The following is a 72,089-nucleotide window of genomic DNA, read 5'->3' on the forward strand; positions in this document are numbered from 1 at the left end:
GTACAAAGGCTACTTTGGTCTGGTCGTTGGGGAAGGCCCCGGGCCTGCATAAAAAGTGTAAACGGCATTGGTTCATAAAAACGGCATATTTCTTGGGATCCCCCGCAAAACGTTCCGGCGGGGCCAAAGGCATGTGTCCAGGTAGATTGATTTGTACCGGGTTATTCGAACCCATTGTTGTAGAAATATCCCCGGAAACAGGTAAAGGAGTGTGCTCTGCCTGGCCCTGCAATAACCTTTTGGCCAGATCATCAGTTCTTTCCTTGGATAGGATTAGTTCCCTTCTGAGAGCATTAGTCTCCTGGCGGGCTGAGTGCACTTCTGCCCGTAATTCCCCTGCAAGATGGGCCAGCTGATCTGTCTCGGAAGTCTCCATAGCGCCCAGGTGGGAAATTGTGGTAAGGCTTCGCGTTCTGTAACGCTCACCTGGTTCCCACGGAGGCGCGGCGTCGAAGGTGCAGAACTCTGAAGATGGACAGGAAGGGCCCCTCTATTCTGGCTTCCCTGGCTCGTTGGATACCCTCCTTAGGGTTTGGAAGGATGAGCTCTCCATCCTGCTTCTGATGCAGGGGCGCGTTGAAACCCAGTTACTTCACTGGATTGAGGATTGATGGGAGTTCAGGTAAGCTTGACTGTTCAGGTAAGGCGCTGTAAAAGTTCTGTTCAAAAGTTCAAGCTTAATAATAATGTTCGTTGTCTAATTGCAGCAAGCGCTAATGCTTATGTCTTTTTCCCCTTAGGGGCCGGGGTTCGGAGTGCCGGAGATATGGCGCCGACCCGAAGTGAAACAGTTCTGGATGAGTGCTCAGGTAATGTCTTTGCATTCGCTCATTCAATGTCTTTGTCTTTTTTCCCCATAGGGGCCGGGGTCCGGAGATGCCAGGAAGCGGCAGGACCCGAAATGCAGTGGGAATAATCCAACAGGTAAGACTTAAAAGGAAACTGAGCTTTCCTTATTCCTTTTCTCCCTCTCACCTTTGTTCTTGTCTTTTTTCCTCTAGGCGCCAGGGAGTAGCTGAATCCGGAAGATTGCTGCTGAAGATGGAAGCGCCTTGCCAAGGTGAGTAAAATGCAGCGCTGCAGCGATCGAAACGAAATGCCTTTAAAATGATGTCTTCCTTTTCAGAGCTGTTGGAGAAATGACTCCGGGATGCAGATTTAGCAGGTAAGGGCTTTTCTTCTCCTATTCTCTTCCTTTCTCCCCTTGCAGGTGTCCCAGGGTGCTGGCAGGCGTGGCTGAAGTCAGGATGCAGGAGCTGACACGGTGAGCGTCCAGCTGCTAGGTGCAGAACAACGCGAAGCACGTGTGGCTGTTCGGGTGGGGTTTAAATAGCCTTGGAAGAAGTTCCTGGTATGTATCCTTCCACCAATCAGGTATGTATCCTTCCCCGACCACACCCGGGTGGTGAAGTAGTCCTACAGGTAAAGTAGTCCCATTCAGGCCTCAAGAGGGCCTGGATGAAGCAGCAAGGTCTGCATCAGGTAGGTGTACACCCAAGCACTTAAACACATATCCTCTTCTATGAGCCTGGCGCCTAAGGCGCCAGGACTGGGGTCCGCTATGAGCCTGGCGCCTAAGGCGCCAGGACTGAGTCCAAAGGGCCCCGACTTGGGCCCGCTGAGACTTCCCTGGGGAAAATGATGTCTGCCTCTGGGGTTGCTGGGCCCGGCCTGGCTCCTTAGAGGTAGGCATCATGACACACGCACACCTTTACAAGATTCTACTGCGTCCACAGGGATTCCAGAGAGGAGTCCAGGGTTGGCCAAGCAGTGCTACGCAACCTGTTCGCTTGAAGGCGAGACTGTTCCGGAGGGAAGAGTATTTGCTTCTGTTGAGCCTTGCCACCTCCTGTGGTTGTGTAATGTTGTACTGCTATGTATTCTTTATTCATGAGCATGTGAATCCATGCCACACCCCATGCTGGAGAAGGAACAAGTTGCTTACCTGCAACTATTGTTCTCCAGCATGGGTCTGGCATGGATTCACATGCAAACCCTCCCTCCTGCCCCTCTGTGGCTCTTCTTGGTCATACTGCCACTTTATGGGCTATTAAATCTGAAGATGGCTGCCAGAGGAGGGGCTTAGGGAGAGGGGCAGTCATTGGCTGGGGGCAGTATGACCCAGAGCTCAGTGATTGGTTTATCGGAGAAAGACAGTTTGTATGTGAAAGTAAAACTGTTTTTTCTTTTTGATTCCTGGCCTGACGACGGGGAATATTCATGAGCATGTGAATCCATGCCAGACCCATTCTGGAGAACAATAGTTACAGGTAAGTAACTTGCTCCTTCTGATTCCGTTTGTATCAGAGGTACTCATTGCTACCCATGTACTCTCAGATCATGCAGCAGTTGAGTGTACACTTTCAGTTGATAGGTTGTCCCCCGTTAGCAGGCCCCCATGGAAGCCGCACGACCCGGCCCTCTCAGATTTGGTGTTCAAAGGACTCCATAACTAAGGCAATAACTGATTTCTTTAGGGAAAATAGCACTGATACCGTTCCGACTGCCACGGTATGCGACCCGATGAAGGCAGTGATTAGATGGGAACTGATTGCTCACACGACTGCTTGCACTTATAGGAATAGAACCCTAAGGTAGGCACTTTAGGGGGAGATGCGCGCTTCAGAAATGCTTCATAAGCATTTCAATTCTGTCATGGCCAGGAAGGGCCTACGGGTAGCGCGAAATAAACTAGAAGCACACTTAGCAGGACATACGGCCAAATCGATTATTTGTGCTAAGCAATCTTATTATGCCATGGGTAATATGGTGAGTACATTTCTGGTTCATAAATTGAAGGCCATACATACAACAAATACTACAGCAGTGCTGGTAGACTCAGACATAAATATTCAGTACAGGGAATCGGCGAAAAGGAAGGTTTCTGAATGATATTTACCCACAGAATCTGCAGCAGGCCCACCCCCCCCCCCCCATCTCTGCGACTTACGCCAGACTACCAAATCAGGCTCTCGTCTACTGGTCAGGAGACCTTAGACACTCCTGTAACCACGGAAGAGGTGGCAATAGCAATAGTTTCTCTTAAACACAGGACCCCTAGTCCGGATGGTTTTTCAGCATCGTTTATACGATTTTTCAACCACAACTACTCAAACCTTTGACTAACTTATTCAACTTGTTCCCCGAATTTAGGGAGGGTTACTCCTTACATGGAGTCAACTACAATTTTAATACTTAAGCTGGGGAATCCCACACAGGATTGTCACCCGTACAGGCCAATTTCTTTGAACCTGGATGCCAAGTTGTACTCTAAGGTGTTGGCCTCGAGGTTGGGGACGGTTCTACCCCAACTGATAAATCCGGATCAAGCTGGGTTTATTCCAAAGCGAAGCACACAAGACAACATCAGATGAGTCTTGGATATCCTTGACCTAGCCAGGAGGTGATAGTCTTGCCCTGGGAGTACTCACACTGGATGCTACTAAAGCATTCGACAGAGTGCACTGGCCCTACCTTTGTGAGGTTCTGCTTGCTTTTGGATTTGGCCCATTGGCTAACTACCATTGACCTTTTACTCGAATAAGGGTTAATTGCCCCTGTCCCTATCGCTCATGGAACTAAGCAGGGTTGTCCACTGTCTCCTTTGATTTTTGCTCTTGTAATGGAGCCATTTGCGCAAAGGATCAAAGACAACTCGGAGATCACAGGGACTGAGGTAGCTTGGGTGCAACACAAAATGCCTCTTTATGCCGATGATGTCCTGCTCATGTTAACTAATATACCAACCTCCCTTGAGGCTGTCATGTCTGAATTAAGATGATTTGAACTGGCTTCTCTGTCAATTACTAGAAATCCTTGCCATAAGTGTGCAATTGCCCAAGCAAGTCATTGCCGCTGCGAGATCCACCTGTCGAATTCCGTGGGCATCTGACACTATTGAGTACCTGGGGGTGAGGATTCCTGTTTCCCCGCAGGATGTATATTGGGTCAACTTCCCAGGGTTGCTTAAGGATCTTGCTGAAGATCTTAAACGTTGGAGTAAGCAGGAAATATCACTGATGGGACGAATCGCTGCAGTAAAAATGAATCTTTTACCCAGATTCTTGTATCTTTGTCAAGCCTTGCTAGTTAAGATACTCAACCTTGAAGTACGTATGCAGCAGCGTAGCGTCCTACAATTTATCTGGGCGGGCAAAAAGCCTAGAGTTCCAAAAGCTGAGGTTTTAAGCGATGCCCGGAGGGGAGCAATGGCGGCTCTGGACCTCCTCAGGTATTATGTGGCTGCTCGGGTTACGCACATTTTGGCTTGGAGGTCCCCTCCCAGTTGGGTAGCTCTTGAGAAAGCCAACTCTTCCTGCCAATTATCTTTCTTACCCTTTATCGACAATACTAACTCCCCGATCTGACACACACTTGAGCTCGACAAAAATCTTGCTGTATTACTGGCACGTGGCTTTTATGAAGAAGTGGGTGAATCGGGTTTCAGACCGTGCTATCCAGTCTTTGGTAATGCAGAATTCTCCCCAGGATTCTTAGGGAATAGTTTTTCAAATTGGCATAATGGGGGTCTGCATAGCTTGCATCAGCTGTACCAGGAGGGCTCTCCTCTCTCGTGTCCGAATGTAAGGCTCAATTCTCACTAACCGAAGGCGAACAATTTAGATATGGTCATATTCGGCACTGGATTTCACAACTGTGAGGAGCAAGGTGACCCGCGAAGGTGAGAGTATTGGAATGTACCCAACAGTATGGCATAGATGGGGGTAGAATCTCATGCTATTATAAACTTTTGGGAGGCAATTTACTAACCGTCAGATCCTCCTACATTGCCATTTGGAAAGCGGATATGGGATCTGCTGTCGAGGATTTATGGGAAGAGATCTGGGCTAGAAACCACGCCTCCTCTAGATGTGTAACCAATAGAGAATGTATGCATAAACTTTGCTACAGATGGTACCGGCCTCTGCTAACTTTACATAAAATGAATGCTGCTTTGAATTCGGCTTGCTGGAGGGGGTGCGGCCTCGGGAAGCTACTTTCATATGTGGTGGTCCTGTCATGTGATCCACACTTTTTGGGTTGCTGTACTGTCTCACATTAAGGAGAGAACTGCAGTGGACTTACCCCTGGCTCCACTAGTTGGCCTATCGCGTCGCTCAGTGGAAGATGTGTACCCTAAATCGGGTTGCCGAGCACAATCGGCGACACACCAATTTTTAGCAACTAAAATATCAATAGCACGATCGTGGAAGGCTCCTATGGGGCCAGTATTGGCACAATGGTGGATGGAGGTATGGGACCTCTTGGTTGACGAAAAAGTTACAGCATGTGTAAAACAATGCGCTGCCTTGGTATCTAGATTTCTGGCTCCCATTTGTTGACTATTACCAGAAATTTCCCTCCCTAACTTTTAAACCGTCTCTACTTTCAAACTATTCCCTGATGTGATGTCCTTGGTGTGGTACTTTGTTATTTTAACAGGGTTATGCATTTTCGCATTAGCGCCTCGGTGGTGCGATGGCTTGTTGGACCCGGGAATGTTGTGCATTATGCATTCAGCCATATTTTACTGTCTATGTATGTCTCGCATCCTTGTTTGAATAAAAGGTTTGGGAAAAAAGTTATAGAATTTTGCTTTTATACTTAACAGATACTTCATTGTTCTGATATTGTGAAATGTGTAGGCTTAATGAGCTGCAACAAGAATGCTGTGTGACTTGACTAGTTTATATTTGTGTATGATTTTGTATTATCTGGGGAGATGGTTTATATTTATGGCCTGTATTGTTTGTCTAATTGTGCATAGGAGACTTTTACATATTCATGTTCGTGTGCAAGGTTTGTTGGAAACCAAAGCACAAATGGAAAAATAAATAAAAAAGAATGCTAATCCATGCACTGGGAGAAATTGTTAACCCTGAGGTGCAGGCCCGTTTCTTGGCCCGGGCGAGGCGGGCAGCTGCCCGGGGCGCAACCGACAGGGGGGTTCGCAATTACCCCGCTACACTGGAGCCTCTAGAGGGGATAAAATTCCCCAGTTTGTGGGGCAGCGCATTGCCGTGGGGAAAGTTCTGTGGGTCAGGTACTGGCGCTGCCCCTTCCGACTGTAATGTCACAAGTACTACGTAACATTACAGAAGTCAGAGGCTTCCTCTGACCACTTTTGCGCCACTTGGGGTGGGGCATAAGCACAACAATTAAAACACTTCAGGTCCCCCTGCAGCCAAAACCAGCCCCTCCCATCACAATGCAGGCAGGAAACTGCTAATGGTGGGCCATTAGTCACTGAATGGTTTCGTGCTGACATTGTGTTGGGAGGGGAGGTAGTGTGGGGCGTGGGCGTGCACTGTAGGCAGCTTTGCCTCTCCCAAAATAATAGTTTAAAGCGGCGCTATTTCTTTCATGCTGCTTCTTTTCCAAACTTGATATCAATTCCACTTTAAACCACTTCCATGGCACTGGTGATGAGTTACTTCATTATGCTGATAATAGTTTTGATCAGTGTTGCTGAGTAAATATTCTTTAAGCCATGACCCGGTTCATTTATTTATTTATGCAATGTTTGTCGGGTACATGGACACAGATTATTTATTTATGCAATGTTTGTCGGATACCTGTATCCGACAAACATTGCATAAATAAATAGGTACCCGACAAACATTGCATGAATAAATAAATAATCCGGTTCCATGTCTCCTTATAACAAGTCAACAGTCAGACTTTACTGTATCAAAGCATACACTTGATTCCCATTGAAAGAATTTTAAAGTGATTGTTTATTGTGTTCGGGTGTCTCCTTGTCATTGCCATTTTGGCTTAGGTTGCCTCCAAACCCCCTTCAGCATCTTGTGTTCTTTGATGGTTGCATATACTGCATCCTGTGCCATATTCATGTTCTCTTGGTGTGCCCAGTCCTCATTATCTGCAGCCTAAGTGGGACTAGAGCATACAATTGTCTTGGGCACCAATGAAAAAGTGGCCCACTGTTGCAAATGGCAATTCATTCCTTGTGTAACGGACTGTTTGACTTTGCGTAGGAGTCCCTTAATGGTGTAGTTTGGGAGTGGGGTGGGGTGCCATGCAGTGGGGCTGGCGCGCAGGGTGCAGTGGGACTGGGGCGCGGGGTGCGGTGGGGCTGGTGCGTGGGGTGCGGTGGGGCTGGGGCGCGGGATGGGATGTGGGGGGGTGTTTTCCTAGTGTTTCGCTCTGGGCACCAAATGGATTAGAAACTGCCCTGCTGAAGTGCGTTGTAATGGTTTTCAAACAGGCAACATAACTGTGGAAACCATGATGACCATTCTCCGTGATAAAGAGAGTGGAATTAACATGCAAGGAGGATTCATGACAAGTGGGAGTATGGCATCCATCCTGCCACAAGACTGCAGCCTACCTTGTGTTCACTTATTTACAGGCACGCCTGATGCAGACAGGTGTGAAACCATTGTTCGCTAAACACTCCTTTTGCTTGGTATAATATTTCTTTACATTAATGTTTTGGCTATAGAACAGTGATAAAACACACATGTTATGAAATAGTTAAGTTGACATTCATCACACAATGTTGTCCATGCACGAAGCCCCCTAAACAGACCACCTTGAGTTAAGCATTTCCATAAAGCATTCAAGTGCTTCATTTCAGCAATATGGTGATTAGAGCTCTCTTAATATGGCATTCTTCCGTGTTGATGTGTCTACGTACATGGGGGAGTAAACAATGTTACGTTGGTGTCATTAAACAGAAAAGTCAAAATGTTTTTCATTTATGTGATTTTTATTATTTTTTTATCCCAGCAATTAAACCACTGTACAGGGCTTTTGTAATCCTCGGTAGCCTTTCAAATACTGTGCTTTCGTTGTGTCGGTGCAGAAGGGTCCGTCCTTTGTTCCTGCTCAGTCCCGTGTGTGCCTCGAGCTCCTGTATTCCCACCACAGCCCCACAGTGTAGAGCTCGGTTCTACTCCATGCGACTTAATTTCTTCAAACCCCCTCTTCCCCAGTCTCCCCTTCCTCTCTCCACGCCCGCTCAGTGTTGCCAGGTCAGAAGGAAAAAATAAGCTGAATGTTCCTTTAAAACAAGCCCAAAACAAGCTGACTCCCAACCAAATAAGCTGCAAAAACAAGCGCACCTCTAAAATAAGGTGGAAAGGTCTCAGAAGTTGAAAAATAACTATAACGCAAAGAATACATACAGAGAGCTCAAACATATGTTAACAAAAAGCATTTATTAAAATTGTTATTTTCTAACAATTGGTGTCTATTTTAATTTTTTGTATGTGTGCGACTTATAAAAGCAACATTATTGGCTTTTTGGATCCTTGGCTGCTCTGGTCCTTGATTCGTCGCTCACCTCTGGTCCTTGGCTCCATTGCAGGTACCTGCCAAGTAGCCCCATGTACTTCATGACACTGAGCCAGTCCAGGCATTTCCTATTAAATGCTAGGACTGGTATTTTATTTCTTCCCATTATAAGTATGGGCCTACAAGGACCAGTATGCAAAGGGAAAATCCAGGACTAGCTCATGGCGACAAGCGTGACATGGCCCCCCCACTGTCGCCCTTTTGGTATTGGGAAACCTGGTTGATTGCTGTCATCTGGTCCTTGGTTCATATAGTCCATCACCCCTCTGGTCATTGGCTCCCTCATGACTTACTCCTCTAGTAAATCACTAGCCCACCCATTGACTGTTCATTGCCATGCTAATCCCCAACCCTGTTCTTGCCCCTACCCGCCAAAAACACCTTCTCATGGGAACTCTTTGAGCTCTCTTTAATCAAGCCTTAACATTAAACTTTGCACTCAATGCTGAATTAATTTGAGCTGTAAATGCTACTTGGTGTAATAGAAATGTCTTAACCTGGTCTGCGTTCAGCCAATCAAGTTAAAAGCACTGTGTGTGTCCTTCAGTGAAGTCATGTTAACAGTTTTTGGCTTTTGCAAACTTATCAGGCATTTGCCAGGCACTGCCATTAGATGACCTGGTACTTGCACCATTTTGCACCTGGTGCCGTTCATACAACTAAAGACAGCAGTGCCTACCAAGGGCCGTTCCCATGCCTACACAAAACCCTAAACTATTGTCATTGTCTAGGCTTGTTTCCATCATGACTAAACTACATGTTGCTGTAAATACCCCGTGTTTACCTCTTGGCTAGGTAATGCGTCTTCAAAGGGTCTCTCATATTGAAAGAGCCCATCAATGCAAAAGAAAGGAGTACTTGCAGGTTGTTAAGGGGCTGCAGACAGCCCCCTCCAGGACGCTGCATGGGGCTTCACATCAGGAAGGCAATCAGCCCGAGCCTCACAGCGTGTGCATAACAGTTTATGGCAAGACGGCATGTTCGCCTTTCATATTCATTTTTCTTTTTTGTAAATGTGGCCAAGTCAGACAGACTGGCAAACAAGCAGAACAATAAGCACACAATTAAGGAAAAACGCGGACAAAAACCGCGACAAGCAACCTGCTAATATTATAAGCGACTTTGGGCAAAAACAAGCCCAAAGTCACTTATAATATAATAAGCGGACATGGCAACACTGCGGCCGCTACAAAAGAAGAAAATATGAGAACTGCTTAAATGATGGACACGGGCACTCAAGGACAGGGGTGGAGCTACGCAGATCACTGGCCAATCCCAGGAACAGAAATGTAGGAGGGCGGGCTATGACATTAGCTTTTCATTTCGGGCTGCATGTATGGCTGTAGCCATCAAGTGGGCGTGACTCCGAAGATTGCCGAATACTGCCTCCCACAAGCTACCATGGGAGGCAGGATAGCATACAACACCGGCATAAACGCCTGCCGGCTTGCTATTGGCCAGAAATAGTGGATTCAAACCAATCAGGATTCGGAACTGGGCATAGATTGTTTCCTCATGTGGAAACTACAAACAATATTGCGGGCGGCCATTTTTGAATGGCTAGAGTCCTCGTGGTCGTCAATGGCGGCAATTATACTGCGGAGTATTGGAGCCAAGCACAATGGAGAACGAGTGTCATTAAGCAAACGTTAGTTATAGTGGCAAATTGTGGAAGGGCTCAAATGAATATAAAATAATTTTTCGGGAAGTGCAGCGGGCTTCAAGGCACATCGGCGTGAGGCAGATTGCCTACCTTCAGGTGGGGGCCAGCCTCCTGGCAGGGTACTGCTCCTGCAGTGGGAGAAGGGAGCTCCAGCTCCGGCTGTGGTGAGGCAGTAGAAATGTAGCAGCTTAAAATGTATTATTAAATACAAGGCAGATATTAATACAAATTGGCGTGGTTTTCACAGACATTTTTTGATTACTTAATAACCCTCCACAATCGTACTTAAATGCTCAGCTAGTTATCAGTATAGCACTAAACAATGCAAACAAAAAGAGTATCTAACCATGTCAACAAGGTTGTATTTTATCTTGGTAACCCTCAGTAACAGCATATCTACTCTCTAACTACTATGCTAGGTGACAGACACTTAATGATGGCACCTAAACAACAACACCTACAGCATTACACGTTCTACACATGGTACTACAGGTTGTGACATTCAACCAATTTGTTAAGTCCTACTTCGTCGGAGTTGCATCAAAAAATCGGCCATTGCTCGTTGGCATATAATCTTTTGGTGGTCGATTCACCATTCCGCCATGAGGTAAGCACAGCTGCGCAGAGATTACAGGCAGTGGGAACGGTCCACAGAGTTAGTACTGACACCGCCAATGTCGGTCGTCGAGTAGACGTTGGAAAATATTAATTGTTTTGTGGAAAAGATGTTGAAATTCAAAATGATTTGTTTATATATTGAAGAGATGATTTTTGACGACTCCCTATACTAATGTGCGGTAAAAAATCTGAAGATGGCCGACAGGAGAGGAGTTAAGGGAGGTGTTCCTATTGGCTGTGAGCAGTATGACCTGAAACTACTGTGATAGAGCACAAAAGTGACTGAAAGTTTAAGTTTTAACTGCTCTATGTTACTGAGGATTCCAAGCCTGACAAAGGGGAATATTCACAGCATGTGCATCACACATTTAGGCCCTTTAGAAGAATGCTTTCAGCCTCATCTACATGATTTACTTACCTCATGATGCTGTTCCAAAGTGGTCTTTAATAATTTCCTTTCAGGATTCATTTATAGGCCATATCACAGTACACCAAGTGGAAGAATCATCCCTGATTGTTTTTTTCTTCTGATTAAGCAATTTTTTAAGCCTACTTTGGCTTTATCTGCGAGTCTCTCAGCAAGCGACCACTTGGATAGTCAATACGCACCTCACTAGACTTAGGAAACTTCAGTTTGAAATCGTGCACTGATCAGATATGAATTTGTTGCCATGGAAAACTGTGCTCATGGTATTCATAACTTCTGCCCAGAGAGTCAATGAGTTGGTACTTGAATGATAGAGCTGGCCCTTTCAGGCAGTCAGTTAAGTTGTTGATTGCATCTGGTAACACATACAGGAAATTGCTAAATTTGCCTGCCTCAAATGTTGGCATGAAGTAGGTAAGACCGACAGGCCAAGCTGGAGAGGCTATAGCCTATGCAAGCCATCTGCCAGGCAGCCACATGGAGAACCTTATACACATTCACAAATCACTACTACAAGGAATCGGATGCTAGTACTGAGAACGCAGTGGGACGAAGCAATGCTGCGATCTGTTCTGCTACAGGGGAGATTCTACTGCTACTGTCTCTCACCTACTTTGTCTTTTTTCTACTTCTCCATAAACCTATTCTAAGCAGGTGCATCTTTGAATGAAACATTGCAGTAGGAGAAACAAATCCCTTACCACCAACTCTAGCTCCCCACCATTAGTATACCCACCTGCTCAAGGCCCTCCTATTAAGGCCAGCGACTGTCTCCTGCCTGTCCAATGCCGCATCTGACCCGCGAGGAGACTCCCTCCAACATACTTTTCTCCTCGGCTGGGGTAAGCGACACCATCGCTCTAGAACACTGACTCTTTTAGCGCCACTCACGTGCCACCAACCGTCTATACCTTTCCATAAGTATATGCCTACTTCTCACTTACTAACCACGCTAAATGCTCTAGGTATTACACAGTGCTACTTAGCACCTAATCCACTAACAAATTACTACTTTATACTTGCCCAAATGTCATAGTAGCTGCCAGCACCAGCTTGCTACTCGGCCTGACTGATACCTACTACTAGCTGAAGTGACTTGTACTGCCCTGATAAGTGTATTGTTATCTGCCAGGGACTTGCCTGTATTTCACACGAATGCTACAAAATCGAAACAGCCTATTTTTAGTGTGCATATCCCCACAACTACAACCCAGAAGTCTCTACATCTGCCCTCGAGACGAGTCCCTGCCGCACCTAAGTGTTGCTGCCTCCTGCGTACCATAGAGTAAGACCTCAACTTCTCTTGAACTTCATCAGCATTTGAATTGTTCCCAGCATTCTTCGTATGTGCGTCTGCACCACATGTGTTGAATCACCACTATGCCATTGCCCGTCCATCATAATTGACTGTCCAGCCGCTCGAGGTAGTGCCTTCGCAATTTGCCTAAACACACCTTAACAATCAGTTGCGCGCAAACCTGTGACATTACATGTACTACTATACTCTGCTGCAAGTTCCCTATTGTCTTGCCAGGTGGCGTCGCACACGCACGCTGAACGTATAATCCATAAACTGTTGTACTTGCAATTATTACCTTGCCCAACTGTTCACCCAATACTGCATCTTATTGCTTTGTTTTATGTTCTGCCTCTGCCACGCACGCCTGTGCTAATGTCATGCTGTTACTTGACTTGCACTCTCATCTGTCACATGCCATTCCCTTCTGGCTCGCTATATTTGCAGCCCAATGACCTAATGTGCGGCCACTACTTACCATTATGCACACATCTTGTGTCCACTACTGCACCTCAAGCCTTTTACGTTTGTGATTGCCCAGTGCTCCTATTATCCCCATGAGACTGGTACCCTGTATAGCCTGTGGAGTTCTTTTACACGCTATTGCGTAGCCACTGTCTACTGTAATCTGTACCCTGCCTTACATTATTAATGGTCTTACTATACTGCTATAGACACTATGTTTTGCTTGTACACACTTGCTGTCACTAAACTTCCCGCACTGCATCTGCTCCTCATAATCACCACTCTGACGGTGGCCTTCTCCCAATTCAGGAGAGTCACACTAGCAGACTCCCCACATATTAGGCGTTCCACACACTCCTTGCTCCCCTTTACACAACCCAGATTCGACATGCCCCCCAGCCCACCTGGTCAAAGTTACCCGCTCACCTTGCACAACGCCATACAGCAACACCACTTCCCTACTCTGGGTCCCCCCACACATTCCACCAACCCCTATCTCAACTCGCCCACCCTCTGGATCGAACACTTTGCCACGAAACCCACTCCTAACAAACCATGTGCCACATCATTAAGGAACCACAGACTAGGATCCAGACTCATTCATGCATCCTACCATCACGCCTCTACTACCAGACACCATAACAGGCATACCCCTACCACAACTGTTCACACTAACCCATCCGTTCCACTGGTTACGAACACCCAGCATGATACAAGCCCACCCCATACAACTTTGACCTCAATCAAAGGGGCCTTGATCAATGCCAGGTCACTTACAGCACATGCACTTGACATAGCTGACCTTATCATTACACATGATCTTGACTTTATCGCCATCACAGAAACTTGGCTACATTCCGCTTCAGGACCGCTCCTCTCACTAGCTATCCCAACAGGATACTCTATCATGCAAACCATCAACCCGCCGTGGCCCGTTCCCCAGTTGGTTCACTCCTGAACTGAAGACCAGTAAACGACACTACAAATACCTAGAACGCAATTGGCAAAATGAGAAAACCCACGAAAGCAGGACCACCTTGGCCCGTCACTTGTACCGGTACAAGGCTGAAATCCGGAAAGCTAAAAAAGCCCACTACAACGCCCGAATCCTAAACTGCAAAAACCCAAGCAAAGAACTCCACAAAATCATCTCCGAATTCACCAATCCAACTTGTAATACAACCGTCGCGACCCCGTCACAATCACTGTGCGACTCACTCTCCCTCCACTTTTACACCACAGCTATTGAAAGGACAAAAACTCTAAACACCAAACTGGCTCTCTTACAACCAATTGACAATCCTCCACCCGTACCGGCCAGCCCGTCAACTACAACCTCAACTCAACCAACATTCGAATCTTTTAGTCCAATATCACCAGAACAATTTCTCAAACTCCTATCTGCCCGCAAACCATCTGGATCCCCTCTGGACCACTGCCCAGCCACAACCCTTAAAGAAATCTTTGCCTCCACCTGCGCAGGAGAACACGCAAGATCTATCATAAATGCCTCCCTTTCCTCTGGTATCTTTCCCGAAGCATTCAAAATGGTTCACGTCAAACCTCTAATTAAAAAACCCTCGCTCGACCCTCTCGAGCCCAAAAATTACCGCCCAATCTCAAACACCAGATTCCTCGCCAAACTCATTGACCGAACCGCCTACTCCCAACTAAACGCCTTTGTTGAAGCCAACAATCTCCTTGACCCCGCCCAATCGGGATTCAGAACACGCCACGGAACTGAAACCACCTTAACCTCGATCTGGGACGACCTTAAAATGACAGCAGACTCCGCGGGATGTGCCGCTCTAATCCTTCTTGACCTATCCGCTGCCTTTGACACGATCAATCACTCGATACTCCTAGACCGCCTCCACTCACTAGGAATTCGTGGAACCGCTCTTAAATGGATAGCTTCATTCCTCAAAGACAGGCACCAAATAACGACACTCTCCAGCTTTACCTCCCAAGCCCGACCAGTCAACACGGGAGTCCCTCAAGGAGCATGTCTATCCGCCCTCCTATTCAATCTCTACCTGATCACCCTCCCACCAATAATTCGTTCACACAACATCCTATGTTACAACTACGCCGACGACACTCAACTTATTCTAAAATTCCAGAACTCGAAACCCAACTCCCAACCCGACCTGGCATCCTGCCTCGTAAACATAGAGCGCTGGATGACCCAAAGCCACCTCTTGTTAAACCCCTCCAAAACAGAAATCATGGTTTGCGGCAACTCCGACCTTCTTCCGCACCCGCTACCCTGGCCACCCGCCATGGGCAACTCACCTACACCCTCCAAAACGGTAAAAAATCTTGGTTGCACCCTAGACTCCGACCTAACACTCTCGCGCCAAGTCAACAATGTCTCAAAGTCCTGCCACCACCACCTTAAAAACCTAAGGCGCGTCTTTCCATACCTCTCTTTTCCCAACAGAGTCTCCGCTGTCCAAGCAATCGTTATATCCAGACTGGACTACGGAAACCCCCTTTACCTCGGAATCCATACCTACCAACTGAATAAACTCCAAAGAGCACAAAACGCAGCGGCCAAATTACTACTTGCGCTCAGTCCAAGAGACCACATATCCCCAGCCCTTAAAACACTGCACTGGCTTCCTGTAGCCCGTAGGGTAGCTTTCAAAACCTTATGCCTCTCGCATCGAGCACTGCATAAAACTGGACCGCAATATCTTCAAGACAAACTAATACCTTATCATCCCACTCGCACCCTAAGATCAAGCTCAGCCGGCCTCCTAGTAATTCCCAAGACAAACTCAGTCAGGCTAGGCGGATCATCATTCTCTGCCCTGGCTCCAACCCTGTGGAACTCACTCCCACCCCACATCCGCTTAACTGAAGACTTAACGTCCTTCCGCAAACTACTGAAAACCTGGCTCTTCCCATAAAACCAATCCAGCATCACCACAATAATACCGACCCATCAAACTACCTGAAGCGAGAATGACAGCTAAATAAACTCGAATGTAAACTAGAAAGACAAGCAGGCTTAAACGAGTAAAGTAGATCAAAACAATGAAACAGAGAATACGAATAAACCATTGAGAAACTCAGGAAATCTGAACCGATCAAAACGACATAATAAATGAGAAGGGAATACAGTGAATGACATAAATGAAACAGTTAGAATGGATGAAGCGTACAGAACAGACAATTACACTAAACGGAAGCATGTGGATGTGACTGGAGAACAGATGAGTTGTGGAAAGCGGTTGAGTGTGGAAAGCGGTTGAGTGTGGAAAGCGGTTGAGTGTGGAAAGCGGTTGAGTGTGGGGAGCGGTTGAGTGTGGGGAGCGGTTGAGTGTGGGGAGCGGTTGAGTGTGGGGAGCGGTTGAGTGTGGGAGCGGGTGAGTGTGGGAGCAGATGAGTGTAGGGAGCGGATGAGTGTGGGGAGCGGATGAGTGTGGGGAGCGGATGGGAGCGAGAGCGTAGTGCAGATGAGAGCGAGAGCGTAATGCCGATGAGTGTGGAAATCGGGCGAGTGTAGAGAGCGGGGGAGTGTGGTGAATGTGGTGATTGTGGCTGAGCGGGTGAGCGTGGAGAGCGGATGAGCGTGGGGAGCGGATGAGCGTGGGGAGCGGATGAGCGTGGGGAGCGGGGGGAGCGGATGAGCGTGGGGAGCGGAGAGTGCATGAGTGTGGAGAGCGCATGAGTGTGTGTGAGCAGACAAGTTGTGGGGAGCAGATGAGCGCGGTTGAGCGCGGAAAACGGTTGAGTGGATAGAGCGGCTTAGTATGAGGAACCGAAATGAGCGGAGGTCTGTGGAGAGCGGAGGACTGTGGAGATCGGGTGAGTGTGCGGAGAGCGGTTTGAGAATGGAGAGCGGACGAGAGTGGAGAGCGGGTGACTTTGTGAGCGGATGACTTTGAGAGCGGATGATTTTAAGAGCGGATAAGCGTGGGGAACACATGAGTCTGGGCAGCGCATGAGTGTGGGGAGCGCACGACTGATTATGGACTGAACGAATGTCCTACCTCGTCCAGTATGTAGACTGGACGAGTGGATAAACTACACGAGCATATAGTCTGGACAAATGTCTAGACCTGACGAAGTGTGCGGCCTGGACGAGGGTGCGGTCTGGACGAGGGTGCGAACCAAACGTAGGGTGCGGACTAGACGAATGTGTGTAGCGGTCAAGTATGAGGAACGGACGATTATGTGCAACGGACGATACTTAACATGCCTTGGAATGAAGGAAACTCTTGAAAACATACATCACGCCACACCCCACGCTTACCCTCTCCCTTACACCACCACTCATCTAGAACGCAGAGATACTATGACACCATTCGGTATAACTGTTCCCATATCTACATCTCCCGCTTACTCCACATCACTCTAAGTAAACATTGCTGGTTTCTCACCACCCAGCCAGGCGTTCTTCTCAGGCCTAACGCAGCCAAACTCGTTCCGGATAAAGCCGACCAGAACGAACACATACTCCTGATCTCTCAACCACCACACCTACAGCTATGAAGCAGCTACCACTTGTTTTCGCACTAGCTGCACACATACATGGTGCGCACACGCACTTTTTGACTCCCCCCCTACTCTCTCTACTGACCTGAACTTCGGTTCCCAAGGGCGTTCAACCTACCAGCGCCTTCAGACCATACCAATGGTATATAAGGCGCTATATAAATGCAAAATAACATAACATAACATAACATAACATTAGAAACAACCGCAATACCAACCAATCTAAAGGAGGTGGTATCGCATTCATTCACAAAAATAATATCAATCTCGCATTTCTAACACACAGCAAATCACATCAGCAGAAATTCTCTCAGTCAAATTAACACTCACCCCAGACAGAATATCACACTCCATCTAATATACAGGCCCCCAGGATCTATCTCCTCATTTGCCGATGACCTATCCCACACGCTGACCTCCAACACTAAATCCAAATCCCAAATCATGGTACTTGGTGACCTCAGTCTGAGTTTACATGACCCTAATGACGCTGCAGCACTCGACATTAACAACCTGCTCACCAGCATAGGATTCACGCAATATATAAATGAACCAACACACTCCAAGGGCAGACTCCTTGACTGCATTTCTGGTCTAAATTGCGAAATTAATGTTGATTCCAACCAACCGTGTACCTGGTCAGACCACCATCTTATCACTTTTAACATCTTAGCCAATATCCCTCGCACTAAACCCGACATTGCACCTGCGATCTCTACCAGAAACAAGCGAGATATAACTTGTGAAAAACTGCTCCCGCTTATCCTCCCCATACTTAATGAACACGCCTCTACCTGCACTGACCCAACTGTCTTGGTAGATTTGTACAACCAGACTCTACTGAAAGCATTAGACCAAATTGCTCCTTCTAAACTAAGGAAACCTAAACCACGTGCCCACCTCAACTCCTGGTTCACACCTCAGCTGAGAGTCCTCCGCAAAGACAAACAGAATCTTGAAGCGTGCTGGAAAAGTAACCCTACTGAAATGAACAAAGCGAGTTTAGCTCTAGCTACCTTGAACTACAAAGAAGCTATAACTCAGGTGAAAAAAAATACTTATAATAAACGCACTGAACAAGCCAAATCCAACACTAAAGAGCTTTTCCTATTACTAAAAGAACTTGAATCCCTGGTCGCCCCTCTCGTCACCTGTGTCAAAGACAGCGCATGCTGTGCCAATATACAAAAGGCACTCCTTAGTAAAATAGCTACCCTCCAAACTAAAATCAACAACAAAAAAATCTGTTTATTGATTGATTCACAAAATAATCTCACCAGCTCAAATCCAATGGCAACTCCCACACCTTGAAACCTTTCAACTTCACTCCCCTTACCATCGCTGAAGTCGAAAATATAATCAACAACCTTAAACCATCAAATTGCCAAAGTGACTCTTGTCTAGCCACTATCATTAAGGAGGCTGCTCATAACCTAGTGCCTTTCATCACTGCACTCATAAACTCTTCCTTCAGCTCTAGGATTGTCCCAGATAACCTAAGGACGCCTGGGCCATCCCTCTCCTTAAAAAACTGTCCCTGGACGCTAACATGCCTACTAACTACAGGCCGATCACCACAGTGCCTTTCCTGCTAAAAATTCTTGACCGAGCGGCCTACCTGCAGATCCAAGACTACTTAGAAACCAACAAACTCTTGGGACTCAGACAATCAGGGTTCCGCCCACGTCACGGAAGGGAAACTGCCTTGATAGATCTTAAAACACAGATTGAGGATCTTAAAGACAAGGGTAAACTAGCCCTCCTCCTCCTACTCAACCTCTCTGCTGCGTTTGACCTAGTCAATCACCAAATTCTCTGCCGACACCTTAAATACAGTGCCCACTTCTCAGAAAGTGCCACAGCCTGGATTAGCTCATTTCTGGACAACAGATCCATGAGGGCCTTCTCCCCGTCTGCATCTGCTGAACCGGCACCCTTCACATGCAGAGTACCCCAAGGATCGTGCGTTTCTCCCACACTTTACAATGTGCTTACGAAGCCACTTTTCGATATCCGGGTCTCTCTGGGTGTCATCTACACCAATTGCGTGGATGACTCCCAGATACTCATATCCATCACCGGCGATCACGCAGCTGACACCCTCCTCATTAACTCCATCTACCAAGTCATCCAAGCTTGGATGGCCAATCATGAACTTTGTCTGAATGACGAAAAGACAGAGATTATCATCTTAGGCACCCATCAAAGACTAAACAAACTTGACTCTGTGTTTAACTCTTTTGTCATTGATGGCAACATCATTAAAGTTACTAAGGACACCAAAACCCTAGGCATTTACATCTACTCCACTCTTTCCCTCTCTAGGCAAACCAATGCAGTATCGTCCTCAGCAGCTTACACTGTTACGCTCACCTGGATTCCACAGGGTCGTCGAACGAAGCTGGACTGCTGCTGTCTCCACCAGTGTGACTCGTAGCGAAGTGATGATCGACTGCACTTGCCCACTCAGTTTCGTCTGCCTGGCCCACAAGAATATTTTCCTAAAAGCAGTAAAGGGGATTAGCCACCCGTGGTAGAGAGGTTACACTAACACTATTTTCCCTGAAAACTTCCAGTATTCCCCTTCATAAAGTCTCACCTTATTGTTTGAAAGGATGAACTCTCCATCCTGCGTGAAGTGCAGGGGCGCGTAGAAGTTCAGTTACTTCACTGAACCGAAGGTATTTGGCAGAGTTCCAGACAAAAATAATTCCGAGGTAAGTAGTGTGTAAACCAAACGTATAGTTCTTTTAGAGTTCAAATGTCTGTTAATTCACTCTTGCTCCTTTCATACCTTTTCCCTTGCAGCGTGATCCAAGGAGTGAGTTTGCCTCGATGGATGAAGGTAGCGCTTAGGTAAGAGTCAGTTTGTACCAAGTACTGTCTAGCAAGTAATATTGTTCCAAATGTAATTAACCAATAGTTCTCTATCTTCTTTGCAGGTGCGGCGCCTTGCCAAAAATGTCTAATGTAGGATGGTGAACAGCGCTGCCTCGAGCGGTAAAATTCCGAGTAAGTATCTTGCGGTAAGTAAAAGAATGTCTTTGGCGGAACCCTGCTCACCTTTTATTTGTTCTTGTCTTTTCAGATGCTGATGTTTCTATCGGCGATTCAACGGGTGCTGAGCCGGGTCGTGGAGAAGCTCTGAAGACAGGTGAGTATAGCGCGGCGCTGAAGCTGGCAATGTGACGTGGTTTATTTTAATGTCTTTTTCCTTTATCCACTTTTTCCTTTAGCTCCAGGAAAAGATGATGACCAAATGGAAATCTCCTTGTTCTAAACTTCTCTTCTTCTTTCCTTTTCTCTAGGATCGGCTCTGGACACAAGACGGGTATGGCTGTAGACTGGATGCTGGACTGCAGACACGGTGAGCGTTACGCTGCTAAAATGCAGAATAACGCAAAGCGTGAGCTGCTCTTCGGTTGTGGTTTAAACAGCATCAAAAAAGTAGTTCCCAGGTAAGAAGTTCCAGTACCACACCCAAAGCAGCAAAATAGTTCCTAAAGGAAAGTAGTCACTTCATGGCCTCATGATGGCCTGTACATGGGTTCTTTGCAGGATGACCTGCATAGTTTAAAGTTGGCAATATGAGCCTAGCGCCTACGGCGCCAGGACTGAACCCATATAGCCCATATAGGCGCGGTTTTGGGAATTCCTGTGTCTTCTTGGGTGCCTGTTCCCTGGACAGATGGACCTGTTCCGGATGTCTGGGGGCAGGCATTGTGACAGCATTCCCCCCCCCCAAGGCCCCTCCTAAGGCTGTTCTCCTCACTGGTCCCGGTTTGTCTGGGAAATTCTGGTGGAACCTTTTCACCAATCGAGGTGCATGAATATTGTCACTTGGTTCCCATGACCTTTCTTGTGGACCATAACCTTTCCAGTCAACCAGATAAAAAAGTCTTGATTTGACTATTTTTGAGTCCAAAATATTCTTTGCTTCAAATTCTGGTTCCCCGTCTATTAGGATGGGGTTAGGTGGTTTAGTTAGCCTTGTCCCTGGTTGTACTGGCTTTAGAAGTGAAACATGAAAGACTGGGTGAATTCGCATATTTGACGGTAACTCCAATTTGATGGCCACGGGATTACTAACGGCTTTAATAGTGTAAGGTCCCAAATACTTGGGGTTAAAGGTTCGAGTCCCCTTTAAAGGTATGTGTCTTGAAGCCCGCCAAACTTGGTCTCCTATCTGATATTTCGGAGCTTTGCTTCTATGTTGATCTACGGTTTTCTTGTATCTCTCTTTAGCCTGTTTCAAATGTTCAGTTGCCTTTTTAAAAGCTTGTGTAATAGTGGCGTGTAGATGGTTCACGGCGGGCATCTCTAAGTGTTGGGGCGAATCGAGTTCAGAGGTTCAAGGATGTCACCCATATATAGTATAAAATGGGCTTTGTCCTGTTCTTGAGTGCAATGAGTTGTTGTATGGATATTCGGATATCCACAAAATTTATTTCCAATTGCCTTTAGTTTGGTGTAACATGCACCATAGGTATTGCTCTAGTGTCTGATTCGTCCTCTCAGTTTGACCATCGGTTTGAGGATGGTGGCTGCTTGATAGTCTAACGTCGATTTGGGCCAATTGACAGCATTTCCTCCAAAACTGAGAAATGAACTGACTTTCCCGGTCGGAAACCAATACGGAGGGGAATCCATGTATTCGGACGATATGTTCTAGAAATTCCTTGGCCAAGGTCGAGGCTGGAGGTAGACCCTTTAATGGAATGAAATGAGCCATTTTGGAAAAAATATCCACTATAACTAGGATGGTGTTATACCCATTACATGGGGGAAGGTCAGTAATAAAGTCAAGGGATAAGGTATGCCAAGGCGTAGGCGGAATGTCCAAAGGTTGTAATAGGCCTGCTGGTTTCCTTTTCTGGGTCTTATTTTGGGCGCAAATACCACAAGATAGTACAAATGACTTAATGTCTTTCCGCCAAGTAGGCCACCAGAATTGTCTTTTGATCTTGGCCTCGGTTTTAGCGATCCCAGGATGCCCTTCTATCAATGACTCATGGTAAATGGAGATAACATGTTCTTGTAATTCTTTATTTGGTAGGTAAAGACGTCCTTGATAGTATGGTAGGTGATCAGTGACTGAATAATCTTTGCCTTTGTTCAACCAGCTTTGTAAGGCTGGAGGGTCGAAAAGCTGTCAAATCTGTTTATGGATGTTGTCCAGAGTCTGTAGAGTGGTTATACCAAGAATTCTTCTCTCCGAAATTATGGGTACTGGTTCTGGATTTGAATATGCTTCTCCCATTCTAATACGAGATAAGGCATCTGCTTTGCCATTTCGACAACCTGGTTGGTAAGTAATCACGAAATCATATTCTGCAAAGAATAAGGCCCATCTAAGTTGGCGTGATGATTGAGCCTTAGCTGTCTTTAAATATTGTAAGTTCCTGTGATCCGTGATTACGGTGATGGTGTGTCGAGCTCCGAGAAGATAATGCTGCCAGGCTTTGAACGCCGACTTGATGGCCAGTAGTTCCTTGTCGGTAACTGCATAGTTTAACTCTGGTGCTGAAAATTTCTTTGACCAGAATGCCACCGGGTGAAGTTGACCAGTTTCAGGATCCTTTTGGGAAAGGACAGCTCCCAGGGCTAAGCTGGATGCATCAGTTTCAACCACGTACGGAAGTTCTGGACGTGGGTGCTTTAAAACAGGAGCTGAAGTAAATTTCTGTTTTAGGTCTTGGAAGGCCTTTTCAGCTCCTTCTGTCCACTGGAAGCATTTATTTTTCCGCAAAAGAGCCATGATGGGGTGTACAAGATGTGAAAAATCAGGAATGAATCTGCGGTAAAAGTTCGCAAATCCAAGCATACTCTGTACCCCTTTAATCAAGGTCGGTGAGGGCCACTTGAGGATTGCATCCACCTTTCGTGAATCCATTCGAACTCCATTTGTGGTCAGGATAAATCCAAGGAATTCAACTTTCGAAGTATGAAAAACGCACTTTTCCAATTTCGCATATAATTTATGCTGGCGTAGTTTTTCTAGTACAGCACGAACGTGCTTCACATGGTCTGATTCAGATGAAGAGTATACTAAGATGTCGTCTATGTATACAACAACACAGGCGTCTATGAGTTCGTGAAGGACATCGTTCATAAAATACTGGAAGGCTGCCGGTGCGTTGCAAAGCCCGAAAGGCATCACCTGGTATTCGAACAATCCGTATTTGGTACAGAAGGCAGTCTTCCATTCGTTGCCTTTTTTCACTCGTACCAGATGATACACCCCTCAGAGGTTCAACTTAGTGTAGATACGAGCATCCTTTACTTGGTCCAGTAGTTCTGGGATCAGGGGCAACGGGTATCGGTTTTTTACCGTTATTTGGTTTGATGCGTGATAGTCAATACAAGTCCTAAGGTCACCTTCCTTTTTAGGGACAAAGAATAAAGACGATGCTGCCGGAGACTTGGACGGGTGAATGAAGCCATTAGCGAGGTATTGATCCAAATATTGCTGTAAATGAAGATTTTCGGGTTCAGTGAGGGTGTAGATTCTGCTGCATGGAATTTGAGCGCCAGTTAGGAGGTCGATCTGGCAATCATATGATCTGTGGGGTGGCAACGTGTTGGCTTGGTCTTTCTGGAAAACATCCTGAAATTCCTGGTATTCCTGGGGTAACTGAGATATCAGATTCATGACCGTAGCCAGTCTTTTGATCAAAGTTCTTTCAGGGTAACAAGTGTGTGCACAATCCGAGAAGGTCACTCTCTTTTCTCGCCAGTCAATACAAGGATTATGAGTTTCCAACCATGGCACTCCCAGAATTATTTGGAACTGTGGGGCCTTGATTAAGTCAAACACAATGCTCTCTCGATGCCCATCTTGACCCAACAGTGTCATCTCCATAGTTGAATGAGTTACTGGACCGGAAAGCTATTTCAGTCCCATCGACGGTAGTGATTACATCAGTTGTGGGTTTTTTGCAAAGAGGCAGGTTCATCCTTGTAGCCAATTCTTGATCCATGTAGTTTCCTATGGCTCCGCTATCTATGTATGTTCTCACTGCCTGCATACAAGATGGTTGCCTTTGATCTATAAGGACCATTGGGATAATTAGGTACGAGGTCTGAGTGTCCTTCTTCATGCTCGGCAAGCGGACCTCTACGCTTGTCCGCCGTGGTCGTTTCCCGGCTCTGATTCCATATTGATTTTGTCGGCGACTCCTACCACCTTCTTAGGTGGTTTCACTGGGCAATCCCGTAAAAAATGCCCCAAGGTTCCACAATACAAACACAATTGTAACTGCCGCCTCTTGTCCCTTTCTTTTTGAGTCAAAGGTCCTTTAACCCCCCCAATTTGCATGGGTTCAGATACATCAGTTCCTTTGGGGGTGACGTTGTCCTTAGGTCTTACCAATACTCGATTCTCAAATCTAGCTTGATCAGCCTTCCGATTCTGAACAACCAGGTCTATGCATTCAGCACAATCTTGAGGTGGGTTCACTACTTGTGCCAAAACGTCTTTTAGTTCACCTCATAGCCCACGATGAAATAGCGTAATCTGCTTGACCTCTGGCCATCTGGTTTCTACCACCAACCTATTGAAGGTTGCGATGTAGGTCAGCAGATCCTAGTTACCCTGACGCAAGGACAAAAGTTCATTATCCAAAGTTTGACCTTGGGAATGTCGGCCAAATAGTCTTTCATGCTTAGTTGAAAACCCTGAAAATCCCAAAGAAGAGGGTCATCCTGGTTGACTAGTGGAATAGACCAATCAGCTGCACTGCCGCTGAGATACGATAGTACAAAGGCTACCTTTGCTTGATCATTCGGAAAGGCTCCAGGTCTACATAAAAAATGCAGGCGGCACAGGTTCATAAACACGGCGAATCTTTTTGGGTCCCCCGCAAAGCGTTCTGGCGGTGCTAAAGGAACTGTCCCTGGTAAAATTACTTGCACTGGATTACTTGATTAAGCTTGGGCCGAAGCTCCCCCGAGTCCAGGTAAAGGTGTGTGCCCAGCTTGACTTGAGCTTGAAATAATTGCGTGGCGAGATCATCCTTACAACCTTTTGCCACAATCAGTTCTCTCCTGAGAGCATTAGTCTCTTGACGGGCGGAATGCACTTCAGCCCTTAGTTCTCCCAGTAGTTGGGCTAATTGGTCAGTCTCTGAGGTCTCCATAACGCCCGGGTGGAGATTTGTAGTAAGGCTTCGCGTTCTGTTACCCTCCCCTGGATTCCAAAGGGGGGTCAAACGAAGCTGGACTGCTGCGGTCTCCACCAGTATGACTCGTAGCGAAGTGATGATCGACTGCACTTGCCCACTCAGTTTCATCTGCCTGGCCCGCAAGAATATTTTCCTAAAAGCATTAAAGGGGATTAGCCACCCGTGGTAGAGAGGTTACACTAACACTATTTTCCCTGAAAACTTCCAGTATTCCCCTTCATAAAGTCTCACCTTATTGTTTTGAAAGGATGATCGCTCCATCCTGCGTGGAGTGCAAGGGCGCGTAGAAGTTCAGTTACTTCACTGATCCGAAGGTATTTGGCAGAGTTCCAGACAACAATGACTCCGAGGTAAGTAGTGTGTTAACCGAATGTATAGTTCTTTTAGAGTTTAAATGTCTGTTAATTCACTCTTTCTCCTTTCATACCTTTTCCCTTGCAGCTTGATCCAAGGAGTGAGTTCGCCTCGATGGATGAAGGGAGCGCTTAGGTAAGAGTCAGTTTGTACCAAGCACTGTCTAGCAAGTAATTTTGTTCCAAATGTAATTAACCAATAGTTCTCTATCTTCTTTGCAGGTGCGGCGCCTTGCCGAAAATGTCTAACGTAGGATGGTGACCAGCGCTGCCTCGAGCGGTAAAATTCCAAGTAAGTATCTTGCGGTAAGTAAAAGAATGTCTTTGACAGAACCCCGCTCACCTTTTGTTTGTTCTTGTCTTTTCAGATGCTGATGTTTCGGGCGGCGATTCAACGGGTGCTGCGTCGGTTCGTGGAGAAGCTCCGAAGACAGGTGAGTATGGCGCGGCGCTGCAGCTGGCAATGCAATGCGGTTTATTTTAATGTCTTTTTCCTTTATCCACAGGTGCGGCTGCTCCAGGAAAATATGATGACCAAATGGAAATCTCCTTGCTTTAACCTTCTCTTCTTCTTTCCTTTTCTCTAGGATCGGCTCCGGACACAAGACGGGTGTGGCTGTAGACTGGATGCTGGACTGCAGACACGGTGAGCGTTACGCTGCTAAAATGCAAAATAACGCGAAGCGTGTGTTGCTCTTCGGGCGTGGTTTAAATAGCATCAAAAAAGTAGTTCCCAGGTAAGAAGTTCCAGTATCACACCCAACCAGCAAAATAGTTCCTAAAGGAAAGTAGTCCCTTCATGGCCTCATGATAGCCTGTACATGAGTTATTTGCAGGATGACCTGCATAGTTTAAAGTTGGCAATATGAGCCTGGCGCCTACGGTGCCAGGACTGAACCCATATAGCCCCTAAGCGGGGTTTTGGGAATTCCTGTGTCTTCTTGGGTGCCTGTTCCCTGGACAGATGGACCTGTTCCGGATGTCTGGGGGCAGGCATTGTGACATACACATGCAAGCTCATCACAGCCTGCCCCCCCTTCCTATCCCCAGCCAATTGCACTACATTAGCTAGAACCTTGGTCATGTCTAAGATTGACTATTGTAACAACCTCTATCTCAGCACCAACCAAGGGAACCTCAACAAACTTCAGATTTTCCAGAACAATGCTATCAGGGCTGCTCTAAACATCCCCAGAAATCATCACATCTCTGACACTAGAAAAAGCCTCCGCTGGCTACCAGTCCCACAGCGAGTATCCCTAAAAACCCTTGCTCTAACGCACAAATGCATTGCGAACGAAGCACCCAGTTATCTAGCCAAGAGATTCACTATCCATACTGCTAACAGACCACTCAGAAGTGCCCATTCCAATTGCCTATCCATAGCCCATTTTAACCTTCTTAGATCAGGGGGAACCAGCTTCCCTGTTATGGCAGCCAAACTTTGGAACTCAATACCGAACCCCCTCAGAGCTGAACCTTCCTTCCATGCGTTCAAAAGACAAGCCAAAGCCTGGTTGTCTGCCCCAACTACCCTTTGATTTAGACGGACCACTCCACACACTCGCCTAGACCTACCATCCTGGCCTGCTGTACATTTGTAAACTCTGACATGTTTTATTCCTACTTGTATATCCTGCTTATCTGACCACCTTCTGTTTAATCTGCAAATCCCATGTGTACATTAACTGTAATTACTTATTATGTATGTATATATCTCTGTAAATGTGTAAATACTTCCATGCCAAGTGACTGTCGCCGATGTCTATGCATGTATCTCAAATTATGCGCCTGGATGCCCACGGGCTAGGTGCGCTTTATAAATAAAATAAATACAAATACAAATACAATGAGGCAAACCTAAAATGGCTGTTGTGCTAACATGGCCTAACCTTGAGCCCATCCATGCACCCTGTATTGTGGTTTTCGACTGGCTTAGGCTGGTTTCCTTCCCCAGATAGCCCAAGCACACACCATATGTGGATCAACGTGAGTGTTTGGTGGTTTTAGGGCCACTGTGATTAGCTGCCAAACCCGTTTTGTGTCTGTCTCGTGTGTTACTGGAGGGGTGGTTTAGGCCAGCCCATGATTGCATGTGCACATATAGGGGTGGCCATGCCCATTTCTGAGATTGCTACCTGAACTGTTGAGAGGATGCTTCAAAGATGGGCTGCAGAGTCTTGGCCCACGTTTGGTCATACTGGCTGGGCTTTGGGTCCTTTGATGTTTTATTTTCCTTTTGGCTGCAGGACATCTTTCCTGGGCTATTCCTTGTCTGCCTCACAGCGAGCAGCACTGGCTGTTCTGTGATGGGACTGTTCTTGAGAGGCTGCAGTTTTGCTTTCCTGCAAAATCCTCTTGAACCAAGCACCACGAGGTAAGGAACGTCAGTTTGCCAAAATGCCAAGGGTATTGGAAGTGAGATCACACAACCAATGACATCACAGGAAGTAATGTCATACATTTGTCCCTGATAACATCACATGACATTTAACCCCGATGACATCACCTGAAGTAAATGACAGGTGTAAAAATGTACATAAGCTTACATATCAACCACATTTTAATTAGGGTTCTGTTTCGACATACCATGGAGGGGGTTATGTTATGACCAAGGTAGAACCAGCATAGGCCAGGGGCACTGACATGTATATTCCACCACAGCCCCATGTGGCCACTTAATGCCATCTTAAAACAATTATAGCTGCGCATGTCAGGCCTAGTAATCATGCGCCAGGTAAAGCTCCCCATTCCCAGATGCTGCCACAATACAGTATGGCAAATATAGCCTCTATTTGAGGATACCGCCACATGATGTCTGTTATAGCCTTAAAGCCTAGGTTCAGTCAAAATATATTAGTTACAGCGTCACAAATCCAGTTGCTTCTCTGTTGTGTCGATTTATACCACTCACTGCTGCCATTTGCATGGACTTTAGGTGCTCATGTGGCTCTGTAAGAAAAGTGGGAAGGGCTGGTTCGTGAAGGAGAGAGGGATAGGATAGTTTGTGCTCATCTCTTGATGTGTGCAGAACCAGGGGAAAATGGCATCTGTGCGTGTGAGCTTTCTAGGTGTGCTTTATGTGCACTGGGCCTGTTGTATCCGTAAGGCTAGTGCCCAGTGTCTTGAGTTGTTTGTTGTCTGCAGGTATTGAGTTTGTAGTATGATTAGAGAGGGTTGTGGGGTTTGCACGTTTTTGGTGAGTTGTTTCATTAGCCCTCTGGGCCTGTGTGGTACGTGAGTGGGTGGGTATGAAAAACGGAAGGGGGTGGTTAGTTGGTTTCAGTGATCTCTGGGTGTTGAACAGTTTTATTGTCAGTTCTTCGTTCTGTATTGTCTCGTGATTTCTATGGTCCTGGTGTATGGATTGTGGAGGTGCGTGTCTAAGCTAAATCTCAACAATTAAATCAGTACACTTCTAGTGTGGCTACATTCAAAAGCTGCGTTAACCAAAAAATTACAATTTTAGTGTGACTAAATTCAAAGCAGGTGGCCAAAGTTAGTGTAGTTCTAGTGTGACAGGTTCAAAAGCAGTGTTACCTAAAGCTGTACCATTCTAGTGTGGCTAATGAAAAAGAGGCGGGAATCAAGTTAGTACAGTTCTAGTGTGGCTAAATTCAAAAGTGGCGGGAACCTAGTTAGTACTATTCTAGTGTGACTAAATTCACAGCAGCGGATGCCAAATCAGTACATTTCTAGTGTTGCTGAATCCAGAAGCATAGTGAATCAAGTCAGTGTGGCTCTAGTGTGGCTAAATTAAAAAGCAGTGGGGTTACAGTTCTAGTAGCTACATTCAAAAGCAGTGTTAATTAAATCATTACGATTCTAGTGTGGCTAAATTCAAAGCAGCGGGACATAAATTGGTTCGAATTATATTGTGATGTCCCTTACCTTCTTTTCCGTAGTCCGCTGTATAAGGGGTGGAGGGCTGCAGAGCAGGGTGCAGGCCAACAGAAGTCACCCTTATCCGCTGGCTGCCCACGCAAAACTGCCCTAAGGCGGTCCAGTAAAAGTGCTATTTGGGCTACGTGACCACCCAGCAGTACCAACCAGGGCTGGGGTGGGTGGGGTTTGAGTGAGGGTCTCGGGTTGGACAGGGAATGGGTCTTTTTTCCTTTTTTACACATTTTTTTATATAAAGGTACAAGTCAATAAGGTTATGGTATAAGGGGTAGTTGATTAGATTAAAATTAAGGGTAGGGGTCCATATTAATTAATTAAATTAAGTAATGGAAGTCCGGTTGAATTAGAGCAGAGGGGTCAGAATTAAATAATAAAAATAAATGCAGAAGGGTTGGAATTAATTACAATTAAGGGCAGAGGGGTCAGAATTAAATCATTAAAATTAGCTGCAGAGGGATCAGGATTAATTGATTAAAAGTAAGGGCAGGGAGGGGTTGGGATAAATTCTGTTGTAGGCCAAGTGCATCCTCACATGGCCAGTAATGCCACCCAATGGGCCTCATCACGAGTCTGGCAGTAACCCTTAAATGCGGCGGTAGCGCTATTACCACCGCATTTAAGGGTCTGCCAGATCATGGCTTTGGCGGATTTCCCCCCAGCTCTGAGCTGGGGGGAAATCCGCGGCAAAATTGCCGATTTTTGGCACGATTTTTGGCGCGATTACCGTCAGCGGGAAATCCGCCGGCGGTAATAGCGCAAATTTTCCCCATTGGGCCCGATGGGGAATAAGGAATTCCCGAATGGGCCCAATGGGGAATGGGCAATAACCCTTCCGCCAAACCCGTGATCAGGCGCTAATAGCGCCGGGGGGTTTGGTGGTAGGGCTATTAGTGCCGGCGATACCCCCCAACTCCAGTTATTCAGTTATTGGGCCTCATTACGACCCAGGCGGTAAGGGGTTAACGGCGCTGTAAAAGGTGTCAGCGCCGTTAAACCCCTACCGCCTAATTACGAGGTCCCTTTGCGGGTCCCGATCTTAACGGCTGGTTTTACCAGCGTTAAGGAAGGAACCCACAAAGGGACTTTTGAGGTAATTACGGTACCGCAAATTGCGGTAGCTTAATTACCGCCTTCCCCATTCCCATTGAGCCCTATGGGGCAAAAATGGGAATGGGGAAGGGCCAATGGTGAATGGGGAATTACCACCCCGCCAACCTTGGAATGGGGCGGTAATTCTGCCATTCACCATGGCGGAGTTGGTAAAATACCGGCGTCAACCATGGCGCTAATAGCGCCATGGTTAACGCAAGGGTAGTAATGAGGCCCATTGTCTCAAACACCTGGTATGATCACCATATGTAAGGGACAGCTTCACCTATCTAATTGCTGCCTTCTTTTGTGATGTGCAACCTTAAATGCCCCCAGTAATGCCATTCATTGTCATTTATGCATGGTACAAGGTCCCATTTGTGCAGTCTCACTTGTAATTGTTGCCTTTATGTGCCAAGCTTAGACTGAAATGATCCATAAACACCACATAGTTCCTTAAATGCATAGTAGCTTTACCATGGGTGATGTGCAACCCCAAATGCCACAGGAAATTACTTTGAATGCCTCATGCAAATTATATGTCACTACAGGTAAGGTGCAGCCTCGTTACTAGCTGCTGCAGTCATTTGCCTTTTGCAGACCCCAATGCCAACAAACACCACTATGATGTATGTATAAGGCTCACGGGGGATGTAGTCCAAAACATCAGGAGAAGAAACAGTGGTTGGCCGCTATAGTAGGTGGCATGAAGCCTCATATGTCATATGAAAAGCAAGATCTCAAATTCCCCAGCAATACCAGTTTATGAGAGTGACAGAAGAAGAGGCAGACAAGAAAAAAAGGAAGATTAAAAAGTAGGTGCAGAGTGGTGGGAGACCACATAGAGCGATTACATGGGGCAAGAGAAATGATAGGAAATTGACTGATTCGGTTGGGGAAGAATGAATGGTCTGAGAAGGGATGAGAGAGGGACTAATGGGGAGAGACAGGAAACAAAGGTGTGCAGAAAATTAAAGAGAGAGAAGCAAAAGAGGCAGAGGTATGGGGCCGTAGAAATTACTCAGAGCTCAGCAGAATGTTAGGGGCAAAAGAAAATATGGGGGGTGCTGATTCATCAGTAAGTTACCTTTACCTCAACCATCAGATATTTTGATTGAACTCATTGTCCTTCCATGATCTGGTCCCTCCAAGTCTACCACAGTGACATATTACATGTGCAAATTAACTTTGATTCCATAAAATATATGAAAGTGAAGCCTTACGTACACTTATTTCAGCCATGGATGTACACAGGAGAAGCACAGACATAGCCCCTTTCCTCTGATCTCATTAGTTGCAAAGGCAGCTTTTGGATCTGGTGGAGGTGTGGGTACTAGAGTCCTGAGGGGGCACTAAAGCACTGATTAAAGGTTAGTGGCGGTGGACAAATATTTAAAATGGAGGGGCATTCATATTTACTTGAATTAGCATGACCAAGCCTGAGGGTCTCACCCTGAATTTTTAAAATAGGATGACAAAGTAAATTTTAGAATTTATGAGAATAATTGGGTAAAAAGTCATTACATTTACAAATCATTCTGTAGCGTAACTCATGGAAAAAAAGCAAACAGATACTAAGTCACCGACAGTACACCAGAGCATTTCAAAATGCTTTCATGCGGGTGTACCCACCTTCTCCAGCATTGGATCTTTCATGGATTCACATGCTCATGAATATTCTCCATCGTCAGGCTGGGAATCCTCGGAAATAATGAAGCAGTTTTGCGTTAAAGTAAAAAATAAAACAAAGGACGCCTTGATAATCGTACATCCTATTGCTGTCACATTGGGTCAAACTGCTCCAGCCAATGACAGTGGTCCTTCTTAGCTCCACCCCTGGTGGCCATCTTCAGATTTTTACTGCACGTTTGAGTGTTGGGAGTCATTATTTCACTCCTTGAAGTTTCTACTTTTTGTCTCTTTTTGAGAAAATGTTCAAACTTTTTTTCTTCATCATTGATCATGGCTGTGACTGCCAGTAGCGGGGATCTGTTGCTGGTGAAGATTTTAACATCCGACTATCTTCAGAGAGGCACTCTTCTCAATGTTCAGGCCCTCTGCATGCAGGCATGGTGGATGCCAGTAAGAAGAGCCTTTTCAGGCCCTGCTCCAAGTGTCGCCTCAAGAACATTTTTCTGGATGATCAACATGAGAAATGCATCTATTGCCTGCACTTGCACGAAGTCGATGACTGCTCCATTTGCCAAGCCTTCTCCACGAACACTCAGAACGATCACCATGGCAGGTTGGTGGCTTGGATGGAAGAAGGTGCCAGTTCAGAGTCATGCCTCTGCCAGGGTTGGTGGACACATCGATCGGACTCCCTCTATGAAGAGGCCAAAATCCCATGAGGACACTTCCCGGGTAAGAAACCTAAAAGGGGACATCAGTCGCAGGTCTCGACTGCCTGCTGTCAACATCAGCAGCACCCGAACTATGGCCAGTCTATGACCACATCATCTATGATCATGACTACGGTGGCTAGAAAACATTCAGCCCACTCTTCGGAGACAAGGCTTCTGTTGACGACCATGATTACCCAATCTCTACTTCGTCCACAACCACGTCAATGAAAGTCCCATCAACAACAGGTCCGTCGGCTGTCTATCAACCAAACTCTACCAACTCCTCGATGACAGCTTCATCCACGATAGTTTCAACAACTTCGACTACAACAGTACCAAGGATGGCTCTGCTTCTAAGACCAGCATCTACACCATTGGCATCTCAGGCACTAGTGTGCACAAGAAGACACCCCACACCTCTCTCTTCCCTACCGCGACCAACTGAAGCCAAACCACTTCACCCTGGTGCCAGCGAGACCTACTGCCCAGTTCATGCAAGACAGTGTATTCTCAGGGAATAAAAAGCCTCTGGATGTTTTATTCTCTGTGCATGAGGAAATGGAGGAAGAACCGGACTGAATTCTGCCGGCAGCACGTCCACCAGTGGCTGTTCCACCAGTTTCTGTGCCTACAGTTCCCATGCACATGCATACTACTACTACTGACTAGTATGACGACCTGGTGCCTGCTGATGGGGACCCACCAGACATGCCTTCCAGAGATTCGCCTCCAGACATAATCTGTTCTTTCTATACTCTGCTTGCGCAAGCTGTGAAGCATTTTGGAGGGGTTCCATTTTCAATGCGAAAAACCTCCAGAAGCTCAGTAGTTGCCGTCCCAATGCTTGACGACATCTGGGAGGATGGGCTGCTGATTAGGAAGAATCCTTCCTCAGCACCTTCAAAGAAAGACTGACTAGAGAAAAAATATAAAGTTACAGATTTTGCTCCAAAATGTCTTCACACTCAGCCAGGCCCGACTCCATGGTATTCGCTGCAGCAAGAAAATAGTCAGCCAATCCATCCTCCCCTTGCATGGTTCCTCTTGACAAAGAAGGCAAGCAGATAGACACTTTTGGAAAGCTGATAATTAACACAGCCTCAACCACCATTAACGCAGCCAATTCCTTGGCCATTCTCTCCAAGTACGATAGGGAGCTATGGTACAAGATGGGTCCCATCTTGAATTTCCTGCCAGATAACAAATGGGGTGAGGCTCTAGCTTTGCTGCACTAGGTGGAAGCAGACTCAAATCATGTAATCACAGTGGCCCTGGATGGTGGTAACACAGGACTGCTCTGTTGCCCATCTGGCGGAAGCCTAACATGCTGGGGTTGTTAAAAGCCACTAACCTTTGCCCTGAAGTAAAGTTGAAAGTTATGGACATGCCCTTTGATGGGGTGAACCTCTTTGGGAAAAAAGTTTGATGAGACACTGTTAGCCATCAAAACGGACCCAGATACCACTCCATCCCTGGGTGCCCTGCAGCAGAGAAGACCGTCCTTTCGGTCCGGGAAGGGCAGATTCTCGAGGACCTCCAGAGATTATTGGCCTGCCTACCATCAACCATCCCACACCAGCTCGCAGGAGGCGTGCTGAGGAAAATCACTGATGTATAGAGGTACGCAAAGGCGACATAGTGCTTCCACCCACATGCAAACCCCAAAACAAGCCTCACCAGCATCTAGTCTCAAGCCCCCACTTCAGCACTCTAGTGGGAGGCTGGCTATCGCAGTGTGTCAAGCAGTGGCTAAACATCACCACAGACAAATGGGTGCTCAACATCATCCAGCATGGTCACATGCTAGAATTTCAAGACAAGTGCCTCCCCCATTCCTCCACTACTAAGGCAAGAGCAACATCTGCTCCTCCTACAAGAGGTTCAGTCCCTGCTACGAAAAGGGGCCCCAGAAACCTTTCCACCACACCTCTGGGGCTCTGCAATATACTCCAGATACTTCCTGGTGAGAAAGAAGTCTGTGGGTAGGGACCCATCCTGGTCCTCGGGGAACGCAACAAGTTCCTAAAATCGCAAATGTTCTGCATGGCCATGCATCATGGATTTCCTCTTGTTCATGGATTTGGAGGAAACATACTTCCACATAACCATCCATCAGAAACACAGGTGTTTCCTGCGCTTCATGGTGCAGGGGAAACACTACAAAATTCAAGGCCCTGCTGTTCTGGCTTTAGTCGGCTCCAAGGGTATTCACCAAGTGCCTAGGACCAATAGCTGCCCATCTGCACTGCTCAGGCATCAACGTTTACCCTTGCCTGGACAACTGGCTAATCCACACTCAGTCTCACCCACTAGCCCTACAAAACACAGAGCAGACCATCCAATGCGTGACTTTGGAAAGTTTTGGAGAATACCAGCAAAGTCATGCGTGTTGCCATCACAGAACGCCCTGTTCTTGGCTCAGAACTCAACACGCTAGCTACCGCCTCGGAGGAGACAGTCACGACCATACTTTGCAAGATTCCGCAGCAGCCCTCTCTCCAACTGACAAGTCATTACTCAGGATGATGTCCTCATGCATCCCTGTAGTACCTCACTGCAGACTGCATATGAGACCTGACCAGGAGTTTCTAGATGCCAGGTGGCAACAGGCGTCGGGCTCCGGGAACAACAAGATCTCACTCAAGGTGTCACAAGAATCACGCAAGGTCCCCCCTTTAGTGTGAGGGGTTGGAAATGTGAGGCAGACACATTTTAGAGATTTATTTCAAACAATCCAATTTTTTTTCACCCAAACATGTCATACCAATACCTCACTTGCCCTACTTGAACGGGGATTTCCCTGCCTAAATAAACTAAGGAGAACACTCGAGCATAATATTTCTAGCCCTCACACTTATGCATAAACAAGAAAGTAAATGGCAATTCACAATATTAATACCTGTATTTGCAACACCTTCAAAGTCTTTGATTGTAAACTGAGCGAACTTCCCTTCCCCGGAAATCTGCGGTTGAAACAGAGTTGCAACACAGTTCTTGATAAAGTCTGTTTGTTAAAGAAAACCTTAACATTCCAAAGAAAAGATCCTTCTTCTCCAGGAAATGTATAGTTCAAATGTTCCTTAAACAGTACCAAAGGGATTCTTGGTCAGAAGGATTTCTGTTGCAATTGATTTCGCTTCATAGGGCGTCTCTCCTCTCCCAGCACCATGAAGCACAACAACCTATTTGTCCAGGAAATGCTACAGCGTTTCTTTCTTAGCATAAAAAAATACAAATGGCTCTCTTCACAGTGCTTTTATCTTGGTGCCATGAAACACAACAGCTTCTTCTACAGCTCTCTTCACAGAGCATTTCTCTTGGCACAATGAAACACAACAGTATCTTCTACGGCTCTCTTCACAGTACTTTTCTCTTGGCACCATGAAACACAACAGCTTCTTCTACGGCTCTGTTCACAGAGCATTTCTCTTGGCACAATGAAACACAACAGCATCTTCTACGGCTCTCTTCACAGTGCTTTTCTCTTGGCACCATGAAACACAACAGCTTCTTCTACGTCTCTCTTCACAGTGCTTTTCTCTTGGCACCATGAAACACAACAGCTCCTTCTATGGCTCTCTACACAGTGCTTTTTTCTTGGCACCATGAAACACAGCAGCCTCTTCTACGGCTCTCTTCACAGTGCCTTTCTCTTGGCACCATGAAACACAACAGCTTCTTCTACGGCTCTCTTCACAGTGCTTTTCTCTTGGCACCATGAAACACAACAGCTTCTTCTACGGCTCTCTTCACAGTGCTTTTCTCTTGGCACCATGGAACACAACAGCTTCTTCTACGGCTCTTTTCATAGTGCTTTTCTCTTGGCACCGTGAAACACAACAGTTTCTTCTACGTCTCTCTTCAGAGAGCTTTTCTCTTGGCACCATGAAACACAACAGTTTCTTCTACGTCTCTCTTCACAGAGCTTTTCTCTTGGCACAATGAAACACAACAGTATCTCTAGGGCTCTCTTCACAGTGCTTTTCTCTTGGCACCATGAAACACAACAGCTTCTTCTGCGTCTCTCTTCACAGTGCCTTTCTCTTGGCACCATGAAACACAACAGTATCTTCTACGGCTCTCTTCACAGTGCTTTTCTCTTGGCACCATGAAACACAACAGCTTCTTCTACGTCTCTCTTCACCGTGCATTTCTCTTGGCACCATGAAACACAACAGCTTCTTCTACGGCTCTCTTCACAGTGCTTTTCTCTTGGCATCATGAAACACAACAGCTTCTTCTACGGCTCTCTTCACAGTGCTTTTCTCTTGGCACCATGAAACATAACAGCTTCTTCTACGGCTCTCTTCACAGTGCTTTTCTCGTGACACCATGAAACAAAACAGCTTCTTCTACGGCTCTAATCACTGTGCATCTCTCCTGGAACCATGAGATACAATAACATCTTCAACAACTCTTTTAATAGTGCTTGTCTCTTGGAATCCTTAAACCCAACTTCTTCTGCTGTGGCACTTTTGATAGTGCTTCTCTCCTGGCACCATGAAACACAAGAACTCCACTGTACATTCAACTTCTACCAGGGTAGTTCACAACCAGTCTTCTACTTCCACTTCTGTCTGATCCACTCGCCTGCCAGACCCTTCAAAGATACACCATGCAGTTTTCACCTTTTCTGCTTTTGAAGTTTTCAGTTTCACTGACATTTCCAAAGTTTAACAATTCTTCAACCTTTAAACAGCTTTAAAATGACTCGTCCCAACTTTGTACCAAAGACAAGATTTATAACCATGCCCTTGCTAGAGAAGAAATATCTCTTTCTCTTTGTAACGCCACTTTCTTCTAGGGCCGCTTTCCAACCACTGTTGTCTTTTGTCAAGCCACCAACCAAGTACTTTCAATACAACTTCTATTGTCTTTGGCAATGTGAGTTCATGGCTAATGGCCGTTTCTTCCACCCTATAGTTATTCATTTACAAGCTCCACCTTTAAGAGATGTTATATCAGCCCCTTTTCCTCTGGTACCAACAGTTATTCCCAAAGAAACCTTTCCTTTTAGTCTCTTTTTACTGATGGCAATGCTTGTTCAACTCTGAGCTAAGGTAATGCTCGTTTGTTCTCTTTGATTCTCAATGAACTTGGTTTCACAGGATACAATGGTATTGTGGCTTTACTTAGGTTCGTCTTTGCGTTAGTCACTTTTGGATGCAAGCGATCATTATTAAGGTTGTTAAAGCTGTCTTTATAACTCATAATGTTTGAAACCTCCTTCCACAGTGTATTTCGCTATATGAGAGTGCTTCAACTGTTGCACTCCATTGTCTGACACGTTCAGGTCAGCTTCATTCAATTTCCCTACCTTGCGAGTGAAAAAGCAACTGGTTACAGTTGGCCGCCTGCGGTGCCTGAAGGCTTAAAAATGCACGGAAACACCCACCGGCTCCTCGGCCTCTGTCACAGGCTGCAGCACTTCTACTACAGGTGTTTTCTTGAACGGGCACACTTCTCTCAGCAAGCTGCCTTCAGTCCCACCACACAGGCACGCAGTTCGGCTCACCACGACCCCCTGGCGCACGCCAGCCTCCAGGCACGGTTTGCTGCACGCTTCTCGCTGTGAAAACTCTGCAATCAGGTTCACATGGGGAAAAGCCTTTGAATCTCATGCTTCCTGCTGCGCAACCGCTGACTACAGACTTTGGGGGAAAGGGACCAACTCAGAACTGGTAACAGGAATAAGCTGACGGTAAATCCTGGCATCCTTTCTTTCCTCACTTCTGCAGATTCTGCAAGCAATGTGCTTTCTCCTGCCCCAGCAACTACTTCTGCTGCTACAACTGCTACTCCAACCATTACTACATCTAACAACCTGCACCTGAGGGAGCTTTTTAATCCTCTCAGCCTCCCTCAGGTGTGGGCTGTCAAGCTTAATTGCCTGACCTTCAGGCCAGCACTGCTCTTCAGCCCTCTTCTTCTTCCTAGTACTCTTGGCATTATGGGACTGGGAGTCCCATGTAACAAAATTAGGTCTAACTAGTAATTTGCCTCTTAACTTTAGAACTATTTTGTTTGTACATTTTTACAAATGCTTCATCATGTTTTGTCACAGAAGGGGAAAGCAGTTAATTTATGCCACCATTTACAGGTTTCCTTTCTCCATACGTTTGAGAGCAGGGGGGATTTTTAGCCATATGAGGTTCAACGGGTTCCTCCTTAAGTGAGGTATTTAAAGATGTTACACCCACTTTGCCCATATTTCTAAACTTAACATGGGGTTCATATACATTATAATGGCATTAAGCCATTGTATATTTTGAGATGCAAAAAAGGTTACTCTCTTTCAAAGGAGAATACCGCGTCCAGTCCCACAGGATCCCTTCACCACCCTGGGCCCTGTCTTGTCCCATGTGATCTTCCCGCAGTACACCACCCCCAAGGTCAGGATCAGGAAGTGTTTGCCTTTCCCTGGCCACCTGGGAGGAAGCTTTAGGGAGGGGTGCAGTGATTGATCCATAGGATTCATCACAATGGACTCTGGGGATTACATTTCTTATTAACATAACATTTATTGGATCTATCATGGATTCACATGTTCATGGATATCCCCCGTCAGGCTATGAATCCTCTGTAATATAAATGCAGTCTAGCTTTAAAGCTTAAAACTGCATGTCACTTATATAGCTTATTTTTATTATTATTTTTTTAAATGTAATTGTATAAAACAATATTTACAAAAAGAAGAAGAAACATCCTAAATGTTCTTACTTCGTTAATCCAAGTTCCAGTTTTTATCTAAAGTATTTAAGAAAATAGAAGAAAGGGCGAAGAAAAGACTTTCAATGAATGATTTACATCTAGGTCTTCTCAAGGTTATTACAAGTTTCTTCACATAGGTCTCTCGTTCATGGGGACGCCCAACTCACGGCTTCCTTTTTCAGTTTCATTTAGACCAAGCCAAGCATCCCAAAAAATCCCACAACTGCTATCATCCAGTTGATTTTTTCTCCGCTCATTAGGCGGGCCCACCAGTCTTCTTCCCTATAAAAGTGAAGATCTTTAAAGAAGTCGCCTAGCCAGGTGTTCCTTTCCTCGTTCAAACCCGAGCAGGCTAATAATAGGTGCCTTGTGGTTTCCACTTGATTAGAATTTTGACAAAACCGGCCTTTATTAGAGGTAACTTTCCTCTTATCGCTTGGTTCTCATTTGTGCTGATCAGGTTTAGCCGAATCCGTAGGAAGTTTTGCTGCACTTTTTGGTCAGAGGATTTTGCTAAGTATGGTATAACTGTCATGATGCCTGCTCCCGGTGAGCCGGTTCAAGCCCGGCGTCCCCAAAAGCGGACATCCAGTCCCCAAGGAAGGACCCAGCAACCCCATATAGGGGCCCTTTGGACAGTGTCCTGGCGCCTATGGCGCCAGGCTCATAAAAGACATCAGTCCTGGCGCCATAGGCGCCAGGCTCATTATGGGAATGCTTGGGTGCACTTACCTGATGCAGACCATGCTGCAGGATCCCGGCCTCCTTGAGGCCTGAAAGGAACTACTTTACCTGTGGGACTAATTTACCATCCGGGCGTGGTCGGGGAAGGATACATACCTGATTGGAGGAAGGATACATACCTGGAACTTCTTCCAAGGCTATTTAAACCCCACACGAACAGCCACACGTGCTTTGCGTTGTTCTGCATCTAGCAGCTGGACGCTCACCGTGTCTGCTCCTGCATCCTGACTTCTGCCACGCCTGCCAGCATCCTGGATCACCTGCAAAGGAAGAGAAGAAGAGAACAGAAGAAGGAAAAGTCCTTACCTGCTAAATCCGCATCCCGGAGACATCTCACCGACAATCGTGAAAAGGAAGACTTTAATTTTAAAGCTCACCGCGTCGATCGCTGCAGCGCCGCATTCCACTCACCTTTACAGGGCGCCTCCATGATCAGCAGTGATCATCCGGATTCGCAGTCACGCCCCAGCGCCTACGGAGAAAAAGACCAGAACAAAAGGTGAGAGAGAGAAGGGAATAAGGAAAGCTAAATCTCCATGTTAAGACTTACCTGTTGATTCATTCCCTCTTCATTTCGGGTCCGCGCCGCATCCTGGCATTTCCGGACCCCGGCCCCTAAGGGGAAAAAGAGACATCAGCGTTAATGAGCGAATGAAAAGACATTACCAAAAAAACGCTCATTAAAGACTTACCTGATTTCTACAAGGATTTCACCTCTCATCTCGGGTCGGTGCCTGTTCCCCGGCATTCCGTATCCCGGCCCCTATGGGGAAAAAGACACTAGCATTAGTACATTAATGCATGGACACAAGGGGAACCTCTTATCAAAAAACTTACCTGGAAGCCAAGCAAGTTTGGTTCTCACCAATCCGAAAATCCAGTGAAGTAACTGGATACCAACGCGCCCCTGCATCAGAAGCAGGATGGAGAGGTCATCCTTCCAGACCCTAAGGTGAGACGCTACGAGAAATCACAGAAGGGTTTCAAGGAGGGTGAGAGGGGAAAGTGGGAGGCCGATTGCATTTCCCCGCAGACAGTTAATCCCCTATTTTTGCCTACAGAAGGATACTTCTGCGAGCCAGACAAGCCAGATTTGGGGGCCCGGTTCAGTCCGTCTTCCGAACCCAGCGCATCACCTTAGAAGAGGTCACAGCAGCGCGAACCAGGCCAGCGCCTCCGTGCGAGTCAGGTGAGCGTAACAGAATGCGAAACGTTCCTACAAATTCCCACCCAGGCGCTATGGAAAGTTCTGAGACTGATCAGTTGGCCCAATTACTGGGGGAATTACGGGCCGAAGTACATGCCGCTCGTCAAGAGACTAATGCCCTCAGGAGGGAATTAATAATATCAAAGGAAAGAACTGATGACCTGGCCAGACAGCTTTTGCAAGGTCAAGCTGGGCAAACTCCTCTACCCGGTTCTGGAGGGAACCCCGCTCCTGTGGTTTCCAGTAGCCCTGTGCAGATTAATCTACCTGGAAACATGCCGCGGGCCCCACCCGAACGCTTTGCTGGGGACCCCAAACGATTTGCCGTATTCATGAATCAGTGTCGTTTGCACTTCCTATACAGACCTGGGGCCTTCCCTAACGATCAGACCAAGGTAGCCTTTGTATTGTCATATCTCAGCGGCTGCGCTGCCGATTGGTCAGTTCCACTGGTTACTCAAGATGACCCGATTCTCCGTGATTTTCAAAGGTTTCAAGCAAGAAGGAAAGGTTATTTGCTCGACACTCTCAGGGGCAGGCTCTGGATGACGAACTTCTATCCCTGCGACAGGGCAATCAGGACCTCCTATCCTATATTGCAACCTTTAATAGACTAATTGTGGAAACGGGATGGCCAGAAGATAAAAGAGTCACGTTGTTTTATCGAGGCCTTCGCAGAGAACTTAAAGATGTCTTGGCCCAAGTTGTAAATCCGCCCCAAGAATGCACAGAGTATATGACTTAGTGGTCCAATTGGATCAGAGACTTCAAAACAGAAAAGCAGATCGGTCCAGGTTTGAGACCCGGGTGTTGGTCAAGACCCATGCTAATCCTAAGGGAGTTGATGTCTCTGAGCCTATGCAAATTGGAGGGGTTAAAGGACCCTTAACTCAAAAGGAACGTGAAAGGAGGCGGCAGTTAAAATTATGTCTTTATTGTGGGAATTCTGGACACTTTCTACGAGATTGCCCGGCAAAACCGCCCCGAAAGGCGGTAGGAGCCGCTGATAAAAACCATGAAGACTCTGTTTCGGGAAACGACTCTGCCCGACAAGTGTAGGGGTCCGCTTGCCGAGCTTGAAAAGTAACTCTCAGACCTCGCATTTCATTGTGCCAATGATTCTCGTAGATCCAGAACAGCCTAAGCGGTTGCATGCAATAAAGGCATACATCGATAGTGGGGCTATTGGAAACTATGTGGATCGTGAATTGGTCTCTAGGATTAACCTCCCTCTCAGTCCTAAAACCAGCAAAGATGTCATCACCACAGTCGATGGAACTGAAATTGCCTCTGGACCGGTAACACATTCCACTACTCAGGTGACTCTTATTGGTCCCGACGGCCATCGGGAGGGTGTTGTGTTTGATGTAATCAAGGCTCCACAGTTTCAGGTTATTCTTGGAATCCCTTGGTTAGAGACACATAATCCTCGAATTGATTGGCGAGCTAAGAGAATAACCTTCCCGGATTGTACACAAACCTGCTACCCAGAAAACCTGAAGATTAATCTAGCATCTGTAACCTCTGCCTCCATGCAACTACCTCCGGAATACCAAGACTTTCAGGACGTCTTCCAAAAGGAACAGGCCAACACGTTATCTCCTCACAGATCGTACGATTGCCAAATCGATCTGGTGCCCGGTGCACAACCCCTTTGTAGCAGGATTTATGCCCTTACCGAACCTGAGAATCTGCATTTGAGACAATATTTGGATCAATACCTAGCTAATGGTTTTATTCGCCCGTCAAAGTCCCAGGCATCCTCGGCTTTGTTCTTTGTGCCCAAAAAAGAAGGCGACCTTAGAACTTGTATCGATTACCGCGCATTGAACCAGATAACGGTTAAAAACCGTTATCCTCTGCCTCTGATCCCTGAACTCCTTGACCAGGTGAAGGACGCTTGCATATACACCAAGTTAGATCTCTGGGGGGGCTTATCATCTGGTACGAGTTAAAGAAGGCGACGAATGGAAAACTGCCTTCCGTACTAAATACGGATTATTCGAGTACCAGGTGATGCCATTCGGATTGTGTAACGCGCCGGCTGCCTTCCAATACTTCATGAATGATGTCCTTCGGGAACTCATCGATGTTTGTGTTGTCGTATATATCGATGACATTCTGGTGTACTCCTCTTCGGAATCTGATCACAGAAAACACGTCAGGGCAGTACTTGAAAAACTGCGCCAACACAAACTATTTGCTAAATTGGAGAAATGTGTTTTCCATACCACAGAAGTCGAGTTTCTAGGTTTCATCCTGACACCCAAAGGAGTCCGAATGGACTCAAGAAAAGTGGATGCCATCCTCAAATGGCCATCACCTAGCTCTGTAAAAGGGGTTCAAAGCATGCTCGGCTTTACCAATTTCTATCGCAGGTTTATCCCAGAATTTTCACGCGTGGTACAACCCATTACTGCACTCTTGAGGAAAAATAAACGTTTTGAATGGTCTGAAGAAGCCGAGCAGGCCTTTCAGGATTTAAAAGCTAAGTTTACCTCTGCACCTATATTGAAACACCCTCGTCCAGATCTCCCTTATGTCGTCGAGACTGACGCATCCAGCCTAGCCATGGGAGCTGTCCTGTCCCAAAGATATCCCGAAACCAACCAACTGCATCCCGTAGCATTTTGGTCCAGAAAATTCTCGGCACCCAAGGTTAATTATGCAATCACGGACAAAGAACTGTTAGCCATTAAGTCCGCTTTTAAAGCCTGGCGACATTATCTGCTTGGCGCTCGACATACCATCACAGTGATCACTGATCACCGGAATTTACAGTATTTGAAAACCGCCAAGGGTCAGTCATCACGGCAGCTCCGATGGGCTTTGTTTTTCGCTGAATTTGATTTCGTGATTACCTATCGACCTGGCTGCAAGAATGGCAAAGCAGACGCCTTATCCCGAATTGGAATGGGAGAATCTGATACAAACTCAGAACCAGTACCAATAATTCCCGAACAGAGGATTCTAGGCATGACTTTGTTACAGACGCTTGAAGACATTCAAGCCAGAGTGAAACAACTCCTGGACCCTACAACCTTACAGGAATGGATACAAAAGGGATCAGACTTTACCATAGATAATGGTTTACCTTATTTCCAAGGACGCTTATTCCTGCCACATAAGGAATTACACGAACTAGTTATTTCCGGTTATCATGATACATTAATAGAGGGACACCCCGGTATTGCCAAGACAGAGGAAAAAGTGAAACGACAATTTTGGTGGCCCTCTTGGCGAAAAGATGTTAAATCTTTTGTGATGTCCTGAGGTGTTTGCGCCCAAAATAAAAGTCAAAAGAAAAGACCAGCCGGTCTCCTTCAACCTCTAGACATACCACCAGCACCCTGGCACACCCTATCAATGGATTTTATTACAGACCTGCCTCCTTGTTCGGGGTACAATACTATTCTGGTAATTGTGGATTTGTTTTCCAAAATGGCCCACTTTATTCCTTTGAAAGGTTTACCTTCAGTTTCTGTCCTAGCCAAAGAATTCCTCGAAAATATTGTTCGGCTACATGGATTCCCATCTATACTAATCTCTGACCGGGGAAGTCAATTCATTTCCCACTTCTGGCGCAAATGTTGTCAGACCGATGGTCAGACCGAGAGGACAAATCAGACCCTTGAAAAGTACTTACGGTGTATGTTACAGCAATCTGAAAGCAACTGGAAAGACATTCTTTGGATAGCTGAATACGCATATAATAATTCGGTACACTCTGGAACTGGCCACAGTCCTTTTTATACTTTGTTTGGGCATCACCCTCGAACCTCAAACCTTGACTCACCTCAGAACCTCGGAATGCCTGCAGTAGAACATCTGCATTCTACAATTACCCAAGCCTTCAAAGAGGCAACTACGCATTTACAACAAGCCAAGAGAAAGTACAAGGAGAATGCTGATCTACATCGGAGTGAAGCACCTCCGTATCAGATTGGGGATCAAGTGTGGTTAGCTACCAGACATTTACCACTCAAAGGGCCTCAAACTTTTAACCCAAATATCTAGGACCTTATTCTATTACGGCAATAATTAACCCAGTGGCTGTTAAACTTGATTTACCAGCTAGTATGCGAATTCACCCTGTTTTTCATGTGTCACTTCTGAAACCAGTGGTAACCGGAACCCGACTACTCAAACCTCCAGAACCTATTCTAATAGATGGGGAGCCCGAATTCGAAGTGAAGAACATTTTAGACTTAAAAATGTTTCGGTCAAAACTGTTCTACCTAATTGATTGGAAGGGGTACGGACCTCAGGAGAGGCCGTGGGAACCCAGCGACCATGTGCATGCACCTCGATTAGTAATGGAAATTGCACCGACTCTTCCCAGACAAACAATCCGGAGGGAACAACCTTGGGAGGGGCCTTGGGGGGTAGTGCTGTCATGATGCCCGCTCCCGGTGAGCAGGTTCAAGCCCGGCGTCCCCAAAAGCGGACATCCAGTCCCCAAGGAAGGACCCAGCAACCCCATATAGGGGCCCTTTGGACAGTGTCCTGGCGCCTATGGCGCCAGGCTCATAAAAGACATCAGTCCTGGCGCCATAGGCGCCAGGCTCAATATGGGAATGCTTGGGTGCACTTACCTGATGCAGACCATGCTACAGGATCCCGGCCTCCTTGAGGCCTGAAAGGAACTACTTTACCTGTGGGACTAATTTACCATCCGGGCGTGGTCGGGGAAGGATACATACCTGATTGGAGGAAGGATACATACCTGGAACTTCTTCCAAGGCTACTTAAACCCCACCCGAACAGCCACACGTGCTTCGCGTTGTTCTGCATCTGGCAGCTGGACGCTCACCGTGTCTGCTCCTGCATCCTGACTTCTGCCACGCCTGCCAGCATCCTGGATCACCTGCAAAGGAAGAGAAGAAGAGAACAGAAGAAGGAAAAGTCCTTACCTGCTAAATCCGCATCCCGGAGACATCTCGCCAACAATCCTGAAAAGGAAGACTTTAATTTAAAAGCTCATCGCGTCGATCGCTGCAGCGCCGCATTCCACTCACCTTTACAGGGCGCCTCCATGTTCAGCAGCGATCATCCGGATTCACAGTCACGCCCCAGCGCCTAGGGAGAAAAAGACCAGAACAAAAGGTGAGAGAGAGAAGGGAATAAGGAAAGATAAATCTCCATGTTAAGACTTACCTGTTGATTCATTCCCTCTTCATTTCGGGTCCGCGCCGCATCCTGGCATTTCCGGACCCCGGCCCCTAAGGGGAAAAAGAGACATCAGCGTTAATGAGCGAATGAAAAGACATTACCAAAAAACGCTCATTAAAGACTTACCTGATTTCTACAAGGATTTCACCTCTCATCTCGGGTCGGTGCCTGTTCCCCGGCATTCTGTACCCTGGCCCCTATGGGGAAAAAGATGGACACAAGGGGAACCTCTTATCAAAAAACTTACCTGGAAGCCAAGCAAGTTTGGTTCTCACCAATCCGAAAATCCAGTGAAGTAACTGGATACCAACGCGCCCCTGCATCAGAAGCAGAATGGAGAGCTCGTCCTTCCAGACCCTAAGGTGAGACGCTACGAGAAATCACAGAAGGGTTTCAAGGAGGGTGAGAGGGGAAAGTGGGAGGCCGATTGCATTTCCCCGCAGACAGTTAATCCCCTATTTTTGCCTACAGAAGGATACTTCTGCGAGCCAGACAAGCCAGATTTGGGGGCCCGGTTCAGTCCATCTTCCGAACCCTGCACATCACCTTAGAAGAGGTCACAGCAGCGCGAACCAGGCCAGCGCCTCCGTGGGAGTCAGGTGAGCGTAACAATAACTTCATTTAGTTTCTTGGGGTTCGCCGGTAGATCTTTGGTGAGCTTGTAACTGTCGGCTTCTTCCAGTGTTTGTATCCAATCAAGTTCTGATGTTTTCTTATTCACTTTTGTTGGATTTGTATCAGCTCCTCCTCTGAACTTCCCATGTTGTCTAACAGCTGCCTGTTCTTTGATCTCCATGTAGTTAGCATTGCGTTCTGCCCCCCGTCCATCTCTCTTCTTATGATTTCAAAGATCAGTTTGGGTGAGGGGAGAATGGTCTTTCTATAGAGCATTAGGCCATTATGCTGTGCTATTGCTTTAATGGACATTAGGCTTATTTCTCGACGAATTAGGACCATGGGGGTCGATTGAGGCAAAGATAGTACTTGACGCCAAAAGAGGCCTTCCAGTTTTTGCCAAATATAGGTCGGAATATTTGGCATGGCTTCCACTCCATAAAGTAGTCCCGGTAGGACCTTTGCTTTACAGAAGTCCAATGTTGGTATCAATGAAAAATGACCATAATTTCGATTTACTGCTTTGGTTTTAGTCGCCAGTGCTTTGATCTTTGAATAGAGGTGTTCTTATATCAGTGTTTTAATTACACTGTTGTTTAGAATAATTCCTAGATATTTGAAGCTCTGGACCTTTTCCAGTTGTATCCCTTCAGCAAACCATCTCAGATTTTTCTTTGTTTTCACTGACTTTTCGAACAACATTACTTTTGTTTTTGCTTTGTTCAGTTGCAGGTGGTTTTCTTTCAAATAGGTGATCAGGTTGTTCAACTTCCTCTGTAGACCCACTGGTGTTTGGTCTCTTAGAATAATTACGTCTGCATAGAGTAATCTTGAAAGTTTTAGATTACCTAATTTAGGAGGGAAGGCTCTGATCTTCTTCTGGTAATCCACAAAGTCTGCTATATATGCGTTATACAGGGCTGGTGCTAGAGGGCAGCCCTGTTTAACGCTGTGTGCCATGGCTATAGGTTTTGATAGACGGCCCGCTCTGCTCAGTCTTACTCTCATCGTTGTCTTGGAGTACAGGGCCTTTATTGGCTCCAATATTGGGCCTGGGCATTTCAGATGGTTAAGCTTCCTCCACAAAGTTTCTCTGTTGACCTGGTCAAAAGCCTGGACCAGATCAACGAATAACAGAAAGACATGTGGTTTGCCCTCCTTTACAGTAGCCTTCAAAGCACTTAGTAATAAGATGTTTGCTGTGGTGCCCAACCCCTGACAAAGCCCGCCTAAAGGGGGTTGTTGTTTTCACTTTGATTAATCCATTCCTCGAAGTTGTCAAGGGCGAAAGATCCAAAGATTTTCCCAATTGTGTCTAACAGGGCAATTGGTCGATAGTGCTGAGGATTGTCTTTTGCACCTTTTTTAAAAATAGGAACCACATTTGCGGTCCTCCATGAGGGCGGAATTTCTCTTGTGTTTATGCAATTCTGGAACACTTCACCTACGAAGGAGGCCCATGCTTCTGGATGTTTTTTTAAATCGAAGTTTGTTATCCCATCCGGGCCTGGAGCTCTTGAGTTGTTAAGCTTTCTGATTTTCATTGCAATCAGCTCTATGTTGTATGGGATTTCCCATGTAGACTCAGGGTGGCATTGAGAGTATGGTAGTTCGTTTGCTGTTTTTTTATAAAGGGTCATGAAGTGGTTTATCCATGTATGCTCTCCCACATTATTCTGTAGAGCTGAATTTGTATCTTTTGCACATGACCATATTTGTGCGCATAAATCTCTTGATTTCTCCCCATTTAAGAGTGCAAAGCATTTCTTCTGAATCTTTCTGGTAGAGTTGGTGTTGTTGATTACGTAGCCAAGTTCGATAAGTTTTCTCCGCTATTTTTGCGTCGCCCCTCAATTTTTCATTTCTTGATTTCTTAGCCAGTCATTCTACTTCTCTCAAAGATCTCCTTTTATCCACTAGTGTCTGGTTGTACACGTGGATGTTAATTTAAGGAATGACTGGGTCTTGATTCTTCTTTGATTTGTAGACTGCCAATAGAGGGTGATGATCTATTTCTTGTAGACCTCCCACGTTAACCGTTGCATTCTGTCTCCGTTTTTTCTCTGTGAGGGTCTTGATGGCATTTTCGTTTAGTCTGAGAGAAGAGTTGCCGTTACAATTCTCCACTTCTGCGGACATTTAAGCCGGTTTTGTACAGAAGGTTTTCCATGTTGTGATCAGTATATTATGGTCACTACGTTTGGTTCTGACTACTTCATAGCTCTCAATTAGAGCCAGAAATTCCTGGGATACATAGGTATGGTCCAGTGTCAGTCCCATGCCGTTGCACTCCCATGTCGGAATTGGTGGTTTTGCTTCATCCCTCATTTTATGCAAGTTATGAAGGCCGTTTGAATCCATCCAATTATTCCACTTGCAGCCTCTTATGGATGACGGTGTCCAGTTTTTGTAAGGGCGGATCTCGTCCCCCTCGTTCATACAGACTGCATTTAGGTCACTGTTTATTATTGTGTAGTGAATTTGATGAGATTCATTTGTCTCCTCTATGGTGTTTCCCATTGCCTTTAGATAAGACTCTTCGGTGGTTGTTGCTGGATTCCAATATGTGTTTCCTATTAATATGTTTTCAATTTTGTCTTTTCCTTTTAGCTTGTTGGGAGCATGCCAGGCAACCAGGTAGGCTTGTATTAATTTGGTTGATAGTATGACACTCCTCAGGTATAGCCCAACTGCCCGACCTTATGGCTGTGAGGAGGCGTGATGACGGGCGGACTTTCGATCCTTTTATTGCTGACGAATAGGCCAATTCATAACTGTCGAGGCTTGGTTTAGACGTCAACCAGGTCTCTTGTAGACATAGCATGTCAAACGCTGCCAGTTTGACATCGCTAATGGTGGTAAGGTGGCCAAAGCCCCTAGTGTTCCAAGAGGCCATTGTAATTTTGATGTCATCTGATGAAGCGGTCTCCAATTTCTTTCCCGGCCTCAGGTCTACTGTGTTCCCAATGTTTAGTGGGTAGTTGTTTTTTTGTAAATGATGAGCCCTTGAATTCCAGGTCCATTTGTACTGTTGTTTAAGGTCTTTGACTTGCGATTTGTTCCCTATAGTGTTCTCCTTCATCCCTCTCACTGCTTAAAGATCTTGGGCAAGAGTTATTTTTAATAAAGGGAGCAGACCTTTTGGCTTTCTCTCTGTATCTCTACTGCTGACTTGAAATACCTCATTGTCTATAGTACACGATCTGTGTGTTGGCACATCTTCGTTTAAGTCTTCCCTTGTCGTGTGTCTCTTTTGTTCTATTCTCTTGGGTGGACAATGTTGATTTTGCGCTAAATCATGAGGTCTTTTTTCCGGTGACTGATTGCGTCTTGTCGATCTTTCACTCTTTCTTGTTGTTCTTGGCGAGTGATTTTTTGGGTCGTCTCTCTTGTCACTATTACATTTCCTTTCTGTTTGATGATTTTTATGATCCCTTCTGAGTTAGTTTCTATGAGATCATAACCTAGAATTCTCAAATTCTCAGTGTCTTTTAGTAGCATGTGCTTCACTACGGGCAATTCAATATGTAGGTATGAGCTGTCTCTTTGCCCTTTTTGCATGGGCTCTACAATCCTTATCTCATCAGGTGGAGGTGTCTCAGGCTTGGAACACAGTCGAACAGTTTCATTAGTGTTTGTCGATTTAAGATCAGATTGTCTTCCTTCTTTGAAATTGTTTCTAGCTTAAATGTTCACGTGTCTTGAATTCTGATCTCTCCCTCAGGTTTTAACCTTCCCTGGTTCATTTTTTCACCTTCCTGTCTCCTTTGATATGGTGTTGTATGAGTACTATATTTTGGATTTCCTATCCTGTTAGTTTCCCGGTGTTCCTGTCGGTTCCTGGTGTTCTCCTTGCACTCTTTTGGATGCTTTTTTCGTTTTATCGAATCTTCGTTAGGAAGGGCTTGATAATTTTCACAATCCCTTCTTCTACTGCTTTCCAGCTGGCTGTTTGTCTTGTCATGGTGCCAAGATTCCATAGTCGTGGCTCTTTGTTCCTCAGATGTTAATATTGATTGATCTCCATGTATCAATTTGAGTTTCTCATCCATTGTTACGAAAGTCGGGGATGGCATGTCCCAGATAAAGATTTTCTTTTTGGGTTCTTGTAGTGAAGCCTCTTCCATCAGGTCATCCGCTTTCCTTTTTTTCTGGGGCGCCGGCATCAGTTCGGATTCCGAATCTTCCACCATGTAAAGGCTTAGACTCATTAGGTCCACAGACTGCTCCTTCTCTTCGTCGTCTACAGCTCTCTCTAGATCATTTCCGTTGCTTGATGCTGATATCCTAATGAGTCTGTTGTTATCTGTTGAGCGCTCTGAGTAAATCTATTTTGAGTCTTCAACACCACCACAGCTTTGTCTTTGGAGTTGTGTGATGTTAATCCTATTGGATGGCTGGCTTGAGAATTTGAATTGCCATCTTTCTCACTCGTTGCCGCTTGGCTTTCGTACAGTTTGTGTGAAAAGATAACGTATGATGCCATTTGTGGGGCGCTTTTCTCCCATTGCAATCTTTTTATGAGATCGAGGCTAGACATGGCCACTATTTCGAGCTGAGGGGGCGAGGTAGACAGTATGGAGCCATTACCTTTGCCTCTAGCCGTAGAGTTCCGGTGTGTCTGATGGGGGACTGTTGTTGTTTTCCCTATCTGCTTGTTTTGTTTTCCTTCACCAATCGATTTACTATTTGATAGTGATATGATATGATATGGCATTTATAACGCGCCTATACACAAGTGTTTCAAGGCGCGACAAGGCAAGAGAGGGGAACAAGGGGACATACAACGATCCTACTAGGCCAGGTGTCATTCATATCGCACAAGTGCGTGGGAAGGGAGGGAAAGAAAGTGCAGTACATGGGAACAGATAAAGAAAATAAATAAAATAGCAGCCAGTAAGTGGCAAGTGCAAGGTTAAGTGCGGACATCAGCTATTGAGGTCTGGTGGGGGGACTGAAGGGATACAGAACAGTCCCCGAGTGCGGGGGTTGCTAGGTGGGCAGTGCAGGTGTGTGACGCTGGCGAGAGAGGGACCTCGGCCTGGGATCACAAGGGTGTCCAGGTAGCCAATGCAGTACTGGTTTCAGCCAGGGGTCAGCAGAGGAGAGGAGTAGAGAAGGCAGAAGTAAAGAGAAAGGTTTTGAGGTGTTTCCGGAACCAGAGATGGTTCTCCTCAAGTTTAAGGGAGGGAGGGAGGCTGTTCCAGAGGGAGGCACCAGCCGAGGAGAGAGACCTACCCCCAGCTCCTTGCTTGGAGAAGCGACTGATCCTGAGGGAGTTGGAGGCAGATGAGCGAAGAGCTCGAGAAGGAAGATACTTAGGAAGAGCGAGTTGGAGGTATTGAGGCCCCACACCCCAGAAGGCCTTGTGTACGATGGAGAGGGCTTTGAACGTATCCGTTTGAGGGATGGATGGTGGATCTGCTCTTGACGTTGCAGTCTCTTTGGCCGGAGTTGACCGTGTCACTTTCTGTTCCATTGCTTGACTTGTCACAGATGTACAATTCGGTTTTCTTGTGGGCGGCATTGTCACATTTCGTTATCTTCTCCATTATCAAATCTGATGTTGTTAAGGTAGATTGATCTCTTAGCTGCGATTTGTCGCTAGTTTTTGCCATAACAGATCCCTCTAGATAGGACAGTTTGGTGTGCATTAGGGCAGTAAGAGTAGTGTGGTCCTTCAAGGTGTCATTCAGCGCCTTATACAACTTGCTAAAGGGAACAAGTGCTATTGTGACCGTCGTCATAATAGACATTAAGTCTGGTTTCTTTGATGGTGAGTCTTTCGGTAAGGGGTTGAGATTTCACTCTGACGTCTATTCTGGGACGGTGTTCCTTTGGGCTTGCATCATGATGTAGTGAATTCTGAAATATTTCTTTCCATCGGCTCTCTTGAGGATGTCGTTGGTTTATCCTTTATGAAGATAATTGACATCTGAATATTGTTCTCAACTGTCCAATTTGAATAATCCAATGAGATTCGTCTACATAACTCTCTGGGTTCACAATCCATCCTCTCTCCAGAGTGGGACAGTTGTTTCTCCCAGAGCTCTTGCATTTTGTTGTTTAGAATCTCACAAGTCTCTAGAGCTGAATAATTTGGTCCCTTGTCATTCATCTCGACCGTTGTAGTAATGGTCAGAGGTACTTTAGGGACCACCAAGTTTCTTGGTGTTATTGCGTTGTCTGAGTGGTCCAAATCCGCCCTCTCACTTTGATCTTTTGGTGGAGGCTTGCCAAAATGCCATCTTTCAGTTACTGTTTTTTTTTTTGTTGGAATCCACCGTGCATCGAGTCTCTCCTTGCGTTATTGATGTTTTTTCTATATTATTTAAGCTGTTTATACGAGGCTCTGCTTTTCCAGAGGGGCTTTCTGATATAATCAGTGTGTTAAGACCTGAGGAGGCGTTCAAGGCTTCAACTCAATCGATGAGTTCTGCATCTGAAATTTCCTCTGCGCAGACACTTGATGTTAACTTTTTCTTTAAAAAGTTTTGGAGCAAGTTCGTCATCAGAAGTTGTTGGCGGGCGGAGAAAGGAGGAGCTTTGATTTGTTAGCATTTTGCTCTAGGCACGGCATATCCTGCTTTCTTTGTGTTCTTGTTCCCTCGTTTTAGAATTGACTGGAGAAGAGTTCTAGGGTTTTAGCATTGGCATCAGGGTCTGCGAGTCTGCTGCGTTTCTTGCTAGTTGTTCGGCAAATAATGCAGGAGGCATCCGATTGATCTGCTTGCACTTGTCCCCTGGCTCTGGGGTCTGAAGGTCTTGGTCAATACCGCCTTCCTCCCCATCATTTCCTCCTTCCTCCCCCTCTGAAATGGTCACGTGTAGCTCGGTTCCCGGTGGACTCATTAGGCCCTCTCTTTCAATCCTTGGATGTACGTCGATGTTTACGGTCAAGTTCACTGCAGTCGGCTGCAGATTAAAAATGCTTGTGGTCGGTTGTTGGAGGTTAGCCAAATCTTTAACTTTATTTTGCAATGTGGTCTGGGAGTAACTGGTGTCTTCGTTAAGCAATCCCAATGTGTACTCCCGTCCGGCACGGGTTGCTTGCTGCCTTTCAAGGGCCGTGCCGTCTGCTTTAGGATTCCTTGCAGGCGCTCGCCGTCACAGGCGGTGCATCTAGCACGACAGGTGAGGGGAGCGTAAAGGGAAGCGTGTGCATTTCCGAGGCGGGCTTGGTTATTTTTTCATTCCACACTGTGTCATTGCGTGGTAAAGAATGACTTAAATAGGGACTTTTACAATGATTTGGAATGGCTGTTTTACCCGCTTCTGTCCCTTCCTTCAAGCTCCCTCTCTTACCTTGAGCGAGAGGAGTGTCCACCGCCGATGTTGTCTTCACGGCGGGTTCTCGTGCACCTGAGTCCGTGGTGCGCTGGTGGCCACCTCGCAGTGTCCGACCTTCCTCCTGCATATCACACATCGCCCCGGAGGCTACGGAATGCCAAAGACTACAGTTCACTCAGCAGTCCACTCCACAGCCTCCAAGCGGCGAAATGCTGCTTTTGAAGGAAAGAGTGGGTCCTTCCACAATTCAGTAAACACAGCAAACATACTTGAAAAAGCGCTGGAACCAAAAAGGGTGACTGCCAAATACTGCAGTTCACTCAGTAGTCCACTCCTGTATAGCTTATTGCTGCCACTTTGGGTCATACTGCCCTAGCCATAATGATATTAGTCCTCCTTAGCTACACCCCTGGTGGCCATCTTCAGGTTTTTACCGCACGTTTAAGTGTTGGCAGTCCTCTTTGTTTCACTCCTCAAAATATCAATGTTTTTGTTGACCAGCACCAGGACCTGTGCCCCCACTTCAGCACCCTGGTGCAAGGCCAGTTTTACATTTTGCCAATCATTGGGAAAATATCTCTGCTGACAAATGGGTGCTCATCATTTGACCGGGTCACTCCCTCCAATTTCTTGCCAAATGCCCCTCCATCCCTTCTGTAAGGAAATGAGAACTACATCTACATCTTCTCCTACAAGAAGTAAAGTCCCTTCTAAAAAAAGGAGCTATAGAGCCGTAACATCACATCTCTGGGGCTTTGGAGTATGCTCCAGATATTTCCTGGTGAGAAAAAAGTCTGGTGGGTGGAGACCCATCCTGGATCTCAGGCAGCTCAACAAGTTCCTAAAATCACAGAAGTTTTACATGGTCACGCTTCAGCACGTTCGAGCAACTACAACAAGGAGATTTCCTCTCCTCTCTGGACTTGGAGGTTGCTTATTGCCACATTGGATTACATTGCAAGCACAGACGCTTCCTTTAATTCATAGTACAAGGCAAACACCATCAATTCAAGGGTCTGCCTTTCGGTCTCAAATCAGCTCCAAGAGTCTTCACCAAATGCCTAGCTCCAGTAGTGGCCCATCTCTGCCGAGCAGGCATTTCTGTCTATCCGTATCTGGGCTATGGCAAATATGAGCCCCTCCCGGACGCTGCCCTTGCAACACACTGAGGAGACCATCTGGTACCAAGCTTCTCTGGGGTTTTCCATCAACTTTCCTAAGTCATGCATATCGCCATCTCAGAACCCTCTGTTCTTGGGTTCATGGCTCTACACCCTAGCATGTCTTGCTACCCACTCGGAGGAGAGGGTCAAAGCCATATTCCACAAAATGCAACTGTCCACATTACAGGTGACAATAGTTCACTCCATCAAATCTCTGCTAGGCATGATGTCCTCTTGTATCCCATTGGTCTAACACTACAGGCTTCACATGCGGCCTCTCTAGGAGCTCTTAGATGCTTGATGGCAGTACGCGTCAGGTTCTTGGAACAACAAAATTGCCCTCATGCCATCCTTCCGCCAAACTCTCGAGTGGTGGCATCATCATGAGCAGCTCACGCAGGGTGTCCCTTTCACCTCCCAGTTCATTAAGCCACAGTCACCACTGATGCTTCCCTGGAAGGATGGATAGCCCACATGGGCCAACACCACTCCAGAGGCCTGTGGCACCCTGAAGACAAAGCCCTACAGATAAATGTCTTGCAGCTCAGAGCAGTGTTGTGGGCCTTGGAATCATTCAAACCGCAACTCCAGAACAAGGTGGTTTGCATCTTCACCGACAACATGACCACCATGTGTTATATCCCGAAACCACGATGTTTCGAGATAAAAAACATGACCACCATGTTTTGTATCCAGAAACAAGGCGGCACCCACTCACCAATACTTTCCAAGGAAGCTCAAGGGTTCTGGTACTGGGCATTATCCCAGAACATATATCTCCTTCATTTTCACCTGCTGAGAATCCACAGCACCATTGTGGATTCCCTCAGCAGTGAGCTACAATCATTGCACAAATGGGAGCTCCACCAGAGCCACGTTCTTCACATCTTCTCCCGGTGGGATCACCCTGAAAATGACTTGTTTGCCACGGCACAGAACTCCAAGTGCCCTCAGTTTGCCAGCCAGTACCATCAAGAAGGGAGTCTGGGCACACCTTCTCCATCCCATGGGAAGGTTTGTTCCTCTATGCATTCTGTCCGCTTCCACTGCGAGTGCTCAACACACTCAAACGGAGCCGCTGCAAGATTATCTTGATCGCCAGGACGTGGCCACGCCAAACCTACTTCACCTGTTGGTCGCTCTTTGCATCAAGCTGCACCCTCTGTCAGACCTCTCCAGAGACGGAGGATCAATACTGCATCATGATCCAACATCCTTAACGTTGAGGGCTTGACTCCTGCAGCTCAAGAATTCGGACACTTCACATTGCCTCTAGAATGCAGTAAAGGTCTTACAAAGGCTAGGGTACCCTCTACATTTTCTTGCTACAAACACAAATGGAAAAATTTTACCATGTGGTGTCAATCGCAACAGCTACACCCTCTTCAGATCAAAGCTGCGCAAGTCTTGCCATATCTCCTGATCCTGTCAAAAGCGGGACTAGGACACAGACATCCAGGTATCGCTAGACTTGCACTACAGGCCGACCTTCTCTATGATCCCACACGCTGATTAAAAATTTCCTCAAGGGACTCTTACAGGCATCCCGCCTGTGAAAGCACCAGCGTGGGATCCCAAGGATGTTCTTTCCAAGTTAATGGGCCTGACATTAGAAACTTCCGTGGAACTCTGTGAAGCAGTTCAATCATGGAAGACTGCTTTCTTGGTGGACATTATATCTGCTAGGCGTGTGGGAGAACTGCAAGCCCTTTCCTGTAAACCACTGCACCTGGGTTTTCACCAGTCCAAGGTAGTGCTGTGCACAAATCCTTCCTTTATGCCAAACGTTTCCTCGGCTTTCCACCTGAATGAACCTTTGCTTCTACCAGTTTTCTTTGGTGCTCCCATTTCTACAGCGGAGAGGGCTCTACACTCGCTGGATGTTGCGCGTGCTTTGAAGCTTTATATCGCATGCCAAGAGAGTACCAAAAGACATCATAACTGTTTTGTTCAGACCTGTGGGCAAAGGCAATGCTGTGGCAAAATCCTCTATTTCCAGGTGGCTCTGGCTGTATCTCACATTGCCATCAGCTTTCTAACAGGCCCCTGCCAGGAAGGTCAAAGGCTCATTCCACCAGAGATGCAGTTTCTACCACAGCGTTACTGTCTGGTATTCCCATGCTCAAGATCAACAGGGCTGCTACATAGAGGTCTATCCACACCTTCAAGAAATTCTACTGCATTGACAGGGATACCAGGGAAGAGTTCTGTGTCGTCCAGGCAGTGCTCTGCAAACTTTCTGGATGAGGTGAGTTCAATTGCTTCTATAGAGGTATGCTGCCTCCCTTTGGTTGGGGATATGTACTGCTGTGTAATTTTATTCATGAGCATATAAATCCATGAAAGATCCAGTGCCGGAGAAGGAACAATTTACTTACCTATAACTCCTGTTTTCCAGCATTGCTCTCTTTCATGGATGCACATGCTACCCTCCTCCCTACCCCTCTCTGACTCTTCTTGGTTTCTACTGCCACATTACGTGTGCTTCCAAAACTGAAGATGGTCACCACGGGTAGCGCTAAGGAGGACTAATGTCATTGGCTGGGACAGTATGACCCAAAGTGACAGAAATAGCCTATAAAAGTGACCAGTAGTTTTAAGCTAGACTGCTTCAATATTACAGAGGATTCCCAGCCTGACGACGGAATATTCACAAGCATGTGAATCCATGAAAGATACCAATGCTGGAGAACAGGAGTTACAGGTAAGTAACTTGTTCCTTACCATGCTTAGAGGCAGGAGGGATGTTTCATGGGCCACTAGCAAACCAGATAATAGTGGTGTTTGATTTTGCCCAAAAACGTATGCCAGAGTGGAACAGAAGAGGGTGGTGCTTAGATAACCTAACAAATGTTTCCTTTTAGCAGTACAATTCCTTAAACATACTGTGTCGCGATTGGATAAGTTAAGAGGCCCTTCTTTATTGGTTGGCATATCCATTTTGTGCCTTTAACTGCCTACCTACTCCTGGTGCCTTCCTCGTCACCCCTTCTACTTCTGGCTGGTGTTTGGCCATCCTGGGTATATCAGTTATTATTCTCTTCTCCATTTGGATCGTCACTGTGTCATGCTTCAAGGCCCAGACTACTGGATCCTGTCTCCAGCCTTGCATAAAGGCCTATACTTCTCCAGCATGTGGTCTGGTTTGTATTCACATGTTCATGAATATTCCCCATCGTCAGGCCGGGAATCCTCAGTAAGAAAAGAAAAGCTTGCCTCTCCTGATTCCTGTTCCTTCCCATTTTCTCTCCCGCAGCGTTCCCGATTGGGCCTTCAGCCCAGTGTATCCCAAGCAGGCTTTAGCCCGCTCTGATCATCGCAGCAGCTACTTCACTGCAATTTCCCAATGGGGTAAGTGCCATCCGCTTTCCCATTGCTGAATCCTCCATTGGGGGCTTTATTTAGGCATTTGTTTCAACCGTCTGTGTGCTCCTTGGACCTTGCACCCCCTGCTTCCTGGTGCTTCCCATTGTCCCTCCCACACTGCTCCTGATTGGGCCTTCAGCCCCTCTCCAGACCTCCATGGTGGGCAACCGTCCTGCCCGGGCAGCCCCGACTGCTAAGGGCCCAAAGGCAAAGGGCAACTCCTACAGGTAGGCTGAGCAGGTGTCAGCAGGGGAAGCATGCTGCCATCCACTGAAAAGTATAATCACCAATCACTGCGACCTAACCCCAAACCTCACCCATATTTCCTACTTGAGAACCCACTGTGCCCCCTTCCCCGTTTGCCTGCACAGCACCCCACGCTGTGCTCAAGCAACAGGTAAAGCAGTGCTCAGAACCTTATAGCCGGCTGCAGAGACAAGCCCCAGCCTATTCCCCAAGCAACTGCTTACAAGCCCCCTTGCTCCCACCTCGACTCATCTGGGTGGTTGCCAAACATCATTCCACCCACGAACAGCATACATAGCTTCAAATAGTATCCACATGTGCCAAAAGAGGACCAGACTGCCGCCAACCTGCATCAACAGACAAGGTAGAGAGAACTATTGGTAGTAATTGCTACATTAACACTCAACCCATTCTAAACCACTGCATTCTGCAATAAGTACTTCAACCACTAAACATACACACCCAGGACACCCCTCTGGGGAATCCAAACCCAACTTACATGCTTATAGTGAAGTGTCTATTCTATGGTGAAACCTAGGCCTTTCTCCCACTATGTAGGAATCTCAAATCTAGGTGTGTTTTCTCATTGTCTGCCATCTGCGAATCCCAGGCCCTACCTTTACCCAGGAACACCCAACAAACACTGCAAGCAAGTAATTATAGCCAGGTCACAATCCAAGGTAACTAGGAACCCGTTGTCTACTTCCCATATCCAACTGCGCAACCCTCTTCAACGCATATTATCCCACCAGCGCCCCCCTTAGACCGTCCATCCATAGATTGAGGAACACCAGAACCTATCCCATTAATTGGCCAGCCAACCTTAGAGGGCATCCAACTATCACAGTGCAAGAGGATAAGACTCAAAATCATCCAAACCACACAAGGGCCTACAGGCGGGCTACCACCCCTGTAACCTCAATACCGAAACCATCCTACTACCAAGGACCAAAAAATGCCCAGACACAGAGCTGGACGCCGCCAAAGAGAATAGAAACAAGGAACACACTGAACAGATCCACACCCCACCCTCCTCCAGTAGAAACCGCCACGAATACAGAACGCACCCCAAAAAATACTACAGCCAACAGAATAAACATCATGGGAAGATAAAAATATATCTTACACCGTACCTCGCAAAAACAACCACAGTACCTCGCAACAACCACAGGACTTCAACGCCCCCGACATGTTCAGACACGCAGAGAACTTATTGGAACCCCACTAAAAAAGAAAAGAGGACCGAAGAAGAAAAAGGTACGAAACCAAAAGCCTCACTCCGTACATCACAAGGGCACCGCCAGCAACCACATCAAAACAGAGGATGATGAAGCAGAAGAATTTATCAACCCAACTATCAATCTAACAGACTGCCTAAACGACGAAGCAGACCCCACGGACCACCAACCAATCTGCGACAACATAGAAGATTTCCAACTGAATAACCACAAGACAAAACAAGGATCGAAAAACAAACCTAACTAAATCAAAATGATACATGGCAACCTAATAAACTCCAAATCAATGTCCAAACATGCCACAGAGATTTACGACCAGTTGTGCGACAGAGGTATTGACATCTTATTCATAACCGAAACATGACTAGACGCCAATTACAAAATCACACTACATTGCTGCCTCCCTGACAATTTCAAGTGCTCACAAGCAAACAGGAAAAACAAAAGAGAGGGAGGACTGGTGATAGCATACAAGGAACACCGGAACATTTAAATGGAAGAACCACTAAGCATTAACAACTCTGAATCCCTGATCCTTTGCCTAACAACAAACCCCAAAACAAACCTCAAATTCGTTCTAGCATACAGACCACCGACATACGATATAACCTTCCTGGATACCTTCACTGAAGCCATCACCGACCTAGCCATCGAGCAGGAACACCTGATAATCCTTGGGGACTTCAACATCTGGTTTGACGAAGAAACCGCTAACACACAAAAATCACTAGTCAAAAAACTGAAGACAATGACATACATCAGCTAGTCAAAGGAGCAACTCACACGGCTGGACATACACTAGACACAATCTTTGCCAACAAAAACCTCATTACCACAGCGCCACCAATACAAATCTTCTGGAGTGACCACGTCATCATCCCCTTCGTAATCATGCTAGCTACATCAACAGTCAAACAACCCGACAAACTGCCAACTATCATGAAAAGAAACTGGAGGACCATAAAAAATATCAAATTAGTACAAGAACTGGAAATCAACAAGCCACCAGCAACAACACTGGATGAAGCTGAACTTGACCGAGAAACAGAACTACTTCACAAATGGATCATCAGAACAATGGACGAGATCTCCAAGGAAAAGCATTTCACCCCATTGCACAAAAGAGCGATTGCAAAATGGTTTACCCCGCTACTCAGCGCCATGAAAAGAAAAAACAGGAAGCTTGAACTAGAATGGAGGAAAAATAACAACTGGGTGAAGAAATTACAATTCCAATGACAAATCCACTCATACAAAAAGGAAATCCATTAGGTAAAAAACAAATACTACGAGAACAGAATCGCCAAAGCAAACACCCAAAAAGAACAGTTTAAAATCATTAACGAAATGAGACCAGCCCCTTGGCTGCATCAACACATTGATACCTTCACTGAAACTATGCAACAACCTTGCAGACCACTTCAAGATCATACAAAGCAGCCCAAGCAACCACAACATGCAACCCACCCTGCCATCCGAGTATCGCTAGATCAAACTCGAAGCTTCCCCCAAATATCAGCGGAGACATTTGTCAAGTTGGTAAACAATAGCAACAAAGAAGGGTTCCCCCATGGATCCCTGCCCCCAGACATACACAAATCAATCCTCACACAAGGAACACCATGGATTACTACAGAAACCTTTCCAACCAATCACTTTCAACAGATGACCACCCATGTCCATATACCGCTAGTCCCCAGAGGAAACCTAGGTAGGTAAGGACCCCACACGGGATGGGCAGGGAGGGACCAGAATCCTCCAACCTAAACTTTGCCAAAGCCAAGGGAACACGCCTGCATCAGGCAGATACACATAGCACTAGAATACTACAGAGGAAAACTCACACTCCTCTCTGTGCCTCCCAACTAGGCAGACAAACTACAGTACCAAACACACAGGATAATCATAGATGTTGAGCATAGAAACGCAAAGATACATAGATACGCTTCTCATATAGAAACTCACACAACCACTTCCCTGCACAGCAATCCGCACGTACCTTGCCACATTGCAACCGCACGTACCTCACCACATTGCAACAACAAATCACACATAACCCAGCAGAACAGCACATGGGAATTCGCACCAACCCGGAAACCGCACTTAAGCTCAGCGAACGGTGCAAACCGAACGGAAGCTTCCAACAGGACTCCACAACACTCACTTTCCAATTCCCACTAAACTCTACTAACCTCCTCAAACCCCCCTTTTTTTCACATCCCCTTTTCAGATCCACCAGAGCGTCTGGGGACCACTCTGGTGGTGAAAGTGCACGGTACAAATACCTTTAACATTAAAAGCTTGAATACTGCTTTGGTCTGATATCCAATCACTGAAGACCGGGTCACACTGGACCCATCCAATGACGGTCGTCTCCCTGAGTCCCGCCCCCCTACGGCAATCTTCAGATTTTTACCACACGTTTCGGTTCAGAGTCCTCGAGTTTTGCTCGCTGCGCTTTTTCGACAAATGTTCAGTTTTTTTCAATGGAAAATATCTGATTTTGTGAACATTTTAAAGACAGCTGATGACTAGTCAGCTCAGGTAACAGGGTTCTGTTGCCGGTTAAGTTTCAGCATCTACACTACATGTCAACGTGGAAAGGCCTAACCAGGCCTACTCCATGCCTCGCCATGTCAGAGGAAGGCAGGAGAATTCTTCAGTCTCTGCTTCCGATGTAGCTTGAGGAACATCTACAGCGAGGATAAGCTCACGAGCTGTCTCTACTGTCTGCATCCCAATCATGAAGAGTACTGATGCGACATCTGTCGAAGTTTTTTGGCCAAAACCAAGAGGGACTGCTACCGACTGTCATGATCTCTGCTTCCAAAAGGTCAGGGTTTTCCCAACTCCCTTGGAAGCAGATCCATAACCCAGGTTCCGAGTGCCAACCAGTCCCAATTGGGACCTTTTGGACCCAGTCCTGGCGCCAGTGGCACCAGGCTCATAAATATGCCCAGTCCCAGCGCTGGAAGCGCCGGGCTCATAATGCTTGGGTGGACTTACCTGCAGCAGACCATGCTGCTTACTTGCCTGCCAGTTGAGCCTCTGATCCTCTTCTGTTTGGAACTACTTTTCCTGTTGGGTGGGGCAGGAGCCACTCCCTAGATTCAGAACACCGGAACTCTTCTGGAAAGCAGGAACTCTATTCTTACCTAGGCGTGGCTGTGGAAGGAGACACCTAAGCACTACAGGAGGCTATTTAAACCACACCCGATGGATGAATCTTGCTTTGCGTTATTCTGCATCCTCTGCAGCAGAACGCTCATCGTGTCTTCTGCATCTGATCCTGGGCCTAAGGAAAAAGGCTTACCATCCTGAATCCAGTCTTCAGCAACACCTATAAAGACAAGAAAGAACAGCTTAGCATTACGGTCTTCAGTGACAGCTCTTCACTTACCTGGTCCATCGGCTGTCACCAAAGCCTCGCGCTGCATTCCGGCATCTGAAAGACAAAGGCTTACCTACTCTTCGTGCGCTCCGGAGGTCTTCACACTGCATTCCGGCATCTGAAAGACAAAAGCTTACCAACTCTTCGCACGCTCCGGAGGCCTTCGGCGCTGCATCCCGCATCTGAAAGACAAAACAAGGTGCGTTTAAAGACATTGGGGAACTTTAATACTCACGTGCCATTACTCCTTTCCACATCTAACCCAGTGGGTATTCCGGCACCCTGCAGCTGCTCCGAACTTGTACCTGCAAAATAAAAAGACAGTTAGAGCGCATCGTGAAGCAGGCAACAAGCGCTTACTTACGTGCTTCCAGGCGCTTCTATTCATCACATGGGCTCCATCTTCAACTCACTTCAGCCCGTCATCCGCCATCGCCGGAACCCTGCAAAACAAGAAACATCATTACTAAAGACTTTAAAGACATTAGAATTACTCGAAACTTACCGTTCGTGCAGTAAACGACGGACAGCAGTCCTCTGAAGTCAAGAGGCCTGCTCCCCTTATCCAGTGAAGAAACTGGTTACAGCACCCTGCCCCGAGGCAGATGGAGAGCACGGCGTTCACTTACCTAAGGTGAGAGCGTTAACCTTTGGGGTTCTACAGGAGAAGAGAAAGGGAAGAAGAGAGAGACATTCAATAACCCAGTTCCTTAATCCCATATTTTCTATCTGCAGCCATCTTACCCTTCGAGTCAGACATACAGTGCACAGAGGTCCAGCCCAAAGAGCCAGCCGTGTGTTACACATCACCTTTGAAGATACGGTATACGCCCAGTCAAGACCGGCGCCTCTACGGGAATCAGGTGAGCGTTACAGAACGCAAAGCCTACCACAAAACTCCCGTCCAGGCGCTATGGAAACCTCAGATACCGACCAGCTAGCCCAGTTACTTGGGGAACTAAGGGCAGAAGTGCATGCAGCCCGTCAGGAAACGAAAGCTCTAAGAAGGGAACTGATTATTTCCAAGGATCGAACAGATGATCTCGCTAGACAATTGCTACAGTCACAAGCCGGACAGACCCCGTTACCCGCATCTGGGGGAAATCTTCCTTCTACATCCTCTATGAATCCAGTGCAGATCAACCTACCTGGGAATGTACCTCTGGCTCCGCCCGAATGATTTTCTGGTGACCCAAAGAGGTTTGCAGTATTTATCAATCAGTGCCGGTTGCATTTCTTATGCCGGCCAGCAGCCTTTCCAACTGATCAAGCTAAAGTAGCTTTCGTGCTTTCGTACCTTAGTGGCAATGCGGCAGACTGGTCGATCCCTCTAGTAAATCAAGATGATCCGGTCCTCCATGATTTTCAAGCTTTTCAGCTCAGTATGGAAAAACTGTTCGCAAGACATTCACAGGGACAGGCCTTGGACAATGAGCTTCTTTCGTTGCGACAAGGTAATCAAGACCTTTTGGCTTATATTGCGTCTTTCAACAGACTGATAGTGGAAACTCAATGGCCTGAGGACAAAAGGATTACGCTGTTTTATAGAGGTCTACGTGGAGAGCTCAAAGATGTGTTAGCCCAAGTAGTGAATCCCCCACAAGATTGTTCGGACTATATAGACTTAGTCGTTCAAATAGATCACAGACTGCAGAACAGGAAGGCCGATCGTTCCAAGTTTGATGCTCGAGTATTTTCCAAACCGCCAACTCCTTCCAAAGGAGTAGACTCCGGGCAACCCATGCAAATAGGGGGTCTGAAAGGTCCTCTAACACAAAAGGAGCGGGAAAGGAGAAAACAGTTGCAATTATGTCTCTATTGCGGAAACTCAGGGCACTTTCTTCGAGACTGTCCGGTGAAACCTGCCAAGAAGGCAGTAGGAGCTGCAGTTACCAAAGTTACAAACTCTGAGCAGGGAAACAACCTCACCCGACAAGAATAGAGGTCCTCTTGCCGAGCGTGAAAACCAGTTCCGTGACCTCGCATTTCGTGATACCTATGGTCCTCATTAGCCCTGATAATCCGGATCGATTACATGCAATTGAAGCTTACGTCGACAGCGGTGCCATCGGAAATTATGTGGATCATGAAATGGTTTTGAGGATGAATCTAACTCTTTGTCCCAAGGCTGTAAAGGACGTCATTACTATGGTGGATGGTACGGAGATAGCCTCCGGGCCAGTAACGCATACCACTCAAGAGGTGACTCTAGTAAGTCAAGATGGACACCATGAGAAGATCGTGTTTGATGTGATCAAGGCCCCTGAGTTTCAGATTATTCTAGGAATACCTTGGTTAGAGAAACACAATCCTCTGATTGATTGGCGAGCAAGAACGGTCCAGTTTCCAGAATGTGTCTCTACTTGTCACCCTCCACCTGGTGTTGCACTGGCAGCAATTTCTTTAGAGACTCCCCAGTTACCTCCCGAATACCTAGAATACCAAGATGTTTTCCGGAAGGATCAGGCTAACTCTCTACCTCCTCATAGGTCTTATGACTGCCAGATAGACCTGATACCTGGATCTACTCCTCCTTGTAGTAGAATGTATGCCCTCACCGAGCCTGAGAACCTTCACCTTCGACAATACCTGGATCAATACCTGGCAAATGGGTTTATTCGTCCTTCCAAGTCCCCTGCTTCTTCAGCTTTGTTCTTCGTTCCAAAAAAGGAAGGAGACCTTAGAACTTGTATAGATTATCGCTCCCTGAACCAGATCACCGTTAAGAATAGATATCCGTTACCTTTGATCCCTGAACTCCTGGACCAAGTCATAAAAGCATGCATATATACAAAGCTGGATCTTAGAGGAGCTTACCACTTGGTACGAGTAAAAGAGGGCGATGAATGGAAGACGGCCTTCCGCACCAAGTATGGGCTATTTGAATATCAGGTCATGCCCTTCGGACTTTGCAATGCCCCGGCCGCCTTTCAATATTTTATGAACGATGTCCTCAGAGAGCTCATAGATGTGTGTGTTGTTGTTTACATTGACGACATCCTCGTTTATTCTTCATCGGAATCTGAACATCGGAAACACGTGAAAATGGTCCTCGAAAGATTGCGTCAACACAAACATTTCGCTAAATTGGAAAAATGTGTTTTCAACGTGACTGAAGTTGAATTCTTGGGATTCATATTATCACCTGGCGGAGTGCGTATGGATTCAAAGAAGGTCGATGCAGTTCTCAAATGGCCATCACCATTCTCCGTAAAAGGTGTGCAAAGCATGTTAGGCTTTGCTAACTTTTACCGCAGGTTTATCCCCGAATTCTCTCGAATAGTCCATCCCATCACTGCCTTGTTAAAGAAAAACAAACGGTTTGAATGGTCTACCAAGGCGGAACAAGCTTTCCAGGATTTGAAGACTAAATTTATCTCTGCACCAATCTTAAAACACCCTCGCCCCGAACTCCCCTACATCGTGGAAACTGATGCTTCAAGCCTTGCCATGGGGGCAGTTCTATCACAAAAGGACCCGGTAACCAATCAGTTGCATCCCGTGGCATTTTGGTCCCGCAAATTCTCGCCTCCTGAAATCAATTACATGATTACTGACAAGGAACTTCTGGCTATCAAGTCTGCCTTTAAGGCTTGGCGGCATTATCTGCTGGGGGCCTGACACACCGTTACTGTGATTACGGATCACCGAAACCTGCAATATTTGAAAACCGCAAAAGCCCAATCCTCTAGACAACTCCGTTGGGCATTATTCTTTGCCGAGTTTGACTTCACAATTACCTATCGACCTGGTACAAAGAACGGTAAAGCTGATGCCCTTTCTCGGATGGGAGTGGAAGAACACTTGATCAACCCTAAACCTGTACCAATCATTCCCGAACAAAGAATTCTGGGTGTAATCGCCACAGAATCCATAGAGGAAGTTAAGGATAAAGCCAGGCAACTTGTAACTCCAGCAGACATACAGAATTGGCATCTGCAGGGAAAGGACTTTGCAGTAAAGGACAACTTATTGTATTTCCAAGAACGATTATACCTACCCAGCACAGATTTACAGAAAAAAGTAATCTCTTGTTATCACGATTCTTTAATGGAAGGACATCCCGGTATGGCCAAGACCTCAGAAAAGATCAAGTGCTACTTCTGGTGGCCGTCTTGGATAAAAGATATCAGAGACTTTATAATGTCCTGTGGAGTATGCGCCCAAAACAAGAGTCAAAAGGAAAGACCAGCAGGCCTCTTACGCCCTATTGACATCCCACCTCGCCCTTGGCATACGCTTTCTATGGACTTCATCACCGATCTACCTCCATGCTCCGGATACAATACGATTCTATTAATTGTGGACTTATTCTCCAAGATGGCACATTTCATTCCGCTCAAAGGCTTGCCAACAGCAGCAACTCTGGCCCGAGAATTTCTCGAAAACATCGTCCGACTGCACGGTTTTCCTTCGGTTCTAATTTCGGATTGAGGTAGTCAATTTATTTCTCATTTTTGGCAAAGTTGCTGTCGGTCGGCTCAAATTGATGTGAGACTATCGACCAGTCACCACCCTCAGACCGACGGACAAACCGAGAGGACCAATCAAACTCTGGAACAGTATTTACGCTGCATGCTGCAACAAACTGAAAAAACTTGGAAAGACATCCTTTGGATAGCCGAATATGCCTACAATAACTCTGTCCATTCGGGAACTGGGAAAACCCCGTTTTTTCTTTTGTACGGCAATCACCCTCGAACCTCGGAGTTGGATCCCCTCCAAGATCTTGAAACACCAGCAGTAGACTACCTGCATTCTACAATCACCCAAGCCTTTAAGGAAGCTGTTTCTCACCTTCAAAGGGCTAAAGAACAATACAAGAAAGGAGCAGATCAACATCGGAAGGAAGCCCCTCAATATCAAGTAGGGGATCAAGTCTGGTTATCCACCAAATATCTACCTCTAAAAGGGCCACGCACATTCAACCCAAGATACCTTGGTCCCTATTCCATCACTACCATAGTAAACCCAGTAGCGGTCAAGTTGGACTTGCCCCCGCACATGAAGATACATCCGGTCTTCCACGTCTCTCTATTAAAACCTGTGCAACCTCAAACCCGACTAACTAAATCTCCAAAACCTATCCTAGTTGATGGAGAACTCGAGTTTGAAGTCAAAAGCATTCTGGACTCCAAGATCTCCAAATCTAAACTATTTTACCTAATTGACTGGAAAGGCTACGGCCCCCAAGAGAGATCCTGGGAACCTGCTGAATATGTCCACGCTCCTCGCCTAATCAAAAGATTTCACCGAACATTTCCTGACAAGCCAAAACCCCCGGAGAAGCCCGGTTTGGGAGGGGCCTTGAGGGGGGGTACTGTCATGATCTCTGCTTCCAAAAGGTCAGGGTTTTCCCAACTCCCTTGGAAGCAGATCCATAACCCAGGTTCCGAGTGCCAACCAGTCCCAATTGGGACCTTTTGGACCCAGTCCTGGTGCCAGTGGCACCAGGCTCATAAATATGCCCAGTCCCAGCGCTGGAAGCGCCGGGCTCATAATGCTTGGGTGGACTTACCTGCAGCAGACCATGCTGCTTACTTGCCTGCCAGTTGAGCCTCTGATCCTCTTCTGTTTGGAACTACTTTTCCTGTTGGGTGGGGCAGGAGCCACTCCCTAGATTCAGAACACTGGAACTCTTCTGGAAAGCAGGAACTCTTTTCTTACCTAGGCGTGGCTGTGGAAGGAGACACCTAAGCACTACAGGAGGCTATTTAAACCACACCCGATGGATGAATCTTGCTTTGCGTTATTCTGCATCCTCTGCAGCAGAACGCTCATCGTGTCTTCTGCATCTGATCCTGGGCCTAAGGAAAAAGGCTTACCATCCTGAATCGAGTCTTCAGCAACACCTATAAAGACAAGAAAGAACAGGTTAGCATTACGGTCTTCAGTGACAGCTCTTCACTTACCTGGTCCATCGGCTGTCACCAACGCCTCGCGCTGCATTCCGGCACCTGAAAGACAAAGGCTTACCTACTCTTCGTGCGCTCCGGAGGTCTTCACACTGCATTCCGGCATCTGAAAGACAAAAGCTTACCAACTCTTCGCACGCTCCGGAGGCCTTCGGCGCTGCATCCCGCATCTGAAAGACAAAACAAGGTGCGTTTAAAGACATTGGGGAACTTTAATACTCACGTGCCATTACTCCTTTCCACATCTAACCCAGTGGGTATTCCGGCACCCTGCAGCCGCTCCGAACTTGTACCTGCAAAATAAAAAGACAGTTAGAGCGCATCGTGAAGCAGGCAACAAGCGCTTACTTACGTGCTTCCAGGCGCTTCTATTCATCACACGGGCTCCATCTTCAACTCACTTCAGCCCGTCATCCGCCATCGCCGGAACCCTGCAAAATAAGAAACATCATTACTAAAGACTTTAAAGACATTAGAATTACTCGAAACTTACCGTTCGTGCAGTAAACGACGGACAGCAGTCCTCTGAAGTCAAGAGGCCTGCTCCCCTTATCCAGTGAAGAAACTGGTTACAGCACCCTGCCCGAGGCAGATGGAGAGCACGGCGTTCACTTACCTAAGGTGAGAGCGTTAACCTTTGGGGTTCTACAGGAGAAGAGAAAGGGAAGAAGAGAGAGACATTCAATAACCCAGTTCCTTAATCCCATATTTTCTATCTGCAGACATCTTACCCTTCGAGTCAGACATACAGTGCACAGAGGTCCAGCCCAAAGAGCCAGCCGTGTGTTACACATCACCTTTGAAGATACGGTATACGCCCAGTCAAAACCGGCGCCTCTACGGGAATCAGGTGAGCGTTCCACCGACGGTTGGTGGCTTGGTTGAAGGAGGGCAGGGCCCCTGGCATGGCCTCCAGGCCAGCCCAGATCGGGCCGCACTCCAGAGCGCTCTCCACCTGATAAGAGGACCAGATCGGCTGAGGAGGTATCCCCGGAGAGCACCAGTAAGGCCAAGCGCCAGGAAGTTGGTCCGGCTAGAGAACCAGCAGATGCCGGTCCTAGTACAGGGCACATATGCTCTCCATCGCCCTACCGTCTACAGTGAGCTTGCCGGTTGCCAGCGTAAAGACCTCAAAGCACAGTGTTTTGTCACAGGAGAAACCGAAGAAGCACTCTCGAAAGGAACCCACTTTGAAGTGCTTGGTGTAATATGTCTGAACGTGGACCGCCTCACGTTCTGCTGTCAGGTTCAACTCCCTACACCCTGAGAGAGGACCAACACAGAGCTGGGGTGCAACACATCTTTATTCTTTCACAATCAGGCTCGAACTGCCTTTCGGGCGGTAACCCCGCCCCTTAACACGCGCGGGTTGCAGCCCGCGAAATAACCATGAGCACAAACAGAGGACTTCTGTCCTCAGGGGAAAACAAGCAAATGAGGACATCACACCCTCCCGTCACTAAACATTAAGTCCGGCTCAGTTGATTTCCTCAATGAGGCGGTGGGGTTTCTTTCTCGTTCTCGTTGGTCTACTCTCGATTCGGGCAGACTGGTTTGTCCAGTCCTCGGGAAGTACTTCTCCTTCCGAGTCTTCTCGGTCTCCTTCATATGGAGCGTCCCAGGTAGTGAGTTCATCACTCGGATGTGCGTCCTCGCGCATTGGGGTTCTCGACACCCGCCTGAAGTGAGATGAGTTCCTCGTTATGGATTTGCGGTCTCCTTCTGCAGTGATGAGTGACTCTTTTTTTGTGGACGATGATGAGAGGGTTCTCATTGAATGGTGCTATGTTCTTCCGATGCTGGGGCTGGCGGACTACCACCATGTCTCCTGGCACCAGATCATTTGCTTTGGCTCGTCGTGTG

This window comes from Ambystoma mexicanum, chromosome 12, assembly GCF_040938575.1.
Source record: "Ambystoma mexicanum isolate Mex_15411 chromosome 12, UKY_AmexF1_1, whole genome shotgun sequence".
In the NCBI taxonomy this organism is placed as follows: Eukaryota; Metazoa; Chordata; class Amphibia; order Caudata; family Ambystomatidae; genus Ambystoma; species Ambystoma mexicanum.